The sequence below is a fragment of the Miscanthus floridulus genome, chromosome 8 (genome assembly GCF_019320115.1).
Source record: "Miscanthus floridulus cultivar M001 chromosome 8, ASM1932011v1, whole genome shotgun sequence".
NCBI lineage: Eukaryota > Viridiplantae > Streptophyta > Magnoliopsida > Poales > Poaceae > Miscanthus > Miscanthus floridulus.
Window position 1 is genome coordinate 79,206,386 of NC_089587.1, and position 70,213 is coordinate 79,276,598.

Here is a 70,213-nt window from a genome sequence, read left to right on the forward strand (position 1 = left end):
TGGTCTATTTTTAGAAAATATTTTGTCGGGGGTTATTTGTAAAAAAAATATTTTCAAAAAGGATCAAAATACAAAAATTCCACCATACAAAACATCACAGACTACTTTCCACGACTCCTGTAGCAAGTTGGCTTGGTCCAACATGGTTAGTGAAGGCCGACGCCCATCTATTCAACAAGACGTGCCGGAACGGATCATTTTTAACTAAGTTGTAAGGTACAAAAGCTCAAACCTCAAGGTTAATCGAGAAAAAATTATTACTTGCAAGGAGGGCACCGAGTACCACACTACGTGTACATTCTCTTAAACGGGACTGCCCTGAAGGAGTTCAAACTACGTATGGTTTTCGTAACGCTACGTGAAATCGTATGTGGAAACTATTCAACACGATGCCCGTTTCTTTCCCTAATAAATATTGCTTTTTTTTTCTTTCTCCCTCCTAAGTCCATCATCTTCCTCCTGGCAACAGGCGTGAGCTCGTGCTCAGCCTGCACGGAGACAAGCACGGAGGAGCCTCGGCCGGCCTCCACCTCGCCATGCAGGGCCGCGAGCTTGGGCCCGTCAAGGTCGTGGAGCCCAGCCTCGGTCGAAGAGCAGCGTCGAGCGCCTCCAAGGTGGACGGCGAGCGGCCTGGGCAGCGGCGACCATGGCCTGCGCGCACGACGAGCGCGGAGGAGCCTTGGCCGGCCTCCACGCGGCCATGGAGGGCCGCGTGCTCGTGCCCGTCGTCGTCATGGAGCCCAGACGCCTAGCCTCAGTAGTCAGTAGGAGAGCGACGTCGAGTGTAGCCTGAGCGGAAGGCGACGAACGGAAGGCAAGCGCAGCTAGCGCGAGAGAGCGAGCGCGGCGGCACGGGCGAGCGAGCGTAACGGCCGACGGGCGAGCGAGTGCAGCGACCGGCATGCGAGCGCGGCGGCGCAGGCGAGCTAGCGCGGCGACCGGCAAGCGAGCGCAGCGGTGTTGGTGAGCGAGCACGGCGACCGGCAAGCGAGCGCAGCAGTGCGGGCGAGCAAGCACGACGGCCGGCGCGCCGACGCGCTCGCCGACGGAAGCGCACGGTCTCATCCACGGCGACGTCCCATCGCGGCCCCACCTGGAAACCAGCGGTTTCTTCCCAACGGTGAAATTGGCGTTTCTTGCGTAGACGTGGTTTCGCTCCTGAAACGGTTTCCTCAATTTTTCCTCTTTCTTCGTTAATTATCATGCTATGTCAGTATTTTGCTTAGCTAGTAAGTTATTTAATAGAGATAGAAACTATTATTAAAGACATTTCAATAAGATATTAATAGTGATTTCTATCTCTGTTAATTGTCCTACCAACTGAGTAAAAATTTGACGTGGCAGTCTAATTAACGAAGAAAGCCAAGAAAATTTGAGGTAACGGTTTCCTCCGAGACAAACCAGGTCCTCACGTCAACCGATGCAGCAGGAAACCGCAAATTTGGCGTTGGGAGGAAACGACCCGTTTCTACCTAGTGGGGCCCACGATGGGACTGCTCGCCGCCGCCGCCTGGTCGTCGTCCGCAGGCCGCGCCGCCGCCGCCCAGTCCGTGCAGCGCCATCTGCTCAGGCCGTGCAGGCCGTGCTGACGCTGGAACTCGCCGGAGCCGCCGCGGCGGGCTCGCCTGATCCGCCTCGGTCGCGCGCGCCGCTGCCCTCTCTCGCGATGGCCACGCCCGCCTGCCAGCTGCGTTTGCCTTCGCCGCCGCGCTCGCGTGCCGGCTGCGCTCGCCTGCGTTGGCTGCATGCGGTCGGTCGCATCTACTTATTGCCAAGATCAAAGGAACATGCAGGATTCAATGGTAACTTGCAGTTGCATCCGCCTAAAATTAAACGGAAAAAACTACTGATGGCCGCGTGCAGTGCTTGCCGGAGCCGCAGTACGGCGGCGGCATCCTCCGCAACGACGACTTCAGTGCGGGCCTTCGGGGCTGGTCCACCTTTGGCTACGTCAGCATCGCAGAGAGCACGTCGACGACGGGCAACGGGCATCGGAGGAAGGGACAGGGAGAGGGAGGGAAAAAAAAGTCTCACATTTATTGCACCAAGACCCTACATTGTGTCAGATAGTTATATATGAAATTTTGCTACGTGGGCCTCGTTTAGATTGGGGTTAGAAATCAGTATTTGGCACTGTAGTATTTTCATTTGTATTTAACAATTATTGTCCAATCATGGCCTAACTAGGCTCAAAAGATTCGTCTCGTAATTTACAATCAAACTGTGTAATTAGTTTTTTTTATCTACATTTAATACTTTATGTATGTGTCTAAAGATTTAATGGGATGGAGAGAGTAAAAAAACTTGAGAGAATTCCTTATTTGACACTGGGAAAATGAGTCGTTCCTTTCTTGGCCCTGAAATTTTCTTCGTTCCCTATTTGACACTCACTTCAACTTTCGTTCCTAATTTGACACTGCCGTCAATTCCGTTAGCTAACGGCGTTAACTGGCCGTTAAAAAGACGTTTTTGCCCCTAGAAAAAAAAAAGCGGCGAAGCAAATTTGAGAGGAAAAAAAAACCTGCGCCTTTTTTTTGTAGCTGGGCGCATGCATCAGAGGCGGGCGCGGGTTTTTTTTCCTCTCAAATTTGCTTCGCCGTTTTTTTTCTAGGGGCAAAAACGTCTTTTTAACGGTCAGTTAACACCGTTAGCTAACGGAATTGACGGCAGTGTCAAATTAGGAACGAAAGTTGAAGTCAGTGTCAAATAGGGAACGAAGAAAATTTCAGGGCCAAGAAAGGAACGACTCATTTTCCCAGTGTCAAATAAGGAATTCTCCCAAAAAACTTACCATCTCGTGGTCACTTTAGAAGCCACGCGTAGTTTCAATCATTAGGACCAGTGAACTTTCTCGCAGAGAAAAAAGGTAAAAATTGTGGAGTGGTGTGGATGGGCGGTGGTGGGGAAGTTAAAGCTGCTCGCGTGGAACGTGGAGCTCTGATCACGACTCCCCCGCTTTGATGGTGCGTAGGGCCTTAGATTGCAAATTGTTGTAATCTGGACATTGTAGCATGTTTGTTTGTATTTGACAAATTTTATCTGATTATGGACTAACTAGGCTCAAAAGATTCGTCTCGTGATTTACAACCAAACTGTATAATTAGTTATTTTTTTATTTACATTTAATACTCTATGCATGTGTCCAAAAATTAATGTGATGAAAAGAGAGTGAAAAAATTTAGAATTTTGAGGCAGGGGCCAGCGACCTGCTGGAGGGTCCTGCACGTCAAGGATCTTTGGCCCTGTTTGCTGTGTCAGATAGTTAGGGCGCGTTTAGTTCCGAAAATTTTTGACTTTGGGCTACTGTAGTATTTTTGTTTGTATTTGGCAAAAATTGTCCAATTATGGACTATTTAGGCTTAAAAGATTCGTCTCGTCAATTACAGGCAAACTGTGCAATTAGTTATTCTTTTTATCTACATTTATAATGCTCCATACATGTACCGTAAGATTTGATATGACGAAAAATCTTGAAAATTTTTGGTTTTTGGTGGAATCTAAACAGGGCCTTATATATGAAATTTTGCTGACGTGGTCACTTTAGAAGCCACGCGTAGTTTCAATCATTAGGACCAGTGAACTTTCTCGCAGAGAAAAAAGGTAAAAATTGTGGAGTGGTGTGGATGGACGGTGGTGGGGAAGTTAAAGCTGCTCGCGTGGAACGTGGAGCTCTGATCACGACTTCCCCGCTTTGATGGTGCGTAGGACAGGGGTCAGCGACCTGCTGGCACGTCAAGGATCTTTGGCCTTGTTTGCTGAAATTTGATTTATGTTTATATTTGTGCTGATTTATTACGAGAAAAAAAACTATTTATTTGCTAAAAAAATGCTAGTAAAGTACTTCCCTCCGTTTTCATTTACTTGTCACCGAACTTTTACTGTAGCAATTTTGACCATGCGTTTTTTTTTGTAAAAGATTTTTAGATACATCAAGTTTTTACATATATGATTCTTCATTTTACATACTTGATTAATGTTATATACTTTGAAGTATCTAAGATTTTCTAGAAGAAAAAAATGGCAGGTCAAATCTGCTACAATAAAAAGTTGGTGATAAGTAAACGAAAACGGAGGTAAGTAAGATCGAAGAACAGGACGCAAGTCGGCTTGCGTGGGCGTGTGGGAAGGGCCGGTCCTGAGATTTTTGTGGCTCAGGCCTTCCGCAGCGTTGAGCTAAAGTGATGCCTGAAACAGAAAAAGAACATTTGGGCATCACTTTCAACATTGCAGCCGGTGGTGCCATCTATCGGTGATGCTACAAAAATCGGGAGCGAAGCATGTATAGGCACCGCTGCCCAAATAATAAACTAGCATGGTTTCACTATAGCACAGGTGAAAGACTGGAAGGATCAGTACTTTTCTATTCTCTTGGGCCCCCAACATGCAAGATAGCAGCGATGCCTGCATTTTCACACACTGCAGCTTCGTACTAGTGATGCTAGCTTTTCTTGCTGTGGGACCCATTTTATTTGGGCATCACTTACACACTGGACGAAACATTTTAATGCCACCGCGAACTCAAATCGCGACCATGCACGCACTACAACGAAGCCGGCTCACTCTGCCACACGCATTCCTCGTCCCATGATCCGGCCAATCACCCGAATCTCACCTGCTCCCACCGGCTTGGGTGTAACTCCATCCACCGTACGAACTCTCTTCCAAATTATAATCTGTTTCGCTTTTTATTTTAAGTTTGACCACTCATTTTATTCAAAAATTTAAGAAAAATATCACCTTTTTTTATCATGGCTTGCTTTATTAATAATAAGTTCTTCAAAAATAACTTAAATTTAATTATATTTGTATAAAATTTTTAAGTAAAATGAGTGGTCAAATTTGAGATCAAAATAATCAAATGAATTATAATTTGGTACTGACTACAAGACTAGAGGAGCGCAGGCTATCGTTTGGTGAGCACGCCAGGCCAGGCCACGCGTTCCATGGCTGGGGATGGGAAGCGGAGTGGATCAGCCGTGCAGCCATGGCGTGTCTTGAGGGGCTGCGTTTCCATGCACGCCGTTGGGCTGCAGTGCATCGGCGGACGGCTAAGGCCCCGGCATCACATAGTCGTCGTCGCTCGTCAATGGTCACGTGCATAGAGTATTAAATATAGATTAATTACGAAACTAATTACATAACTTATGATTAATTTGCGAGACGAATCTTTTAAGCCTAAGTAGTCCATGATTTACAACGTGTAGCTACAGTAAACATGTGCTAATGACGGATTATTTAGGCTTAAAAAATTCGTCTCGCAAATTAGCTTTCATCTATATAATTGATTTTATAATTAATTTATATTTAATATTTTTTATTAGTATCTAAACATTCGATGTGACATAAATTTTAGAAGCGACTAAAGTAACAAACACCCCTAAAATTGTAGTGAACTTCCTCGCAGAGAAAAAAAGGTAAAAATTGTGGAGTGGCGTGGAATGCACGGTGGTGGGGAAGTTAATGCTGCTCGCGTGGATGGTGGAGCTCTGATCACGACTCCCCCGCTTTGATAGTGCGTAGGACAGGGGCCAGCAACCTGCTGGAGGGTCCTGCACGTCAAGGATCTTTGGCCCTATTTGCTGAAATTTGATTTATATTTATGCTTGTGCTGATTAATTGTAAGAAAAATTACTATTTATTCACTAAAAATGCTAGTAAACTAACTTGCCGTGCGTAAAAAATGCTAGTAAAAAATACTAAAAAATGCTAGTAAAATCCGAGAGTTCAACTTGCCGTGCGTAATCATCTTGCAAGAGACGCCTCCGGATCGTATGCATGAAAAGTTTTTTTTTCTCCCATTGCAACGTATAGGCATGCATAGTTGCTAGTTGTTAACATCCAAAAATGTCCCGAGGATAGCAGTGGAGTATTACTATTAGTGGTGGACGAACTCAGAGCTCTTATGAGGTCGTGGTCTTCGTGGTGTATGTGGGAAAGTGGAGCGGTGACTTTAGTGGAGGTATTGCTCGAGGTGTTGGTGGTCGTTGTTTCTCTTCGTGGTCTTACTTCTTTCCGTGTTGAATGCATGCGCCCGACTTCTCTTATAGAGGAGGAAGAGCCTTCTGGAGCATCCTTCGTGCTTATCTTCTGGAGGAGCCTTCGTACTTGAGACAATGTCTTCAATTATTCTTCTTTACTGTTGCCCGAATAGCTCTAACGCGTGTTATCTTCCCGTGTATTTTTTATTTTCCTGGATATGGTCTCAGCACAGTGCCCAACCCGATACGAAAACAGTACAAACCCGATAAGAAACAGTACAAACCCGATAAGGAACAGTACGCGGCCGTTACGAAACAGCGCACACCCGTTGCATCTTTTTTTTCCTTTTTTTCCCGCCCTCCTTCCCACGCGAAGCGTGGGCACCCACGCTAGTGTATATATATATATATAGGAAAAAGTCTACTTAACCCCCCACCTATCATACTTGGTCTACTTCATCCCCCAAACTATGAAACCGTCTGTTTTACCCCCTGAACTATCTAAAACCGTCTGTTTTACCCCCTGGGCGGTATGCTACAGTAACAGCGGTCTGCTACAGTCCCGGTGGGTTGCTGCAGTGCCCGTGGTTTTGAATTTTCTTTTTTATTTATTTTTGGTGAATTTTTGAAAAATCATAGTAAATCATAGAAAAATCATAAAATAAAAAATCTAATTTTATTGGACTCCACATGAGTAGATCTACATAGTGAATATATAATACGGTATGCTTTAGTACAAAATTTTTACTGTAGCCTTAGATTAATTGGAAAATCTAATTTTGTCTGTAATTAATTGGAATAATTCATAGTTGCAGCTTCTATGGTCCAATTGTGGTGAAATTTTTATGGTACGCTAATTATTGTATGCTTGAACTATAGTAAAAATTTCGTATTCATTGGACTATGTATAACTTAGTTATAGATAAATTATAATTAATTACAGACAAAATTGGATTTTCCAATTAATCTAAAGCTAAAAAAAAATTTGTACGAAAGCGTACCGTATTATATATTTACTGTGTAGATCTACTCATGTGGAGTCCAATAAAATTAGATTTTTCATTTTATGATTTTTCTATGATTTACTATGATTTTTTAAAAATTCACCGAAAATAAATTAAAAAAAAAATTCAAAACTACAGGCACGGTAGAAACCCACCGTTACTGTAGCAACCGCTGTTACGGTAACAAACCCGCCGCTGAAAAACCGCCCAGGGGGTAAAACAGACGGTTTTAGATAGTTTAGGGGGTAAAACAGACGGTTTCATAGTTAGGGGGTGAAGTAGACCAAGTATGATAGGTGTGGGGTTAAGTAGACTTTTTCATATATATATATATATATATATATATATATATATATAACACGGAGCAGCCAGCGAATAACAGAAACCAACATAGCTCGTCTATCGGCTGAGCCATTCACCATTCCTATTGCCATGGCCTCGGCTGCAAGCAGAAGCGCGCAGCTCATCCTCCTCATTTCCACTTGCTGCTTTCTCCTACCCTTATCCTTGGATGCTCAACAAACTAACAATAACACTGTAGCTTCACCACCACCTCCACAGATCACCTTCAGCTTCAACTTCTCCGACACCTCCAGTTACGATGATGTAAAAAGGGACTTGCGGCTCCAGGGCTACGCGGAACGGAACGGCAATCTGATCGACCTCAACATCGACAACGGGCTCGGCAGTTCCACGGGGCGGATGTCGTACAACCACCCGGTGCCGTTCTATGACCTAGCGAGCTTCAGCACGCGCTTCACCTTTGAGATCGTGCCTGACCGTTATCCAGGGGACGGCATGGCGTTCTTCCTCTCCGGTTACCCATCAATCATGGGTTCTGGCGGGGGACTTCTCGGCCTCTTTAGCGACCCCTACGCCACGGTCATCGCCGTCGAGTTTGATACCTACAAAAACGAATGGGACCCCGACGCCAAACACATAGGCATCGACATCAAATCCATCAGCTCATCCAACACCACAAGTTTGCCCAATAACCTTACCCTGAATGGCACCATGACAGCCACAATCACTTTTGACAGCATCACCGGGATGCTGGTTGCCTCCCTTTTGTTTCATGACCATCCCTCTATTGAACCCGTTGTGGTTAGTTTTGAGTTGCAAGATCCAAAGTCATTGCTGCCGCCGGAAGTGGCAGTGGGGTTTTCAGCGTCCACCGGCGTATACGTTGAGCGCCATCAGATACTCACATGGTCCTTCAACTCCACTTTTGCTGCTCCGACACCACCTAATAAAGGTATGGTAGTCTATCAAGCCGTGCTTCGCACCGGCTAATAACTTTCATAGATATTAGATTAGAAATTAATGAAAAAAATAGGGTCCGTAGCTAATAATCAAAATTGCTCACCTTTCTCTCTCTCTTTCTCATTTGTTAAATATTCTAGCACAATACGCATATAGATATGTACACTTCTCTTATCTAGTTGTGTTAGACTTTAGTTTGCAATTACTATGTACACCTTTTCATCCACAATAAATTTTGCATAATACCTTCATATATGCTTCACATATGTTTGATTGAACCCTTAGTTTGAGCTATGTGTTTAACATGGAAATTGATATTATCATCGCTTCCTGCATGCATATATATATACATGGTCTACATCACTACGTGGTGACACACCTCATGTATGAATACCTTAGGTTAGTCTTTTTTATATTAATAATGACAGTAGTGGTGTAATTTAGTATATTCTTTAGTAATACATATGTAGAAGAATTAGATTTTACTTTCTATTATTTTTCATAACGACATATGTGGAATTTGGAGGTTACTTCAGATTATTTTTTATAATGAAGATTATGGGGTTACTTTAAGTTAGTTTTATAATGGTAGAGTGGGTAATTTAGATATAGAATTAGGGGTTACTTTAGATTATTTTATAATGACAGAGGTGGATAATTTGTTGGAATACATAATAGATCCAATGGCTAGATGATTAGAATCTACCAGATTGATGGCCGGATGTTTCTGATTCTTTTTACAATTTCTATGGTTTTTTTTTTTGCTAGTGCGTCTTGTGAGGATTAACATGAAGGCTCCAACAGGAGCCTCCAATTAGTGGTGTAGGTGGGTAACTAAGATGTACTTTAAGTTGACTTATAGTGGTAGAGTGGGTAATTTAGATATAGAATTAGGGGTTACTTTAGACTATTTTCATAATGGCAAAGATGGATAATTTTTTTTGAAAACATAATAGATCAAATGGATAGATGATTAGATTCTACCAGATTGACGGCCGAATGTATTTATCTTTTTTGTGAAAATTTTGTGAGAATTTCTAGTATTTATCTTTTTTCTAGCGTGTCTCTTGAGGATTGACACGGAGGCTCGAAAAAAGCCTCCAGCTAGTAATAGTAAGATAGTCACCAATCAACATTTCCTGAAAAAGGTTCACCACTCCTAAATTGATTCAATTTTATTAGGAAAAACACATGTTTGATCCAAAGGTCTATCATCGGTGGAAACAGAATTTTAGGATTAGGCCATCAATATCCATACAAGCAAAAAAAAAGTTCAATACAATAGTCCAATGAAACTATTTTGGGTCAAACTTGTCAACTTTGGAAGTTTTTAACTACTAAACATCAAGTATTTTGCAAAATATTGAGTCTAGATTTGGACACCGATTTCCAAAGATAGATCGACCAATTTGTCATGTGATTTGCTCCTTATACTAGTTCTTGGGTCTAACATTAAAACTTTGGTCTAACTCTATTTGCAAGCCAAATGGTCAAATTGTCTAATCAATTAACCAATTTTTTTGGTTAATTGTCGTGTTAGGGCACAAGAGCATAGTTCTTGCCATCACCATGACTGCATCTATACTTGCATTGTTTATCTGCGGCATTGTTTCCTTCAAATTCATCAAAAGGCACAGAAAAGGTCAGTAATCTACCAAAAATGCTATTAAAATACTTCTCTCTCAAGATATTGAGCTTTTGTTTTGTTCCAATGCTATAGCATCATCAACTTTAACTGAAACCATCACACCTAACACTAATTCTAGATAAAGGTTCAAAAGATATGGGTAAGATGAATGTGAAGGAAGAAGATGAAGCACTATTTCGGGTGATAGAAAGGAGTTCTCAATTCAGGGTTTATGACTTTTTGCAAGTATTGGAGGCTACAAATAACTTCTCACAAGAAAATAAACTTGGACAAGGAGGATTTGGTCCAGTGTATAAGGTAAGAGATAGAACAAAACATATGATATTGAGAACACAAAAAGAGACAAAAAAAAACAAACCAAGTAGAGGACTAGTCATAGGCCATGTTTGGGATGAAAGGGAAGCTTTCCCTAATACTTTCTCTTACAAACCTGCGAAAGTTATGATTCCAAACAGTCCTTTAAACCATATGCAAGGAACTGTACTTTTCTCATTGCCTTCGTGAGCAGGATAATCAATTGTCAGAAGACAACTGAACTCATTCACAAGACTCTTTTGAACTTCTCTCTAGGGCCGATTTCATGATGGATTGGAGATAGCCGTTAAGAGACTAGCTTCACATTCAGGGCAAGGGTTCAGAGAGTTCAAAAATGAAATCGAACTCATAGCCAAGCTCCAGCACACAAATCTGGTTAGGCTCTTGGGATGTTGCTTTCAAGGAGATGAGAGATTACTAATTTACGAGTATATGCCAAATAAAAGCTTGGACTTCTATATTTTTGGTAACACTTCTCAAACATATCATAGTACAAGCTTTGTTCAGTGCTGACTGCTAATGGCTTTTATCTTATATGTATATGATTAACTGATTTGCAGATGAAATACAAAGAGTTTTACTAGATTGGAATAAACGCTTAGCCATAATAGAAGGGATAGCACAAGGAATTCTGTACCTACATAAGCACTCTCGGTTACGTGTCATTCATAGAGATCTTAAAGCAAGCAACATACTTCTAGACCGTGAAATGAATCCTAAAATTTCAGATTTTGGGCTCGCAAAAATTTTTAGCTTAGATGATACTGAAGGAAACACAAAAAGAATAGTTGGGACATAGTAAGTTTCTTACAAATCACTCCATCCTAGCTTATAAAACCTAAAGTGTACAAAAGCTTAACATCAGAGTTTTTTATATACTTTCTTTCAGTGGTTATATGGCTCCTGAGTATGCTTCTGAAGGCCTCTTCTCAATCAAATCTGATGTCTTTAGCTTCGGTGTGTTGACTCTTGAAATCATTAGTGGAAAAAAAACATCAAGTTTCCATCAATATGGGGAGTTCATCAACCTTCTTGGACATGTGAGTTTTTTCAATATTTGAATAACACATGTAAAGTATTGAAGCTAGTCTTGGTTTTAAACCACCATCTACTGATCTACACCAATATTATGCCCTTATTCTTATGTGTGTTGTTTTCCTTTATGTTGGTTACTGGTTGATGTTGATGGCAGAGATTTACTTCCATATCTAAAAAAATCTTCATGTATTTTAATCATTCTGTTGCAGGCATGGCAGTTGTGGAAAGACGAATTATGGCTTCAATTGGTAGACACTTCGTTAGGTGCTGAGTGCCATACACTACAGATGAGGAGATGTGTTAATATTGCATTGTTATGTGTGCAAGAGAATGCGGTGGATAGACCCACCATGTCACAAGTGGCAACGATGTTATCTAGTGACAGTATGGCCCTGCCTGAACCCAAGCACCCAGCATATTTCCATGTAAGAGTGGGAACCGAAGAAGCGTCTGCTGTGGTTGAGCCATCTAGTGTTGATGTTACAATATCTACCCTATGTGGAAGGTAGTTTTCAAATTTCATTCAGATCATGTTGAGATAACTTTTTTTCTCCATTCAAGGGTTTCCTCCTAACTCTGAAATAATTATAAATTTGTAATGGTGAGACAATAATATAGAATGGCTTTTGTTATGCTAGGCTGTACCGAAGATTCTCGTAGCGTAACGATGTGTTGAACTCCGGGGATCAATGAAATCCCTGTTGCTGGTCTAGGTTCGAGTCTTGGTACCAGCTTCTTTAAGGATAAAATCAGAGGGACGTCTTTGCCTCTGGTCTAGTTTTTCATACACTAGACTGCTGGGATTCAAAGATGGAATATATGAAACAACAGTGGTTGTTGCTTCAAGTCAGGAGCGTTTGATATCATGAAGCACTGTTATAAAGGGTGTTCAATGGTCTGGTTCTCAATGATTTTCATAATTCATACCTACACAATGTGTCTGATTTTGGATGATTATCGAATTGTCCGTAAAATACCAAAATTGGAGGTATCCATATGGCGTGGCAATGTTTCTATTTTCATCTGCTCATTTTTGGACATAAGAAACCATATTCATTCAACGATTTAATTACGTTGCAAGCCAAAGAGCTAGCATATACTGGTAAAATAGGATAAGTAAAGCTTACCGCCTTATATTTATATATATAAGCTCAGTCTCATAAGAGCAATGATCATGTTAAAAATATTCAGAGTAACGACACCTTAAACACAACACACACCTGTTGAACTTCTGTAGTTCTATACTTCCATTGCCATCAATTCAGTGATAGTAGATTGGGCCCTCCGAGGAATAGACATCTGAAGATAAACTTTTAGCATGTTCGTTTGGTGGTTTTGAATAAAGCTTACAGTATTTTTCTCTTATAATAAATCAGCATCAGTGAAATTTATCAGCCTAAAAACGAGCGAACCGGCTGATTGACAGGATAAAAACCAATGCTACGGCTATAGAAGTACGGATGCATCTTACTCTTACACTGTTACCCTGTTCATTTTCGTCGTTTACCTCTCCTTTTCCCTCCGCGTAGCGCATGCCGGAAGTTTCCACAGCCCTCCCGACGTCCCCTATTTTTTTTTTTATCGGAAAGTCCCTTCCTTTTTCCATCCGTAATAGAGACCCACACGAAAAAAAAAAACGCTCCATCCTCCCCATCCCGGCGCTTGCTCTCTCGCTGCCTACGCACCAACGCCGCGGCAAACCCCCGCCGGTCCCCGGCGCTGCCTCTCCGCCGCTCGCATCCCCGCCGCAGCCTCCCTTCTCTCTCTCTCCCTCTCTCTCCCGACGTGGTGGCGCTGCGGGAAGCCCAGAGCGCGGCCACCTCCGCACGCTTCGCACGGCCGGCCCGGTGGCTCCCAGGCTGCGCGGCGCAGCCCCCCGGTGGTGCCCCGCCGGTGTCTGCCTCCCGGCACAGACGCTCCCTCCCCGAGGTCTCCATGCCGCCGCTGGTAGCCGTGAGGCCGCCGGCGCCGCGAGCCCGCCCCCACCCTCTCCGGCTCCATCTTGCGACGCACTCCGCTGCTCCGCGGCCAGCCCTGCTGCCGGATCCGCTCCGCACGCCGACTCTTCCTCTCCCTTGGTGCCGAATCTGATCCGTGGCCGGCCTTGCCGGCACATGGACCAGACCACGACGGCGCATCGCCTCTTCCTCTCCCCGGTTGTGCCTGCGCCCGTTTCCCCTTCCTCTCCTTATCCCTCCCCCTCATAGAGCTTTTTTTGTGTTGATTTTCTCCTACGTCTACTGAATAGTACAATTGCCGTTCTTCCAATTTCAGCCACATTTTTTTATTTCAATACATTGCTCAGATTGGCACCTCCTATCCACAATAGGTTGCCTTATGATTTGTTTCACAGAAAATGGCCACCGTAGATGTTTCCGTTATCAAATTTGTCAACTGTACCATTTTTACCCATTAGATTACAGCGTATATATTATATAAAAAAAATCCCTGTGTTTCTGCTATACTAGGTCAAGGAGGACCGCTTCATCCTAGAAGACTGTTGTAACGATTAGTTGAATGGCTCAGAGTCAAGAGTAATGGCCAGTGTTGAAAAACGGAGCTTTTCTCTGTACCTAGGGAACTAACAAACTAACATGTTATCTTCCCAATTCAGGTAGGTAAATGCAGAACCAGAAGAGCAAGGAGAGGCTCAGAGAAATCACCCAATCCTAGGCCATTCAGGCTTACGGAATGATGTGAGTTTTTACAGTCCCCAATTCTCACTGCGTCTCTAAAATATGTTTAGCTGAATTGCTTTCATCATTATGGGTTTACCATGTACAACTCTGACCCTGAATATGTGCTCTATGATTACAATGAGAGGAAATCCAACACTGAATAGTTTAGTGACGCTTTTTCCCCTTTCAGGTAATAGTTGTAAGATGCTCCACATGATCTCTACCTGATGGATGATAACTGCGTGAATGATATAGTCATATATGCATTGGTGCTTTCCTCAAACTGATTTACCGTTACACATATTGGCAGTCAAGGTTTCCTCATATGCACCAGCAGCAAAATAGTTTTATTGGGTCACCAAGTTCTTCGGTTACCTCATTTTCGATTACTATAAAGTTAGCTGCCGAATTTAGGTATGCTATGCCTCCTCTTTTTATTTTGCATGTTTCTCCAGTCTCCAGTTTTGGGGATGCACTCCTTTGCTTCACAATGTATATATACTTTATACTTAACATGCTACTAATAATAAAAAATAAAATAGCAGGTACCCATATACTTTCATTGCCCAGTATTAATGATGTTGTTTTCCAACTATGTTTGTGAAACTTAATATTAAATATTTGATGGACCCCCCCCCCCCCCCCCCCCCCCCCCCCCCCAAACTATTGTTTAGTTACAGGGTGCCGGCACTTCTTCTCATGACATTAGGCTACATTAAAGTTCTCATAATTCTTTTGCCTATTAAAGTTAACAAATAAACATTTTTTTCTTCCCACCTGATGTTGGTGCTAATAGCATTAGTCAATTACCTGATGAAGATGTTGTTTCCCATATTACCATTCTGCAGATCTTCCATGGACCTGACAATGATGTTCTCTGGCTTCCAAGGGATTTTCATATTTATGCTGCGAATATGTTTGGTGCTTCCAAGGTAAGTACTGGCAATAATATATACTTTTCACGCATTTCTCCTATTCTGCATAGATTCATGGTTTTTAACACATTCAATACCATTTGCTTGCTAGATCTTTTTTGTTGTAGCGTTTGTGTGCCATGCACTGCCTAAATTGAGACCCCATTTTCGCAAGGATCAATGCATTTGTAATTGCTCTATGAAACGAAAGGAATATGATTAACTGAAAACCAATATTATCATCTACAAAATATATAAAAACCTAACACTGTACCACTTCAAAATTGCATTATTTTAAGTGGGCACAAATAGTATGGCTATAATCTGATGACATTTCTTTATAGATGCTATGCTGAAGCAATATCTTTTACATGGCCTGCTTTCTAATAAATGAGGATCTGCAAAGAAATCTTTATTTGATGCTTCCATTTTCAAATAGGAAATCTGTACAATATTTATAAAAGTACATCTTATTGCTTATCTTCCACCATTTGTGTTTGTCAGTGCAGCCTGGAGCGCGAATGTTTATACCACTGCATATGCCAACAGAAGCACCAATTTAAGTGAACAATAAGCAATATGATGCCATTCTGCGTCGACGCCGTGCCCATGCCAAAGCAAAGAGGGAAAACAGGCTGCTCAAAGCCACAAAAGGTACTTTGCACATCTCAAACTGTTGGTTGAACACCTTAACTGTCAACTTTGACTGCTGCTACATCACCATTGCATGCAACAAATAGCATTTATGTCAGTCAGCTGTCTCCATGAGTCACGCTCTCAAATCTATAACTGTTAATTGAACTACATAATTGTCACCTGCTGACTGAATGACGCTATATCACCATGGCATGCATAATATCTTCTGTCGTCTTCTACCACTACATTCATGTTGCTACCTACGTGATGCAGCTGTGTCTCCATGAGTCACGCCATCAGCATTCGCGGTTGCCCACGAGACACTGACGGACGTTTCCTGAACACAACGAAAGAATCGAACGGGAAGGATGCTGGTGGAGTGCTGCAACATTCAGCAAGCCCCTTACGCGGCAGGCGACATCTCCAAGTTCAGAGATCCACAAGTCAGACCTGGCTGACCCAAGCAGCGTCTCTAGCCTGTCGGGTTCAGAGTTGTCAAGTAGAAATGGAATTGTACTACCACAAGATGTACTCTTAAAAAGGTAGACCTACTAAATTGACGTGCCATGATCCTATGATGTAATGAAGCTCTTGTGATCCTAGAATCTTAATCAACAATTAAGATATTATAAGGCATGGAATAATATACAATTACCTACCATTGCTATTCTCACCCGCAGCAACGCGCGGGGGCTGACTAGTTTCCAAGTTCACACCAGCACTGCCTCTTGCGGCTTTGGGTTCATCAAACGTGATCAGAAAATGGCACAAGTTTGTGAGAAGGCCTATTTTAGTGTATGTGTATCGTCCAATGCGTTAAAAAAATATTTACATAACATCTAGTAAAATGGTGTGTAACACATATAAACAAAGCTTAAAACGTGTAGGGACATCCTCTACTAGTCAATGAAATAGGGCTCAGGTTTAACAGAGATGAGAACTCTGTTCCAGCACAAAAGAAAAACTCATTCAAGTACACACCCATCTAGTGCATGGTCAAACAACACACCTAACTACCGAACCATGAAAAGACCAGAAAATTCAAATCATGGGAGTAGGATGCTAGTCATAATTACTTTAGATCATTGGGTCAACACAAAAACTTAATAAAATGAACTAGAATGACATTTCACGTAATTAATTTGGAATGAGAAATGAACCAGAGTGACATGCCATCATAACTAATCAGTTTTTTTTGCGAATTACACAATACAACACAGACACTTAGAACACACGCACACTCAGCCTCTACGAACACACGTACGCAAACACTACCTCTATGAGCATCTTCGAAGATTGGGCCGACAACATCCTCAGGCGCCTCGCTGTCGACAGGAACGTCGCCTATCGCTGAAAACACAATACCATTAAATTATGGAAAATTCGCTCCCACGGAGAGTCGAACTCAGGACCTGAGGTGCCACTGAAGCTCTTGTAGCCACTAGGCTACAGGCCCTTTTGCCATAACTAATCAACTGACCCAAAAAACATCATTTGGTACTCACATCCCTACATGGGAGGTGACACAGTCACCTTCACTGATATGCAAGCTGCCTCAAACTTAATCTGCCAATGTGCACATCCATGCTGATTAACATCAAAAGAGCAAAAGTATAGGCTATCACCTTGAGAGCCATTTTTACAAGGCAACGTATCAGGTGCAAACCAACCAATCTATACAAACTTGAAAACTACCAATCAAGATCACTAGATGCTGATCCAATGGATGGGGTGAGAGGTGGGATTTTTTTGAGCTTAAGCCCCCCACCCGCCGGCCTTTTTTCCGCTTAAGCCCCCTCACCCCATCCATTGGATCAGCATCTAGTGGTTCTGATTGGTAGTTTCCAAGTTTACACAGGTTAGTTGGTTTGCACCTGATATGTTACCTTTTTACAAACCCTAAACCTCAAATGCATCATAGTATCCACACTAAGATGGCAACTACGAACCTTTTTTCCGCAAAACTCACCAACCACGTTGTTGGTGGCCAAAATTGGCACAGTGCCATTCTGGCTGGGGAAACCAGTTCGACTAGTTTCCAAAAGCGGTCAGACTGGTTTGGTCCTGTAGCTGATCTAGCAACACCAACCGGTCAGCCCGGTTTGCCAAACCGGTCTGACCGGTTTAGTTCCAATCCGACTAGGATTGAGGAATCCTTGGAGATTACGATTTGTAAAAGGATTTCCTTGCGGGGTAAGACCCCCAATCCTATAAATATAAAGGGTCACGGCCAATTGAGGGTTAATCCAATCGATCAATCAAATATACCTTTACTTTTTATCTCTCTTAAACCCTAGCTTTTCCAACCCCTTTTGGTTGTTCGTGTCTCCATGGTGATTGACGGCATTCTGAGTGGCCTGTCGACCTCAGAGCAACCCTAGGTGAGCCAGCCCCGACGGATCTCTCCCGGGTAGGTCGACGCAACAAACCCTAAGAAACCGGTCGGACCAGATTCCCAAACCAGAATGATTGGTTTGTGTGGGTGTGCTGCATGTGATCAATTCGTTGTGAATCCGTGCGATCTAGTGCAAGTTTTAGGTGTGTTGGCCACATAAGGCGTCAACACATTTTTGGCGACTCCGCTGGGGAACTTGGAGATCTTGGTTACCCTAACCGATCTACCCAACCCTAGCCAGATGGGTTCTTGTACGGATCCGGTGTTGACCAGAACAGGCGTCAACACGTGCCATGAAAAAATTAAATTTATGTATGCTCCTCTTCCTCTGCAAAGAGACAGAGGAACTGGGAGATAAATCAAAAGCGCTATGGACTTCAGATATGACCACTTATATTAAGGCCTCCATTCCTTGGTGCATACTCCCTCCATACTAAACAAAAATGAAGTCGTTTTGGACAGTGACACGGTCTCCAAAACATAACTTTGACTACTTATTTTTATAAAGATATTTATCAAAAAGTGATATATGTAAATTTTTGTGAAAGTATTTTTCAAGACAAATCTATACATATGGTTTTTACATTTCCAAACTCAACAACTTAAAAGTTATTCATGATTTATATTCTCAATGTTTGATCCAAGCTTTGTCCAAAACGACTTTATTTTTTAGTATGGAGGGAGTAAGTATTAAACACATGTCAACTGCGCACAACTTCCACTAAAACGAAGTGTGAATGGTCTACTCAACATGAGCATGCCTAAGTTTGTTAAGCCCATCGATCAGCTGGAGGTCATCATCCTCTTTCTCTCTTGTCGAACTCCAGGAAACCTCTGAAAGCATTAGAATGCCTCTCCTAGAAGCAGTCACCTCGATGAAAGAACCCTGTGGAATTATAAATTGTTCAGTAGCTGCGGATGAAAAATTGTTAAATATCTGGAACTACATACTATGATTACAAGACATTTGCCAATAGACCCAAAGTTTACATATATTCTAAATTCTCAAAAGGCAATCAGAAAATATTTGAGTTTTTCCTAACTGATGGTTCCATACTACTAGGTTATTTTTAAGGACAAGAATAGATTTTATATTGTGTTACATGGTGATTTATCGTCAAGAAGTTTAGGGCTCGTTTGGTTTACGGCCCATGTGTGCCACCAAAATATTGGTGCTTGACTTCATTGGCAAAATCTGTTCGGGACGACTAGCGCCCGGACGTCCGAACGCTGCTCCCACACCCGGGGCCAACGCACGCAACTCCCTTTGCCCTACGCCAAATCCTGCTCTGGAGGTAGCATCCGTCCAGATGGAGCTCCACGCTTGCACCCGACACCCGCATCGAGTGCCAGCGTCTGGAATGGCGCCCCCGCGCCGGCACATGAACCATAGCGTCGCCCTGGCAGCAGCACCAGGCTTGTCGCACCGCACGTGAACCACGGTGGCGCCCCAGTAGCAGCACCAGGCGGGCTGTAGCAGGCCACTGTCCGCCAGCCACCAACGTGCATTGCAACATGTGCAACACACGATCTACTTTTTTGAAACATAAAGATAAAACATTTGCAACATTCTCTTGAAACATGTGTGTATAGCCATAAGAATATATGCAACATCTAGATCCGCTCTTGCAACATAAATTTGAAACATCTGAAACACATGAAACCAAACACTTGAAACATGTGTGTGCAGCCAAAGCAACATATGCAAACATCCAGATGAAAACAACATACGTCTCAAATAATCCAGATCCACTTTTGCAACATAAGTCTGAAACATCTGAAACACATGAAAACAAACACTTGAAACATGCATGTGCAGCCATAGCAACTTATGCAACATCCAGATGAAAACACTTGAACCATGCATCTGAGACAACTAAAACACTTTGCACATAGGCTTACAACATGTGTATTTTGTCATTGCAAACATCCCAGATATACCGTTACAACATCCAAATGAAACACCTGAAACAAAAAGCCTAAAATGCCTTAAACAATTGAGGCCACTGCCAACCTGGTGGGGGAACTGCGGTAGATCAGCGAGGAATACAGTGAGTGGATGGAGGCCACCCTCGGGGCGCTGGAGTGGCAACAGCGAGCTCCAGCCGAGCAGGGAGGCCATGGCAGGCCGCCGCCCAAAGGGGGCCCGCGAGGAAAGCCATCTCTCACCGCCGCCCAAACAGATTTCGATATTCTCTAACACGAGCGTCCGTGCGTCCGTCCTTATCTGGACGTCGCTCGCCCACACACCCACCTCGCTGTTGTTTTTCCCCATAGCTCGCTCCTACCCGCCGGCGACGCACGGCTCCCCGTTCCCGCGCTATGCTCCTTCCTGCGCCACGCCTCGCGCCGCATCTCCTCCCCCACCCCCACCCACCCACGCACCGCCGCGTTCGCTCCCCCATGTCGTCGCTGCTCGGCCAGCCAGCTTCGATGGGGTATGTGTTGTTGGCGATGGCAAAGGTGCTGGAGCAGCCCACGGTGCCGGGGGTGGCCCCATGTCTGCACTAGTTGGTTTCCACACCCGCATGATAGCGAGGTGAGGGCGGGCGAATGCTCCACCATTTTTTATTTTATTTTTTTTTTTGCTCACCCTCAATTTGGCAGGGCAGATACAGGGGAAACCAAACGGCCCCTTGGTAAAAATTACAAATGGCCCTACTAACAAAACAAACCAAGGGCACATTTGTTTACGACATCTCCATCCTCTATCCCAATAACTATCCCAGCTTTTTTTATGATTTAAAAGGAGATTAAGTAGCTGTAGCCATGGCAAGTATCAAGTGTAGATTCCATCTCATCTCTACCATTGAGCACAATCTACAATGGTTGCAGATAAGCAATAGAGGTGCACCTGCTATACGGTGACAGGGATCACCCCTGCTACGGTTGGAAACATAATTAAGCCATCCATCCATACAATCTCGAGCCGCCAGGTACGTGCGGTAGAAACAATTAACCCTCCCATGTATCCGAGTCGTTCGCCCCTCCCTATCTTGGAGCTACTGTAGTTGCTAATGGAAGCTTTTGTTTCCGTTGGGGTGGCAATGACATGTGAAGTCCCTTATTCTGCTCCGCTCACCCCTGATGTTTACAGTGCTGGCACTTCACTTATAGACCTCACCTTATGAAGACGGAAAGCTCCTGTCCAACAAGCAAAGCTCCTGATGTAGCTCAGTTCAGATATCATAACATATCGCAGTTCACAACTAGGAAAGCTCCTGTACAACTGATTTAGCTCAGTTTCAGATATCAAACTGAATGAAAGCACTACACCACGCCACTATAGTCAGCATAAGAAAGATCCATGCAGGACTCAATTAAAAGAAGAAACTCTAGTCTTCCTCTGAGATGGAAAGAGGGCAAACACAAAACAGTTAATTCAAGAAAGAAAGAAAGAAACACAAGACAGGCATATAGGTCATAATAATTAAATGCAGGGACAGCTCATAACAAGGTTCCACAATCTTAACAAAGCACTCTATTCAGACCAAAAACCAAAAGCTCAGATGAGTTCTTGTTGGAAACACCAGTGCTTTCGCCATACTCCCTTCAATAGAAGAAACCTAGAACCTTGCCTCCAACATTCTTCCTACGGGCCTCCTCATGGTCCATAATGCCAGCAGACGTCGTCAGCACGATGTAGCCAAACTACACATCCAAGTAAAAGAAAAGCACAATTAGCACTTGAAGAGTCGAGCGTACAAACAACTACAAGCAGTTTGTGTGCAGGAAAATAATGCAACAGACTAACCTGACGTGATGGGAGCAGCCTGGCAGTCCATCCTTCGATCTCCTTTACGCCAACATCAAAGCGAGGGCTAATAACACCACATTTGTTTAGCCTTCCATTCAGTTCCACCACAATCTTCCCAGCACGGTGGTCATCCACGTATTCGAACTCACCAATGTAGCCTACATAATAGAACAGTAATCACCAGACATATCCACAGAATGAAGCAATTGAAATGGGGCATAAGATTCAGAACTAACCATGACGCTGCATGACAGTCAAGAACTTGATGATGACCTTCGATGACGGCCTGATCATGACTTGCCTTTTCCCCCTCTTCTCAGCATTGTACATGGACTTGAGCGCATCGTTGAGCACACTGACCCTCACCATGCTGACCTTAACTGAAGAAAAAGATACAATTGTAAGGGTCCCATGCCAGAGAGAATAGCATAGGAAACAGCCATTTACATCAATGAATCACGATCAAAAAGTAACAGCAGCACAAATAATTATGCCACAACATCAATGCAAAATGATGTACAGGTAGCATTCATCTAACAAAAGAACAAAAAAAAAATCCAGTGCTATATTGAAATAATGTAAAGAAATGAATTGCTATTGCTACAGGAGATAACAAGCTTAACCACATGATCCATACTGTTGAAAGTTGAAACTCATAAGATAACAAAATGATAGCTATAAAGCCAACCCAACATATAACAAGTTAAAAGCATGTTACAATATCAGCAAATTAACCATGATATCGGCTCTAGTGGTTGTAAAATAACTACTCATCACATGTGCATTAGCTTGTTCCAACAATCAGATTGTACAGGATAAACCTATGGTTCATAAACAACAGACCATCAAATTAACACAAGTACTACTACACGCCGACATCATCTAATCTAATTACCAGAACTCAACTGATGACACAGCTGATGAGAAAGCACCAAAAAGTTACCCACTGCAGTTAATTTTTTTACCTTAAGATCACCCACAAAGTAAGGGATCTCTCAGCACCAATACCTGCTGCCTGATGTGCTTATTCGCTAACTACTTAAACAGCCTACCTGGGCCAGAACCAACACTACGTTGCATCACTCCAGCATACCAGAATAGAATTACAAACTAAACTTCACTGATCATGCACAAGCAAAAGACAGCAATAAGAGACGGACGCTTCACGGATCATGAAAAAACGGAACACCCGATAGGCCGATACCCAGTACAGTCATGGTCTAAATGGGAACGCACAAGAGCATCAGGAATCATGCGCATCAAAAGCAACTGCTAGTCCCAGGACTCCTGCGAAGATGAAGCTACCAGGCAGAGACACGATTGTGGGGAAAAAATGTGAAGCCTAGTTCCTGGTTCAGCGCACACGGCGCACCGATAAATCACGAGGCCGACAAGGCGCGCGCGCGCACACACACAACGCCACCGCCCTCCTCCGCAAGCCCGATCCGCAGCACCTGACCAGCTCTACCACCTCATCGCGAAACCAAGTCAAAGCTCGGGAGGACGAGGACGGAGGGAATGGGACGTGGAGACTAACCTCACCTCGACGGACGGCGTGGCCGAGAGAAGGGCGAAGCGGCGCGGTGGCGGCGGGCGCTGGAGAGGAGTGGCGGCTAGGGTTTGGCCCAGCGCATGGGAGTGCTGGCTATAAAGGCAGCTGAGGGAGTTTTCTCGCCGTCGGATCTTGTGTGCAGCCGCAGAGGCGGACGGCGTAGGTGGGCAGGGCGGTGCAAGCAGGCCGTCGAAGGATGGGCCTCGTGCAAGCATAGACACATGATGGATCGTGGAGAAGCTGAGAGCGCGGTGGGCCGGTGGCGATGGATCGTGGAGAAGCTGAGAGCGCATGATTTTGGATAGGAAACTAATGGATTGTAATCTAATCCGATTTTTTATTATTTTCTATCTCGTTCCATATTCTTCTGCTAAAAAAAATCTGATTCCATATTCTTATTATTGTTTAGACGATTTCATATTCCTATTTGAGAAAACCATGGAATGCCCAATTGTTATCCATATCCACGAAAAATATGCGCAGGCTGAAACTATTTGAACGTTATTTTTATGATAACTAGGTGCAGTGGCGGAGTGGCCCATGAATTAGAGGGGGCTAAATTGCTCACTTCGTCATCAAAACATGGTGAGATATTAAACAAACATGTAGTTTAGTCTTGTAGGGATTTATATGGTCATTAAATTTTGTCAAACAAGAGGTGCGGAGGCCCAGTTTGGCCTCCACTACCCTCCACCCCTAACTAGACGATACCCCGCGCGCTTTTGCAGGAATTTTATAGACATTTTGTAGTAGGAGAATTCATGGAGTAAGAAATATAGGGCTTTGTGTAGAAAATCATGTTATAGATATGGTTGTGCCATCTTGCTAAACTTGTAGAACAACAAAAAAAAATGATTATTTAAAGAACTTTTGTGGACAAAAACTACCTCAAAAAGTATCGTCCGTGCACACACCATGGTTGTACTTATGCCTCAAAACTACTAATTAGTAGGTTACATCAAAAGATGTTAAACGAAGTTATTTGGTATGACACTATGAAATGAAAAATTAGAAATAAGGAAATCAAGGGGACATATGACGTCAAGGTATTCCGGGACTAAAGAGGGACTTGTCCCGGTGGGTAACACCAATCGGGACTAAAGGTCCTCCCAGCTTTAAAAAAAATAATCCCTCCCACCGCTGCGTCCCGTGAGATTCGAACCCAAGACCTCATGCGTTGTCTCGCGCGTAGCTTACCACCCCACCTACACAACACATCTGACAAAGGATGGGATGCTTCCCTTTTGAACTAACCCATCGGGGGACCTTTAGTCCCGGTTGGTATTACCAACCGGGACTAAAGGGTCCTTTAGTCCCGGTTGGTATTACCAACCGGGACTAAAGGGTCCTTTAGTCCCGGTTGGTAACACCAACCGAGACTAAAGGGTCTACCAACCGGGACTAAAGGGTCTACCTTTAAAGAGGGACTTGTCCCGGTGGGTAACACCAATCGGGACTAAAGGTCCTCCCAGCTTTAAAAAAAATAATCCCTCCCACCGCTGCGTCCCGTGAGATTCGAACCCAAGACCTCATGCGTTGTCTCGCGCGTAGCTTACCACCCCACCTACACAACACATCTGACAAAGGATGGGATGCTTCCCTTTTGAACTAACCCATCGGGGGACCTTTAGTCCCGGTTGGTATTACCAACCGGGACTAAAGGGTCCTTTAGTCCCGGTTGGTAACACCAACCGAGACTAAAGGGTCTACCTTTAGTCTCGGTTGGTGTTACCAACCGGGACTAAAGGTTAGGGACTTTTAGTCCTGGTTGGTGGCTCCAACCGGGAGTAAAGGTCCACCAACCGAGACTAAAGGGTCTACCAACCGGGACTAAAGGGTCTACCTTTAGTCTCGGTTGGTGTTACCAACCGGGACTAAAGGTTAGGGACTTTTAGTCCCGGTTGGTGGCTCCAACCGGGAGTAAAGGTCCACCTTTAGTCCCGGTTGGTGTCTCCAACCGGGACTAAAGGTCCCCTGCCACTGTGCCGAGCGCAGTAGCCGTTGGGCAGGGACCTTTAGTCCCGGTTGGAGACATCTACAGGGACTAAAGGTCTCTCTAGTCCCGGGCGCAAAAAATGCCGGGACTAGAGCCCATTTTAACCTCGGATGAAAGGTTTGTTCTCTACTAGTGCGGTGAATGGATCAAAGATCTTTAGAGTCGCTGTGCAATTAAGTAAAAATGTTGAGAGATTCAATCGATAAATAAAGTTGTCCAGCTCCACACAACTAAAGATGGACCTTCAATAGAAGCAAAAGGAGTAGTAGGGTACAGAACCTGCGCTGCGACACCCACACAGCACTTCCAAATAAAAACGCGCTGGCGCACTGCTGATCATTGGAGAAGCACAGCACGAACCGATGAGGCACTGATTCTTGCAGCAGATGATCGAACTGCATGTCGGAAGTCATGGCTGCCCAAATGAACACGAATTCGATGAGCCTTCAGGCACCGGATCTTAGCAGGGACTCTCTAGCCCTAGGAACAACTAATCTCCCGCGTGTGTTGTAGCTGCGCTTCGGCTTTCGGCTCATGCACCAGCATAACCACACATCGTCTCCCAGACACCATGGCACTGCCGCACCTACACCGCAACACGTCCAGGCCACCATGCACCTCAAGACGCGTCCCACCTGCAGGACTGTCCTAGCCGCTCGTCGCTTCCGATCTACCGCTCCCTTTTATAGAGCCAAGAGCTTTCGATGAAGCAGAATAGTGCAGGACACAATGACTGTCCAGTTTGTAGCTTTGGAAACAGAAAGTTGGACACAATGCAACGACTGTTCAGTTTGCAGCTTTGGAAACAGAGAGTAGTGCCGCCGCCTGAGTTGTGAATAGTGATGGGAAGGGATGGTTCGGCTGCTGTATAAGGACTCATAGTGGTGGGACCCTCAGATGATGTGGCTTCACGAAATCACATGAAAATATGCTAACGGGGTTCTCTATTAAGGTATAGTAGATAACTAATTATGTATCCATTGAAACTATTTAAAAGTTCTCTATAACAATTTATTAATGACAAATGATACTAATTTTGATATTGGTATATATAAATATGAAGTATGAATTAATTAATTTTCTTTCCATTTAGTTTGAGCTTTTGTATTTGTTGGTGTGGATTATATCTAAATATTTGATTTTATTTTATTCTATTTGTTTGTGGACGTATATCATTTTTGTATAATTTAATTTTTTTATTCCGTTATAAATATGACTATTTATACATTTAATTATTAAAATATTTATGGGCTATCTTTTTTTTAGAATTACAAAGTTCAACGCAGACACCCACAACACGCACCCACACTCACCCCTATGATCACACGTACGCAAACCCTACCCCTATGAGCACCTCCGAAGGACTGAGCCGACAGATCTCGAGATTTACGAAGTCAGCACTGGCGCTTCGCTGTCGACGGGGAAGTCGCCTACCACAGAAAGCGTAGCATCGTTAAATCCTGGAATAAATCCAGAAAAATACGAGCACCCGTGCCAAGTCGAGGACTTAAACCCGGGTGGGCAAGTTCCACCACAAGGAACCTAGTGTTATGTACACGAGTTCTCATATACCACATCAATTTGCCATCTACGTATGCTCGGTTGGCACCAATGATCGTAGCAAAAATCTTCATAATTAAGTTCTAGTGAGAACTCGTTGGAACCGGACCTACATTACACAAACAACAATCTTCACTCTTCGTTCAAACCAAAATCGAGCTAATAAACTACATCAAAACCCTAGGAAACACCATTTCCCAACAACAATATCAAAGATTGAGTACTCAACTAAATCCAAACCCTAAATTTGCACATATTGCTTATACATTACACCACAAGGGGAAATCCTATAGCACCCAAACGGTTAGGTCACAACCAAACTCACCGTACTTCAGCAGCGGTTCTCCTTCCCTACGAACCTAGGGGCCATGCTTTTGGGGCCCTAGACGACGCGCCTTCATCCACGCACACCACCTCCTGCCGCACACCTCGTCACCTTCCTCAACTTCGCCGCCTCCGCCACGTGTGTGAGGTCATAGTGGTGAGAAATAATCATGAACAGCGCACAGGGGCTCCTCAAATATTTTCCAAACTCTCACACGAGCCTAGCAGATAGGATGGTAGTCCACGCTAACGAAACAAGCTACCGAGATCCGTATTGGACCTCTAATTATATACTCCCTCCATTCCCATATACGTGGCGTGCACTGATTTTTGAGAATGACTGTTTTATCTAGGGCAACGTCGTAGCATGCATTGCAATTAACAACGGCAGCAGTTACCAAACATCTTTATAGGCAAGGCACTCTTCTTACTGCTTGCATGCAAAATTGATTCGCTATTCGGTTCGAATCGTTTGACCATTCCTCCCCCCTTCGTTTCATGCATGCAAAAAATTGATGATGACTTTAGGAAAGGGGAGCTGGATTAAATAGTTCTAGTATTTGGAATGCTTGTGTTGGCGCCAGATAAAATGGGATGGAGGGAGTATTTATTAAGTTTATAGGCCTAAAATTCATGTTTTCATAGTTTATATACCTGCTTGGAAATACAGGACAAGTTTAGAGACGCTAGTGGATTCTGGGCCCGTTCGGCTGGTACACTCATTTACTGTGTACTAGTTTATTCTGACTGATTTTAGCTGATTAAATAGCGTTTTATGAGAGAGAATAAGCTGAAAAAAACTGAGACAAGCCGAGCTCGACACGCTGTCTACTTTTTTTTCCTTTCATCCCTCCTGCTTCCATGCGGCGCCGCGAAAGGATAAACACCAAGGGCATGTTTGGTTGCCCACATAAGGGCAAACCAGGCTCCCGGGATGCAACCTGCTCATGTTTGGTTCCCTGGCCACCCTCTCGAGCCAGACTCCGCTCGTGCAAAAGTCCCCTCCTAGCCTGGCTCATGAGGAACGCCCAAATCGGCCGTTTTTCTTCAGCCTGGCTCGCTCCGTCCTCCCGCGAGCTCACACGCCTGGCGATTCCGTGCGCGGGGAGATGGCACGAAGATCTTAGGGTTACCTCCTCCGTTCCCGCCATTCACCGCCTCTATATCTTCCCTCCCGCCGCCTCCCTCTCTTCTTCTTCTTGTCGCTCCCCGTCTGCGCCGCCGGTAAGCTCCACCTCCTCTTCCTCCTCCCCCCGGTGTTCTTGATTGATTCGTGGCCTCCTAATGCCTACCCTCTCTCTCGATTTGTTGCAGGTGCCGTGGATTTGCGTCCTCTCGAAGCAAGTGAGTTTTTTCCCTTCTCTTTCTCTATTTTTTTGTGCGATTTGAAACCCTAGGTCACCATTGATTGTTGATCTCGCTGCAGACACACCAGATCTGATTTCTTGGCTGTTATTGCGGTATGGATCCTTGTTCTTAGATCTCATTTTTTTCTTGTTTTTTCCAAGTAAAAATCCTATTTTCTGTATGCTAATCCTCTTTTCTTTGCTTGTGTGCTTGTAGATCTGAGCTCTCTCACCTGCTGGGTTGGGCTTTTGGTGGTGCTGCTGCTTGTTGACGTGGGTATTTTATATTTCTACTCCCCCTCTCGCCTCCCCCCTAATCTGTACCGTGCGATAGTGAGTCATGCGTTCTTGGATTTGGATACATGTCCTACTTTGTGAGATTATGAGCAAGTATATGAAGTTGCCATTTTGTCTGAGCTATTGTTCAAGTCTGTGATAATTCCTTTTGTCCTAAGCTATTGCCTTAGTCTATGATGATGCCTTTTTCTGAGCTATTGCCCTAGTTTGTGATGATGAAAGTCTTATTTTTAGCATGTTCTAGTTTATAATGAATCCTTTTTCTGAGCTTTTGTCTAAGTCCATGATGATGACATTGTCATTCTGAGCATTTGTCCTTAAATTTCATTCATTTTTTCTAGATGGACTTGGAAGAGAAGAGACACATTCTTTTTGCTCGTGCTGCTTGCTACACTTAGAATGCTTCAGGGTCAGCGGCCTCAGATCAGTTATGGTCCAATGAGCATTAGGGATGAGGAGCGCCAAAGAAACTTGAACTTAATTTACAACTACAATGATATAGAGTGTGTGAACATGCTTAGAATGAGAAGGGCACCTTTTTTCCTGTGATTCTTCACTTGATCTGAGACTTTGGGCAATAGCAATGATGTTTTTTTCTGTGATTCTTCACTTGATCTGAGACTTTGGGCAATAGCAATGATGTTTTTTTTTCTGTGATACTACACTTGATCTGAGACTTTGGGCATGTGCAATAATGATAAATTTTCTGTGATACTACATTTATACTGAGGCTTTGAGCATGTGCAATGATGATAATTTTTCTGTGATACTACACTTATGCTGAGGCTTTGAACATGTATCCCGGGAGTCTGGTTTGCCCTTATGCAATGGTGGTGGCCTGTCCCTGTGCAGTGGTGGCATCTTTTGTGCATATCTAACTACAGCTGGTGGATGTGTAGTGGGTTGACCTTCTCTTTTGTGTAGTTGATCTGATCCTGCATAGCTTACTTACTAACACTAACATATAGTTAGTGTCTTAGATAACCCTGCACCTACAACCTAGATCAATCTAGTGGTGGCAATCTGACCATGAGTCCATTGCCAATGATGTGAACCTTGTGGTTCTGAACTTAATATGGGCACCAGCCTATGCCTGTGATTTGCACAATTTTATTCTGAGCACTTGCCTTATTGCCTGTGATGTTTGTTTTCTTATATCTGAACACATGTCCGTTGTCTATGATGCTTTATGACTGAACTGAATACTTGTCCATTGCCTGTGATGTTTTTGGATTGATCTGAGCACATATTCATTGCCTGTGATGTTTTTTGATTGATCTAAGCACATGCCCATTGGCTGTGATGTTATTTTGATTAATCTGAGCACATGTCCATTGCTTGTGATGTTTTTTATTGATCTGAGAACATATTCAGCTATGGCTTGGTATGTTGTTCATGTTGGGAAGGAGCCTAGGGTCTACTCCAGCTGGGCCGAAGCACATGCTCAAGTAGTTGGTTTCAAAGGAAACTGCTACAAAAAATATGAAACAAGAAATGAAGCTTTGCTAGCTTTCTATGGTGATCAACCTGAAAATCCACCTCCCCTCCAACCTGTCAGTGCACCTCTACTAGAAAATGATGGAAATGACAACTTTCGCTTGTGCCACAGTTCATTTATACTTATAATAACAGTAGTTATTGCCTTGCTAGTAGGTTTTTCCATTTGGAAATTGATGTAATATCTGATGTCAACTAGTGGGTGGTAATATTAACACTACATGCAAGAGGTGACTAGAACTTATTGTATGCAGCCAACCAAACAATGATCCATGCATGGGCTTTTTAAATCTGCAAACACATACATGCAACCAAACACTATCTCAGCCCAGCCTGATTCCACAGATGCATGCAACCAAACAACCCTTACTATATGCATCTGGTCTGAACAAATATAGCCTGGCTGCCTGGAGCTAACCTGGCTGGGCTGGGAAGAGTACCAAACACGCCCCAACGGAACGGACCCTAAGTCCCCCAGACCGTCCACCAGCTAGCTTCCCCGATCCCCAACAGACGAGCGGAGTAGGTGGTCCCCCTCTCCCTCCCTAGCCCGTTTTCCTCCACTCCCGCTCCAGCGTTCTCTCCCTCCCCCTGCCCCGACCGATGCTACATTCCCGCGGCGAGCCGCTCGCCTGCCTCCCCGGGCCCTGGGCTACCCACCCCATCGCCGAGCCGCCTCGCGCCCTCGCCCGGTCCCCCTCCATTTTAACACGACTCTCGTGCCCCGGAGGGAGGGAGAGGAGAGGGGAGTCGTCGTCATCCTGCCCCCGGCGCTCGGGTTATTGGCTCGAGGGATCGCGGTGGATTTGGGGCCCGGGGTGGACTGATTGCTGATGGTATTCTCCGATGGAGGAGGCCGGGAGAGAGCGGGACAGGGCCGTGCCGGCGGAGGATCTTGGCGTCGCCACTAAGGTCAGGTCGAATGTATCTCTGCCCCTGCCAATCTACTGTTTCTCCGTTCATGTTTCTGAGGAGATTGCTGATGGGGATTTGGGGGAGTAATTAGTTATTATGCCCCTGGCCTCTGATTCTGTTTCGGCGTTTTTGCAGTTCCTCTGATAACTAGCTAGTAATACCACTACCATACCCCACCCGCGCTAGCATCCTGCTAATTGCTCTAACGAGATGTGTGAAAGGATTGAATAAATTTGTTGAATCGTAGTTGGAGTCCCCTCAAGAATTACTCTGCCATTTTTAGATTGTCCATGCTCCACATAGACTTCCATGTTCCAGCTGGTTTCTCTGGCTGAATTTAGAAAGGGGCCAAATGGTTTCAAAGTTGGCCCTGGCAGTATAGAATGAGACTAAGAATAAATGACGCATGGCTTGTACATAACTACTTTTGATATAGGGAACAGTCAATATCCACCTTATTTGCCCGTATCAGTCAAGAACTTCGTTTAACCTGTGAGGTATTTTCATCGCACACAATTTTTGTATAAATAAATATATAACATGCGCGTTGCTGTGGGGCTGTGTGGAAAAACATTGTTTACGATTCCTTATATTATATTATAACTTGGAAACATAGTGATAGTCTCTTTCAAATATGTTAAGCAGGAAACTTATTCTCGTCAGAACTAATAATTAAGACCCGAGAAAAATTAGGATTCAAACAGCATCGCGTCATTCTTGCTGCATATGTGATAGTCCATTGGAGCGGACAATCCAGGGATCATACTTGTTTGTTGGTCTAATCTAGAGGCTGTTATTTTTTTTATTGTGTGGATTAATGACAAGGCTGGGTTTGTAGTCAAGATTAAATGATAGAGTGATTGCTGTGAGGGAATGCCCAAATTATAGTCCATTGTCCCTTCATGTGACCTGTCATGAAATTTCAGTACCCTCAAATATATATATTTTTTCTATTGCAGGATACAGCAGTTGTAAACACAAAGCCAGCAAAGCGATACCCGCTTGCGTTATGGATAGCAATATTGGGCCTGATAATGCTAGTCGGCGTGTACATATTCTCGTTGTCTCTAAAGCAAAACGGGATGCTTTTCGGGCTCATGCAGACAAATTTGATAGAAAAGGAAAGGGAGAAACCTTGTCATGATCCCAGTATTCCAGACACAGAAATCCCTTACTTGCACTACCCGATGCCAAATACTTATGATAGGTAACGAAGATATACTGGGTCATCTGATTTTGCTATACTTTTTTTCAGGTTAGTGACTGACTTGAGTGTTATTTGTCTGTTAGGAAAGAACGTGCGTGCACGGGGGTTAGGTTCTTTGCTATCTTGTCAATGCAGAGGTCAGGGAGTGGATGGGTTGAGACATTGTTGAATAGCCACCCTAATATTAGCTCCAATGGAGAGATCTTCTCTGTCAAAGAAAGACGCAGTAATATCACTGCGATCACGAAAACACTGGACAAATTGTACAATTTGGATTGGTATAGCAGTGCTGCTAAGAATGAATGTACGGCTGCCGTGGGGCTGAAATGGATGCTCAATCAGGTAATCCTTATATTCATCACACTTGTAGGTGGAGCAAAAACTTGCTCGTGTGATAATTTCACAGAACATTTACTCTAAATGGATATCCAATTTAGAAATTTATACCATTCTTCGAGTAGTTTTATATTGTGGAATGAATTGCTACTTACTATTACCTTTTTTCCCTTTTGAAACTTAATCTGAACATACCATGATCATCTTGCAATTCCAACCTACTTGTGTGTTTCCTTAAGTGGAAAATTTGTTTGATTACTTATGGACTATCTGAAAACCAAGGAAATAAGAATGTATCAAGTTTTGATGAACTGCCTCCATCAAGATTGCCAATTTTATTTACATGGAAAATTGCTTGCCTGCAAGTGATAAACAAACTGTTAAAATACTAAAGGAGAGAAGCAAAACTAAATAACTAATTATTTTATCATATCTCTCCATCATGATCTTTTTTCCCCTGTTTCAAAACTTACTTGCTTGAACTTTACATAGAATGATTAATGTACTGGAGGTGTTTATTCTAGACAATGACTACTGATAGATATGACCCTTTGCATTCTATAGAAGCTTTTGCCACAAAATTATAGATCAGGTTGAAGGACTCATTATCTAATATGATTCTTGGTATATATGCTTACTTCAAAGGCTCTATTGAGTTTGTCCTTTGATTTCATGGTTTGCACATAGAACTATTCTTTCTATCACAATTGTTTGTGTGGCAAATTTCCAAAGATATATTCAGCTTCCTTGATTTGTTTTATCTAGTGATATGCTTTTTCTAGAGAAAATTATAGGGTCTAATGAAGCACCATCAAGAGATAGTTGAATACTTCAACCGAAGGGGTGTTTCTGCAATTTTTCTACTAAGAAGAAATCTTCTATGGCGTTATGTCTCTATATTAGCAAATGCTCATGATAGTGCCATGAAACAGCTGAATGGTACTCATAAAGCTCATGTGCACTCCAAACATGAGGTGCACATCTTTCCCTTATGTTGCCTGCACTAAGAGTCAGATTTTATTCAAGCATGCATTTTTTGGTATCATAAATATATCAAACTTATATGCTTACAACTTCTTTATCTGCTAAAAATGGTGAAGATTGAAAGGATCAAGATGCCCAAGAGAGGGTGAATTGGGCTAATTCTAAATTCTTTGCAATAATTAAACCCTACACTTAGCCCACTTCACCTTTTGTGCCTAGAATGTTTTTCTATTATTCTACCGCACAAAAGTTTTGCACCCTAGGTTCCAATCCTACTCTAGTATGGCAATTCTAGAAATGTAAAGAAAAGAAATGAATTGCTCAAATGTAAATGCTCAAAGTAAAGAGAGGGAAAGGAACGCGGCGATGTTTTTCCGAGATATCGGAGAGTTGCCACTCCCCACTAGTCCTCGTTGGAGCACCCGCGCAAGGGTGTAGCTCCCCCTTGATCCACGCAACGATCAAGTGCTCTCTACAGGCTGATTCTTCGACACTCCGTCGCGGTGAATCGCCCACAACTGCTCACAACTTGAGTTGGGTCAACCACAAGCTCCGCCGGATGATCACCAAGCTCTCAATCACCACCGAGCCGCCTAGGTGATGGCGATCACCAAGAGTAACAAACACAAACTCTCACTTGACCACGACAGGCCTAATGAGAAGGGTGGATGCACACTTGCTACTCTCCTTGCACTAATGAGGACCTTAATCTTGGATTCTCAAATCTCAATCACCTCACTAGGCTCTTGCTCTCTCTTGCACTCTCAAGGTGTTTCTCAGCTGAACAAATGGACAAGAGATCTCCCTTGGACGAGTGGAGTAAGTATTTATACCCCTAATTCAAAACATAACGTTTGGAGGCTGAGTCAGTGTTCTACGGGGTGACCGGACGCTCCGATCAGTTATACCCGCCACTGTGTCAGAAAGAGCCGTTAAGTTCTGACCGGACTCTGACCAGCGTCCGGTCAGTACTGACCAGACACGTCCCATCACGAAAAACGCTCTCTGAAACCTTACTGATGTTGACCGGACACTGGCATCCAGAGTCCGATCACTTCACTATTCAGCGTCCGGTCAGTTACCGGATCAAAACCAACGTCCGGTCAAGAAAATCCTTCTCTGGAACCTCTCTGGAGTTGACTGGACGCTGGCACCCAGCGTCCGGTGCACTTTCACTCAGCGTCCGGTCAGTACCAAATGACTGCAGTTGATTAAATGAACTGGCCGGACTCACCCTCTAGCGTCCGGTCACAACCAGACCAGCACCCGATCAATCATTTGACCCTCCATTCACTTCCAACTCGAAATCCTATGTGAATGAAGTTTACTCCAATTGATCTTAGGGATATTCCTGAGCTACCTAGTGCTAGGTTTGACAAGTGTGCACCGCACCTAACCCACTAGACTCACCTAGGTCAAGCTACTAGTCCATACCCCCCTTAATAGTATGGTCAAAGAAAAAACAAAGTCCTAAACTACTATAAGTGTCTCTCCAACATTAAACGACACTTAGAACTAGTCCGTCCTTAACCTTGTCTTTCATCCTTTGAAAACCGAAACGATTTCCATCGTCAGGGGCATGACAACCATGATTGCCCAATCAATTTTCATTACCATAACCTAACTCAAATTGTCTCTGCAAAACACACGTTAGTCATAGTAATTTCGTGTCGTCATTAATCACTGAAACCCAACTAGGGGCCTTGATGCTTTCAAAGATGTGTGTCGAATAAAAGAGAATCTTGTTGATTCTTTTTTTCTTCCTTTGCGCAGGCTGAAATTCTTGCTCAATATAAGCCAACCATTGACAAAAAAACATTGATTACTGAACTAAAACGGTCTGATAAGTTGGCATCTGCTGCCTTGGTGAATTTCAAGAACACCAGGCATGTTGTTCTGTACTATGAGGATGTTGTCAGCAATCGTACAGTGAGTCGCTGTTGCTTCATATCGTTCTGTTGAGGCTAAAACAATCTTCATGCTCCTCACCAGCGTGTTATTTCTGTCTTCAGATGCTCATGGATGTCCTGGATTTTCTAAGAGTGCCAAAGAGGAAACTGTCCAGTCGACATGTGAAAATCCACACTAAACGATTGTGTGATCATATCGATAACTGGGCAGATGTTAATAATTTTTTGAAGGGGACACGGTTCGAGAGCTTTTTGAATGGCTCAAGGAGATGACATCGCTAGCTGATGTATATAGTGCTATAGTGAGTTGTCCTTTTGACGCCTCGTTACCCCCCTTCTACAGCTAACAGAGTTAGCACAGTAGGCAAATTTTTTGATATCATGAGCGAATAAGTTTGGGTCACTGAGAGAAATAGTTAGGAAGCAGAAGTAGAGATGCTTGATCCAGGTTAGTCTTATAGATATGGACTTCAGAGCTGCAGAATAAAGTGTGGGGTTATCAAATATCTATCTCAAGAACTTGTAAAGCTGTCTGGACTCATTCATGAATACATCAAACTTTACACTTGAAAATGATAGCCCGTCCGGATTGGCGCAACAAGTGCTCAACTGCTCAGACTCCTTGTATGCACATGTTGGCCCCTGGAAATAGCAAATGCTCTTGGGAGTATCTTGTTGCTAAATGAAGCGCATTGAGTCCTTCGGTGTACTGAACTGCTAAATGAAATGTACTATCACTTTCTTAATTTCTGCCATTGCCTGTCACTTTAAAGGGTGTTTAAATTGGCTAAATGGCCATTTAGGCTAACAGTGCAGTGCAGCTGTGGTCAGTGCGCCGGTCATGCATGGATGGATGGATCCATTGGCAAGGAAGTTCTGTGGCAGAGGAAGAAAGCAGAGTAATAATACATACACAGAACCAAATGAAGGAAGCATCTGGTTACTTCTCCAGCCTATACAAAACTGATCGTCTTTACTAGCAATTACAATGCACAACGACGAATCGCATTGTTCTGCTCAGTAGCCTGCCTGCTCGCTCGATCTCCGTATGCTCAGATAAGAGCTAGGTCTCGCTCGATCTCCGTATGCTCAGATAAGAGCTAGGTCTCGGTGGCCGGCGGCGGGGCGCCGGGCTGGATGGTCTTGAAGGACTCGTGCAGGCGTCGGAGCATGGCCTCGTCGCGGCTCCACTCGGCGTTGGGCGCGGTGACGAAGTGCGCGTACAGCTTGTTCCGCGCGCACGTGACTGAGATGAGGCTGTGCGCGCCGGCGCCCGCCACCTCGTACTCGTAGTACACCTGCCCGGCGCCGTCGGCGCGCTCGGCGGAGCGCACGTCGTCGGCGGTCGCGATCTGGTCCTGCAGCCCGACGTCGGAGAGCGCCAGGTTGTCGAGCACGGCGCTGAGCGGCGCCAGCGCGCGGATCCCGGACAGGAACGTCAGGTACTCCTTCTCCGCGCGCTTCCGCGGGTTGAAGAACTCCGAGTCCGTGCCGTTGGTGCCCTTCTCCACCTTGGACACCAGCCGCTCCTTCCACCCCTCCGGCACGTCGTACACGTACTCCGCCGTGTCCTTCTTGCTCGCGTTCCCGCCGTACCCGCCGTAGTTCGCCGCGCTCGCCGCCGTGCCGTAGTACACCGTGAACTCCGGGTCGGCGCGGGACGGAGCGGGAGCAGGGGACAGAAACAGGAGCCCCGCCGCGGCCGCCGCCACCAGCGTCGTGGCGATGGGCTTGTAGTTGTTCCCCGGCGGCGGCGGGAGCCTCGGCGCCTGCGGATGAGGGGCTGCCGCCTGCTGCTGCGATGAGGCAGTGGAGGTGCACGCGGTGGTGAGGAGAGGGGACGCCACGCGCGAGAGGAGCGAGGGAAACATGGTCGCCGTCGACCGTCCGTGACACCTGCGGGGGCTACTGTCGTGTGCTTTGTGTTGGAGGCGACACGCGAGAGGATAGGAGAGATCGCGTGGGCCCGTGGCTTATCCAAAGCGACGTCGACATGGCACGTTGGCGATCGGGAGCCACGAGCGCAAACAGCAGAAGTGTATTTGCGTGGAATCCTCGTGTTTGTATACTGGGCCCAATTTGTAGCTGGGCTTGTCGGCGGCATTATTTTATTTGGGCCTAGAAAAAGAAGAGTCTTCTATTAGCGTTTTTTCTCTTAGCAAAAAGTCCAATTTACCTTCAACTATCACGGTAGTCTAATTTTTCTCTTTGAAACTGCAAAATCAATTTTTTTTACCCTCCTAACTTTTAAAACCGTTTGTTTTTTTTATTTTGGGTGATTTTAAATGTGATTTTGTTGATAATGCCACGTTAGAGGGGGTATATCAGACTATATTGAAATTTCATGAGGTAAATCAGATAGAAATATTTTTTAAAAATATCCAAAAATCATAAAACTACTTTAAAAAAATATCCATATATTTTTACTTGTAAAATAATACAATTAAAAATCCTAAAATCTAGATTAATCTTAGAAGATTTGTGTTACCATGAAACAAAATCTAAGATTAAACTAGATTTTAGGATTTTGAATTGCAATAATTTTCCATGTAAAAACATTTGGATTTTTTAATCCATTTTTATGATTTTTGGGTTTTAAAATATTTCTAGTTCGATTTATGCCTCCCTAAACTTTCAACTTAGTCCGATTTACCCTCTTTGACGTGGCATCACATCAGAAAAACCAACATCAAAACCACCCAATGTGTAAAAACAAATGACTTTAAAAGTTGAGGGTTTTGTAGTTCAGTGAGGAAAATCAGATGGATGTGATAGTTGAGAGAGATAAATTGGACTTTTTCCTTCTTAAAGAAACGTTGAAGTGCTAACAAAATGATATGGCTCCCTCTAATTATATTTCATGTCATATTGCCTCTCTATTCTCCTATCAAGCTCCACCACGACCAGCGAGGTAGCTCAAGATCGCTGAGTCAAAAGTCGGCAATACTCTTTGGCTCCATGTTAAGTACTCCCTCGGTTCCAAAAAATTATAAGATGTTTTGGCCTTTTGTAGATACATTGTTTTTACTATTTATCTAGATATAGTATATATCTAACCGTATAGCAAAAGTTATGTATTTAGGAAAGCCAAAATGTCTTATAATTTTAAATGGAGGAGTATAAAAGAATTCCAAAATCCGATCACTACATTGTACATGGCATGCATGTGCCACACTGTCACATACATCTGCTTGTTTCGTCTTAGAAGAAGACGTCAGTGCAACCATCGGGAGCCCGAGATGGTGTGTGAGGTTGATGCAAGGCATTTTTTTTATCCTAGTGTGAAGGGTAGAGATGGAAACAATCGCAATGCCTTCGAGCCCCCAAAGGCTCAATTGCGAGGTGGTAGAACGAAATGGAAGATGAGCATTTGAAGAGTTCAATTATTGTACTCTTTTTAGTGCTAGTTTGATACAACCGATTCCCATAGGACTAATAGAAGGCTTTGCTTTGTTCACGAGGGATTGAAGGCGAATGATACGATGTTTTCTCAAGCCGCTGTAACATACACATTGTATACCGCATCATTTCACCATTGATCGAATACAAAAAAAATTGAGCATCCATGCTAAGCCTTGAATTTTATCTGAAAATTCACCGGTTTCGACCATAATAAAGCTAACAAACCAACCCTTAATTGGCAAAATGATTGTACTTTTTTATGAAAAATGTTGTACTCTTATAGCATCTTTAAGAGCCTTTTTTTAAACCCACTCTCTAAATCATTATTTGGAGAGTTATTTATAAAAAAAGTTGTTTCCCATATCTTTCCACTATCGCACCGGCAGAGCCACCGACCAGGCTTGTCGGTAAAAGCGCAAAGAAAATTTTTCTTTATACTGCGGAGAAATATACTCATATGGATTTTTCTTTATAGTGCAAGGAAATATTATACCAGAGTAATAGTACAGGGAGGCTCGTAGGGCCTGAAATAAAATTTTCTTTTTTTTCCAACGTGTTTGGTCTGTGGATCGACTCCATCCGGCATGGGTTCGTGTGGAATCAGGTTGTCCAGCGTTTTTATGAGGAATGGATCGGCTCCCGAGATTGGCTTGCGGAGTTACTACTCGGTGATGGATGACGCGAACCAAACAAAATATTAGCTTTGGATGTAGGATCAGATGATTTCTAGACAACACATGACGCTAACCAAACACGCTAAGAGATCTGCCGGTTTCGACAATACTTATAGAGGTAGGATTTGCGTGTATGTGTTGCTACGAGTGAATGTCCATGCATGCTATGAGTGTCTGCAAGTACTATAAGAAAAAACCTTGGTCAAATGTTAGAATGTCAGATAAGCAGATGAGCGACGCCCATCAAATCGTGCTCAATTTCGTGGCCAAACCACCCGTAAAGGAGCCAACGCAAAGGCTCTTAAAGATGAAGACTTTTACCTCTGTATCATTATAAAAGATGGTTGTTTCCCACGTGCCACTAAAAAGTTGAGCCGCACCCAAGTGCCATCCACCTAAACTTTCTTATCCCCCATGCCATTCCTTCCACCTTCTATTTGGTTTGTAACGTCTGACAGGTCTGACATGTAGGACCGAGCAGGAGAACTGACCATCTTACCCCTTGAGACTGGAGTGCATATACGGCGGGTAAATTGACTGGCATTGACCGCCATCTCACTTCTCTCTCTCGATTCCTCTCTCTCGTCTCTTCCCCAAACCCTAGTGGCGGAGTCCGGATCGGCGGCGACGGTGGGTGAGCGGCGGCGGTGGCGGTACCCTAGAGGCGTCGTGGCTGGGAGGCAAGAATACCCATCCCAGGTGCTTGTGGCGTCGATTTTTGGAGCTCGTGTTTACTCTGTTCGTCTGCTCGAGTTCGTCGGTTCCTATCTGTGCGCTCTGTTGATGTTTACTCTGAGTTTGCTTGATCGTTCTTCGTTCTTGTCCAGATATCCGTTCAGCTGCAGCAGTGTGTGCAGTTCTCTGATTTTAGTAGCTTGCAGTTAGCTTTTGAGGGGCAAGTCAGCAGTCCGCGCTGCTCCTGGTGATCAGCGGCAACAACATCAACTGGCGGCGGCTGCTATGTTCCTCATGCAAGTAAGCAGCAGGGCAACATGTTTTTGGTCATGATAAATATGCATGTCATTGTCAAGCTATAGTGATGCAATAATGACTATCCTTTCTTACAATCTTTATCTAATGATTTAAGCTTCAATGTATTTCCTCTAGCTTGAGCTAATTTATTTGCATGAGGAAATTTACACGGCTTCTACTCTGAATGTTTAGTGTGGCCAAAAATTACATGCTCCTATGTAAGATAGACGCAGACAGTAGCTTCAACCTAGAAATCCGGATTGTTGCTCCCAATGCGCGTGGTCGGTGGTACTCGTTGGACATGGTTGTGGATGCTGACCGGACTAACTTCAGAGATTTGTTTGGGTCCGGTGTCGACAAGTGTCCTCCCACGCACGGTGATGTAGCTCGAATGTTTTATTTGTGTCTGGACAGTAAGCTCCATGTTGAAGTCTGCAAAGACCAAGACTTGGTTGAAATGTTTGCCAAAAACAAGGCTTCGAAGTGCTGCTACTTGGCATTTGCATATACTAGCCCAACTAGTGAGCCTCAGCTTCCTGATTGGGAGTTTGGTGACAATGCCCACTCTATTCAAGCCCCAATCACCCCTTCAGTCCACTGTCCTAGCATAGCTGAACCAAGCAAAAACACCTAGAGCGTGTCTATAGTGCCTGAACATGAATCACTTGAAAACCCAAATCCATCCTATGAGCATGTGGGTGTTGATGATGAAGGATTGTATCTCGACCTTGGTCCTGATTATCCCGAACCTTCCAATCCTCATAAGCCAAGACAGCCTGCTACCCCTGAGGCCTCTGAATCAAACACTGATGAAGAGTCTGATGTTGATGATCGTGATGATGAGAAAGATTATGAAATAGAGGATGTAGATGATATTGTTAAAGATAAACAGCCTGAACAAATGCCTGATGCTGACTATGACAAGAAGGACCCTCCTATGGCAGTAGGCACTGTGTATTCAGACATTAATGCTTTTAGATTGGCTGTAGCTACTCATGCTGTGAGACGTGAGATCCATTATGACATTGAGGCTAGTGACACAGGGAGGTTTAGGGCAAGCTGCAGTTTCAAGGAAGAATTGGGCAGCTGCATATGGTACAGTGGAAAGATTTTTGATGATCATTTATGGGTAGCTGCATATTCATGGAGCCCATACATGTTTAATAAACACTATCAGGCAATGGCTCAAGCCAAACCAGAGGCTATGGTATATCTCCAAGAGACTCACAAGAAAAAGTGGACTAGGAGCCAGTTCTTCACTAGTTCAAAGGTGGACTATGTCACTAATAACTTGACTGAGTCCTTCAATAATTGGATAAAGCCTGAGAAAGGGAAGCACCTGGATGACTTGATGGACGCCATTAGACAGAAGATATTGATCAAGTGGAATCATAGGAAGAGGGTGGCAAGGACATTTGAAGGCAAGATTTTACCTCATATTGTGAAGAAGCTGAGAGAAGACAGTTTCAACCTTGACATAGAAGTGATCACAAGCTCACTTGAAGGTGTTGTAGAAGTTTGTGCTAAGGGGGGCAGTTCATTTAGGTTTGTGGTTGACTTAGGTAATAGAACATGTTCATGTAATGCTTGGCAAGGGTCAGGAATACCCTGCAAACATGCTATTGCGTACATCACTTCAATTCCTAGAGCAAAACTAGAAGGCCATGTAGATGAGTACTTTTCTATCCAGAAATTCAAAGAAGCTTATGCACGCTCTGTCCCATGTATTCCTGACAAGTCCATGTGGCCCAAAGCCACACATGGGTTCTTCATGCACCCTCCATTGCTTAAGTCAACAGCAGGAAGAGGGAAAAATAGGATGAAAGAGGCTCTGGAGGGAGGAAGTGGGAAGAAGAAGAAGAAACATGAGTGTCCCCATATGCCATGAATTGGGGCATCACTGGTACACTTGCAAGAATGGGGATCCAGCAGACATAGCTGCAATGGAGGCAAAAAGGTAATCAAATACATCTACATAAATGAAACTATCATTTAACTGAACTACATTTTCTATTAACAATTGTCTTTTGCAGAGGTCTCCCAAAAAAAAGGCAGAAGAAAGCAGCTAGTACCAATACAGAGACTAGCCTTGTGGTGGCCACTCCATCAACAGGGATGGTATTCCCACACAACGAGGCAGTGGCCAATGCTGCAGAAAAGAAGAGGAAGAGCAAATCATCTTCTTCAACAACTTCCAAGAAAAAAATAAGGCATAAGCTAGCACTGCACCATCAACAACTACGAACACCCTATCTAGCAGGTATGTTTTTCCTATAGTTCTGCAATTTCTCATTGTAATGAAGCTTGTTCCAATAACTAGTATTTGATAGTAACAGGTCTGGAACTGGTTCCAATAAACTAGTCTCCCTCCAGACATCAACTGCAACAGTGCAGACACCACCATTGGAGGTTGTTCTGCCCCAGAGTTCACCAAGGGTGAAAATAGAAGTGAAGAAAAAGCTGACACCTAAGAAGCCTCCCCTTGTACCAGCAAGCCCAGCTAGCCCAGCTTCAAATACCAGGAGCAAGAAGGTAATGCTGGAATGAAAGGTGTCTGCCTGATTGTTGTGTGGGGATGTCTTTTGGCCTCATTTGCTTTGTGGCTGTTTTGCTAAAGCTGTGCCTGGTGCCTGCTTTTGGATGAGTAGTACATGAGCTACTGCTGTTTGCTGTGCCTGCTGGCATCATTTCATTTTGGCTTGACTAGAACTTAATGTCTGGATGAAGCACTTATGTGCCTGCTGTAATGTTGGTGACATGTTGAAAACTTTAGCTAATGCGTTGAAAACCAGTGACCAAATATTGGTCTATGAACCATATTATTATTATATATTGTGTTAAATATTATTATTATATATTGTGTTCATTTCTTGTGTTGGCATCACGTACATACTCTAGTTTTTTTGGCATTAAAAAATGTGCACATTAATTCATATGTTCATGCATCACGTATATACTCCAGTATTTTTTTGCGCCAACACAACTGCCCAGCTCGGCCAGGGAGTGGCACAGAAGGACAATGGTGATTTTGATCCGCCTCTATGGCCTCAGGGTAAGCAGGTCTTTTCTCTATGCCGTTTTCCTCCGTTAGAGTGCAAAGTGGATGAAATGGTCTGAGAGACAATAAAATTAAGGTGGATGACCGCATGAGCGCGGCCCAACTTTTGAGTGGCATATGAAGCTAAAAGTCTCCAGCAGAAACCCACGACAAGCCCAAAACAAAAACCCAATAAAATCTCGCCTGGCCTCTCGCAGCTCGCAGTCCAGCCAGCCCCGGTCGTTCGCCACAATCTCCACGCGTCGCCGCCGCTTGCCGGCGAGTCTATTCCCCTCCGCCACGCCGCCGAAGCTTCCCGGACCCCGCAGCGGTTCGGATAAGGCGGCCGCCCACCCGCCACCCGCCCTCCTTTCGCCCCCACTCCTCTCGGCCCCGGGACCGCTTCCGGGTGGATCTAGGGTTGCGTGGGGAGGGGTTCTGGAAGCCTCCGCCACGATGGACGAGGCGGACGATGACACCCACACCTTCAAGGTCGGCTTCACCGCCGCCGGAGAGGAGCAGTTCCGGGAGCTCGTGAGGGAGAAGCTGCGCGGGTTCAAGAGGGACGTGGACGACACCCTCGTGGTACGATTTCCTTCTGTCATCTCCTACTCGCTAGCTTCTGGTCCTAGCGGTTGATTTCGGCTGTTTGGGGACTTGGGTTCTCTGCAGCTTTAGGATTTTGGTCGAAGTAATTAACACGTAACAGTATGTAGGACTGGCTAGAATTCAAGATGGATTGTGCAAGTTACGCGACTGTGCCCTGTGTTTTTGTTCAGTGTCGCTCCGCATACAACACCTATTGCTGGAATCAGTCAGTAGTCTAATGTCGTTGGAACTCATGGGCCTGCAGCTTTGCTATGTGATGTCTGCAGTTTTCGTTTGTTTAGGCTGACTGCTGTCTGTTTTTTCCAACTTAGTGTGCTCACTATGTACACTTAGCTGCTTTTAGGTGAGATCAACTAGTGTAATGGATTGGTGCACTATAATGGATTGGTGCACTATATGCACCAAACTGTTATGTGCGATGTATACTTCATACTTATGAAGCCTCTTCTCAAACTGAGGATTTTCAAATCAGGATGAATATGAAGTGTTTGTCTAATTGAAGCATGCCTTAGTTTGTACTGGTTCAGTAACTGTCATGTTACTTGACGGCCATTTTTATTGAACTGTAGAATGGATCTTATTTGTTGCTGCTTCGCTAGTCAATATTTTTAGTTGGGCATGCAAACTTGTTTGTGAATTAGCTCTGTCTCAGGTGAAAATGTACATTACAAACCACAATCATCGAATTGGACAAGTGTTGCATGTTATCTGCGGTGTTTTTGATGCAACTGAAATGCAATACTTATTTGAAGCACGTGTGTACCATAATAAGGTTGAATGAGTTTACTATCCTTGCATGTTAACATATGCTATTGCTATGAATCTTTACTACCTTTTCCATTAATCACAATTGCACTATTCATCTACTTTTAGCCTTAAATTTATACTATTAGTCAAGAGCGCCCAAACTTCCCTAGAAAACAGTGCTGTATGCAGTTTTAGTGGTGGAACAAAGGGAACCTATGAAAGAGTCTGCCGTTATGCTTTTCCCTGTCGTTAGTGAATGTTGAAACAATCCAGGTCTGGTCTTTGTCTTTTCTGAGGAAGTATCACAATACATGGATTACATTGTTTATGTGTATACTTCCTCTGATTGAAACGAGATGTCATTTTATTCTTCTTGGAACTTCTAGTTCTAGATATCTTTGCTCTTTTCGTCCTTTCTTGATCTTATTAAATAGAATCATTATTCTCATAAATAAATGACCCCATTTTCCAGTGTAGTATAAAATAAAGGGCAACAAGGTCATTCTACCAATTTTCTTAATCCTTGTGCACAACTCCGAAATTGCATTGTATTTTGATTTACTGGGAGTAATTGCCATGTACCAACTTTTGCAATTGTCATCGTTATCTTATCCTAGTTTTCATTTTATTATGTTGGGATATTTCAAGGAAAACTATAAGTGGACCTCTGTTTCTGTCTTAAGTGCAGGAATATGTTACTATCATGCTCAAGAATGGAAAACGTAAGGATCTCGCCAGTAACGAACTCCATGTATTTCTAGGGGATGACACTGCAGTATTCATTTCCTGGTTAGTATTGCTTGCACACACTTCCATTGTTCTTGTATTCTTTGTTTGTCAACTGCCTGAACCAGTCCTTGATATATTTTACATGCAAATACTTTTCGTATTGTAATTGCTAACTCACTAATAAGAATGCTATAGATAATGGTAAAAGGTTAGCAAATGTTCACCCCAATTTTAGCGTAGATATGACAAGCAACATTGTATGTGCCCTAGTATTTGGTTCACTATTCGATGTTCAGACAAATATGTTTATATTGAGCAATAATAAAATATGGCTCTGATGCACCTTTCCTGTATGTGGAATGGAACTAGCAACTAACTGTGGTGGCAGCAAAAGGCAGAGGTTTTTGGTAAAGTTGTGTTTGCTAAAGACTTTGCAGTATATGTTCTATGGTATTGATATATTTGTGATGGCAGAAAGCAGAGGCTTTGACAAGGTTGTGCTTGCTAAATACTTTGCATTAGATATTCTATGGTATTTATATATTTGTGATGAGAAACATATATATTTGCGCTACAAGGGCCTAGTGAACATTGAATACACTTTAGAGCTAGGCCACATGAATGGCTCCTTATATGTTCGTAGCTTGAAAGTTTAGTTGAATCTAGGTACCTTTGCCTTGTAAACACCTGTTATTTAGAATTTTAGATCAGTCCTTATAAGTTATAAGCGTGATTGTTATTTAGATCATTGATAAATCCACTCACGAGAAGTACATCAATCATGAAAGTGAATCCCCCACCTCCACCCCACCCGCCCACCCAACCCAAAATAAATATTTTTTCACACATTTCTTCTGAATTCATGCAGTGTATTTATTGAAATCACATTGTGAGACTGCTATAAGTTTTTAACAGCAAATGGAAATGAGAACATCAGAGCTACTTTTACTTTTGAAACTAACATAAACACTGGGAAATGTGTACTCTCATCTTTCCCTGGCAAGCAGTCCACGGTAATGCATATCTCCCAACTTGATTCAGCATCATATTTCACATGCATCAGCAAGGATGGCTAGAAGAGAGAGAGAGATATTCTTGGTTGGCTTTCATATCATCTCATCACGTGTTAAGTGAATCTGCTACTCATATCGTTTTGCTTTTGTAGGTTGTGGGACCATCTATCTTTAAATATGCACTTATATGTGCAAGCACAAGAACAAACTCAGGAGGTTAAGGATGATGAGGCCCCCAAAGAAGTATCTGGAAGAGAAAAATCATCAGATGTGCTCCCGAGAAGCAAATGTCAAACTCATTCTGAGCACACAATTGAATCAAGTGCAGCCAGTACTAGGGGACGGAATAAGCGGGAATGGAAAGGAATTGGTCGGGAGGGTAATGAAAATTTTCCACTTCGAAATGTACTGACTGATATTCTTCACGGGGAGGAGAAAAGATCGCAAAAGCCCAATGAAATACGACACCCTCCATCAAAACAACAGAACGGCAGAAAGCGTGATAGGGATGATGAGCCACAGCAAACAAAGGTGTGATGTATTACCTATTACCTAGGTCACAACTGCAAACTACATAACATCTTAAGTTGTTGAGAGAGTTGATGGCAAGTTGGCAACATTGTGCTTTCATATATATATATATATATTTTTTTTTACTTTACCAATATCTCTGTTCTGTTCTTTTATGTCCTGCCTTTGCTCACATATTCTTTACGCACTATGCCTAAGTGTTCATCTATATTTCTCCAGAACGGACTTACCAAGACTCTGGTAGCTCTAAATCTGTTGCAACTTGCAAACATGTGGTGGAAACTATAGCATTACCATACAATTAAGTCCCTACCAATTATTTATTAATTACCATTTTCCAATAATCAAGTCCCTACCAATATTTAATTATTTATTGGCAATTGACAAACCAAATATTTGTTCATCATGAAAGTGCAATGTGAGTTTCGACAGTTTATCTTCAGTAAGTACGCTGGGTTTCTTCGGTTAGAAACAACCAACAAAGCTTGTCGTTCCGTTAGTTTGGAATTTTGGAGAACTCTCTGAGTAGGCAGTCCATTTAGTTTATCTTCTAGAATTTCTGTGAATATTTTGTATCCCCTCCGTTCCAAATTATAAGTCGATTTGTTTTTCTTAGGTACATTTTTTTTACTGTGTCTAGATTTATATGCTATGTCTAGATACATAATAAAAGTTATGTACTCAAAAGTGCCAGAAGGACTTATAATTTGGAATGGAGGGACCATGTTTGGATAAGGAAATTGCTTGTTTGAACTGCTGACCACTAAGGGATGAGCATCACACTGATTCTCTCTAAGCCCTTTATTGGTCCACTCACATATCTTCTCCTCTATATTCTATTGCTCCTTCAAAATTTAATTCTACTCTTTTAGGTTCTATGACTTCTACAATCAGCTTGTTTTCTTTGTTAACAGAGAGACGTCTCATCACGCCCCATGCTTGGTGGTGGTGCTTCCCGTCGTCTTCTACAGTTTGCTGTTCGAGATGCAGTAAAAGCTGTACAGCCAACCAGCACCTCTGCTGAACCAGCATCCAAGCGTCTGCGCTCTGTGGTTGCCACTACTTCTGCAGAGAACATGCGTGATAGGAGATCAGAAAGATCTCAGGACTACCTGAACGATAGAAGATCAGAAAGATCTCAAGACAACTTGAGTGACAGAAGACCAGAAAGAACTAGGCCGGTGCTACAGGTACAAGGAGCTGCTTTAGCTCTTAGAGCTGCAGCGGAAGCTGCTGCAGATTCTACAAAGGTTAGATCAACTGGAAGTGTTTTCAAGCGATTGGGTCAAGGGAATGTTGTGAAACAGCCATCTCGTTCTCGTGAAGAGAAGAGAGATTATGAAGATTTTGAGCCAGTTACGACCGCAGATGAACATGATTCTGATCGATATGTAAATAATGAGGAATCTGAAGAGGAATCTGGAGAGCTGACCATGGCAGATAGGGTAGCTGGAATGAATGTTGATTCGAGCTCTGAAGATGATATGGACCGAGATGAGGGGATTACAAGATACCAAACTTCTCTTTCACATGAAGATACTTTCTCACCATTTGCAGAGAAGAAAACTGTATCGGCACAATGCAGTGTTGAACCAGAGATCAATGCAATAAGACCTTCAAGTGTGAATGACAAGGAGCAACCTGTTCCTTCATCAACAAAAACAGCAAGTAAAGCTGTGGCTATTTCTGTTGATGTAAATATTGTGGAACCTCCCAGTTATGAAACACCAAAAGATGTTCATGTTGTGGAGAAGCCTTATGTTGCACCCATGAATTCAAATGCCACCAGTGTGTCTACCAATGCCAAAGTAAGCAGCCTTGCATGTTGAAAAAACAAGTTTTATATTTAAATTTCTTACCACATCTTGAGTCACCCATTTTCTTGCATTTCAGTCAGGTTTGTATTATATATGCTTAAGATTTCTACCATGACCTTTTGACTTTGGTGACTATAGATTTTTACAGTTCATAATCAAGTCCTAAGGCAGGATTGTAGCATTTCCTTGGAACCTTTCCTTGCTAATTAGTAGTTACACTTGTATGCTACTTGAATGAAATGGCAGAGCAGTTGGGGCATGGATAATCATGTAAATTCAGAATTGTTTATCTGATTTGCCAGTACTTTTACTGAGCTAAATTGGGGTATGTGAATGCTTGTTTGCATTTGCTTCCAGCAAAAGAAACTTGGATGAATAAAAACAGTTGTTGGCATCTCCTATTAGTGTTGTATATGCTCTCAGCCATTAAACAAAATGGAACGTCATGTCATCTTCCATGCATCTTGTTGATTATTATGCTCATTAGTTTTCTTTTCTATTTTCTATGATCATTTTGTCTTGTCTTTTGGGTATATGCCCTGACTATTTATAGATGTATGGGCTAATCCTTGGGTAAATTTGCTTCTGACTGATGCCAACTTTCATTCAGGAATTAGGCCATGCAGAAGTTCAAAAGGATTCTCAGCGGTCTGCACCATCTGGTATGCCACATATATCTACTAATATAAGATCCACTTATGGTTTTTTTTTCCTTTCATCGGCTGATCTTCTCATAATGACACATGCCAATCTTCCATCTGGTTGACTGTATCTGATCGTTCCTGTTGGTTTAGTGTCCTTCCTTTTCTTCAATAATTGATAAAACTGATATATGCAGTAATACACTAGTTAGCCCACCATTTTTATTTTACCATATCCCAACTTGCATGGGATTAAAAACCCTTGTTGCTTTTCCTGTTGTAATATCATCTATGTTGCCCTTTCTCCATCATCTTACCTAAGAAAAAAAAATGTGCAGTTACTATTACAGCAAAATCTGTAAGGATTTGTTGCCTTTGTGATATATTGAGATTATTTTGATGTGCTGTGCAAGTCATTATTACAATCAATTTGTAAATAGGAATGGGTTAATCTTGAAGACACTGTCATTTATTGCTTGGTATCTTGTCTTTGCAGTTCCGGTTTCATATAGCACAGCGCATCCGACGGAGGATGCAGATTCGAGAACGCTTTATGTTAGCAATGTGGGTATTTATATACTCTCATCACCCTTATATTATTTTGTGCCATTTGAGTATTTTATTTACCTCTGTCAAATTATCTGAAGGTTCACTTTGCTGCCACCAAGGACTCATTATCTCGCCATTTCAACAAGTTTGGTGCAGTGCTGAAAGTAGTCATTGTCACTAATGCTGCAACGGGCCAGCCAACAGGGTCAGTTTAATTTCAAATTTTAATGCTTATTATAGCTGAGGCAAGTTGCTATTTATTTTACCTGTACCAGAGAAAGATTTATAATTTTAGGAAAGTGAAATTACAAAAGATATTAGCATAATAACAAATACATTATAAATCACCACACCCACCAATTCCTATGATGCTAACACCCTTGTTTCGTGCTCAGATTAACTCGAAAGTTCCCTTGTTTCATGCTCAGTCGCTCAGATTAACTTTTTTTCTTCCTCGAACAGCGCAGGAGAACTGTGCGTCATTTCATTACACAACAACAACAACAACAAAGCCTTTAAGTCCCAAACAAGTTGGGGTAGGCTAGAGTTGAAACCCAACAGAAGCAATCAAGGTTCAGGCACGTGAATAGCTGTTTTCCAAGCACTCCTATCTAAGGCTAAGTCTTTGGGTATATTCCATCCTTTCAAGTCTCCTTTTATTGCCTCTACCCAAGTCAACTTCGGTCTTCCTCTGCCTCTCTTCACGTTACTATCCTGGCTTAGGATTCCACTACGCACCGGTGCCTCTGGATGTCTCCGTTGGACATGTCCAAACCATTTCAACCGGTGTTGGACAAGCTTTTCTTCAATTGGTGCTACCCCTAATCTATCACGTATATCATCGTTCCAAACTCGATCCCTTCTTGTATGACCGCAAATCCAACGCAACATACGCATCATAGTTTTTAAGGCGTCGCCTAGGCGACGACTTGGCGTCCGAGTGGATTTTCAAACGCGGCGTCGTTGTCACCGCATCCTCTTGGCGTATGGCGTCGCCTTGCGGTTGAAGGCGTCGCCTAGTCGTCCTTCTCGCTGAGGCGGTCGCCGCGGACGTAAAAGGCGCGGGGAAAGAGCGGCGCCGCGCGCTCGAGCGGGCGGGAAAAGAGCGGCGCGATGCCCTCGCGCGGGAAAAGCAGCAGCGCCGCACTTACACCTCCCGCCAAAGGCTCCCAATCCCCATCGCGTTTGAGAGAGCGAGAGAGGAGAGGGAAAGGAAGGAGAGAGGAAGAGAGGAGAGGGCGGCGACGCACCTCAAATCCGGCGGCGGCGGCGGCGCAGGCGACTGCCCCGCGCAAGTCTGTCCCAGCCGCGCGATGCCGCCCATCCGCGCGATTCTGCTGCGCTGCTGAGGCCGCCCATTCGCGCGACTCTGCTCCGCTGCTGAGGCCGCCCGTCCCAGCCGCGCAAGTCCGTCCCAGCCGCGCAAGTCCGTCCCAGCTGCGCGAGGCCGCCCATCTGCGCGACTCTGCTCCGCTGCTGAGGCCGCCCGTCCCAGCTGCGCGAGGCCGCCCGTCCGCGCAAGTCTGACTCCGGCGCCGTCCGCTTCTGCTCTGCTCCGCGACTGTTCTACTCTGCTCTGCTTCGCGACTTGTTTAAAAGGTAAAATACCACTGGCTTGCTATACAATGTCTCAATCTCTCTTGCTGCTGCCTCTGAGTTAGCAGCTTCTAGGGTCCAGATCTCCTGCAATGCATGTAGGCAATTGGCAACTACCTGCAAGTCACCGATATAATCAACTTATCTCAGAAAAGCACAGTATTCAACAAGATAGCATCCAATCATTCATCAGTTGAACCAAAGCACAAACTGCAATCGTTCAGAATAATAAAATACCTCTCACAGGCTCATAGATGAAACCATATGTAGAGTTTGATAGTTGGAATGGATAGCTCACAGGCGTGTTCCTTTGTCTGATGTGGTTGTCTAATTGCTGTGAATAATTAATATATGCTTGACTCTGTCTGATGTCTGAACTTTAATACATAGTTGGAATGGATAGCTCACAGGCTCATAGATGAAACCATTACGCATTTCCGCGACACTTATCTGTTGAACATGTCGTCTTTTCGTAGGCCAACATTCTGCACCATACAACATAGCAGGTCTAATCGCCGTCGTATAAAACTTGCCTTTTAGCTTCTGTGGTACCCTTTTGTCACATAGGACACCAGATGCTTGGCGCCACTTCATCCACCCTACTTTGATTCTATGGCTAACATTTTCATCAATATTCCCGTCTCTCTGTAGCATTGATCCTAAATATCGAAAGGTATCCTTCCTAGGCACTACTTGACCTTCCAAACTAATATCTTCCTCTTCCCGAGTAGTAGTGCCGAAGTCACATCTCATATACTCAGTTTTAGTTCAACTGAGTCTAAAACCTTTGGACTCCAAAGTCTCCCGCCATAAATCCAGTTTCTGATTCACTCCTGTCCGGCTTTCATCAACTAGCACTACATCGTCCTTTCATGAAGGTACTCCTGTCCGCCATAACTGTGCGTCATTTCATTAAGGTAGAAAAAATGTTACACGGGTCAAAGAGACCCAACTCACACACACCACCCCCTGGAAACTAAGTTACAGACTCGCCACAAAAACTGCAGAAACGACCAATGCCTCCGAGCTTTAAGCTCCAGTAGGCAGCGACCTGAGAACAAGCTTCTGGAGTTTGGAGGCTCCAGCCGAGCACCAGAGTCCCCCCTCGGAGCTAACAGCCCTAATGACCTCCTGAATGTTCGGCCTCTTGTTCTCAAAGACGCAAGAGTTGCGATGCTTCCATATCTCCCATGCCACCAAAATTATCAAGGAGTTGAGGCCTTTACGCGCTTCTTTGGGGACAGCTGCAATTGATCTCTTCCACCACCCCAAGAAACGAGACACAGTAGGCTGTGGTGCCAACTGCAGCAGCCCTAACTGTTGCAAAATCAGGGTCCAGACTTGTCGAGCGAAAACACAGCCTACTAACAAATGATTTATTGTTTCGTCCACTTGATCACATAAGGGACAGGACTCAGGATGTGGCAGATTCCTTTTTGCTAGACGATCGGCTGTCCACACCCAGTTATGAAACACTAACTAGATGTCGCTCTGATTAACTGAAAGTTCTAAGAAAATAATGTGCATTGTCTCTAGATAACAAAAAAAAAAAATCTGATAAACAATAATAAAAGGAAAAGGGTCAAGACAAAATACTCCCTTTTTGGAAGTAAGCTGTTTAACACTGGTAAGGTCTTCAATATGACACATTTGTATATTTGCAAGTTATAGGTGCTCAGCAGTAGATAATTTCCCAATGGCCAAAAATGCGAATACGGTCTGTCAGGACATTTTATACCATACTACTATAAACTTCTGAGTGTTTCAGTGAACATTAAATTTATAATAATTGGTTATATTACATAAGCCTCTCTATTTGATTGCTCTTAGCAGATGTAATTTGTGCAGTTCAAGTTTGAATTCTTGAATTGATGTTTTTGAGCTGAATTATTGTTGAATGTCACTGCAATTGATGCAGCAATAACATAGGGACTTAATTGTGAACTCAGAAATATTTGTATATTTCTTGAAGAGAAGTAGAGAACTCAATGAGTCCTTTTCTGCTATCGTACAGGTCTGCCTATGTAGAGTTCTTACACAAAGAATCAGCTGAACGAGCGCTGTCGTTGAATGGCACATCATTTATGACTCGTATTCTCAAGGTATGATTATTCTTTATCTTTTGAACTTTTTTTAGACTGCCATTTGCACTTCTCTACCAATAGGCATGACATTGTCTAACATGGTATCCGGGTAGAGGTTTAAATTTTAATATAGATGATAGTTCTCTTCATTATCTAAAAAAGATGATAGTTCTCTTAATTGGTGAAGTTTTATGTTCTTATAATGGCATCTTGTTGCTCCGCTCAGCGTAGATTTATAGATTCCCAGAAACTAATGACTAAGGTGATGTTTGTGTTGCTTTTCCTTCTAATGTAGGTCGTCCGGCGAAGTTCTCATGAAGCAGCTCACTTTTATGGTTGGCCTGGTAGTGGACGGTCATCATTGTATGGTAGGCATGGTAGGATGGCATACCCAAGAGCTGTTCACCCCGGCGGTTCCTTTAGAGGGCGTGCTCTGATGAAAGCAGGCGCTAGAAGTTTACAGTGGAAACGGGAGCCTTCAGGCACTGATTCAAGTGCAGGTGCGAAAACTGACATGAGAGTGCCATTTTCCTCTGAACAGGTGCTCCCACCTGCAACATAGGGGTGCATATTATAGTTGAGCTGATATAATGAGAACCGAATGGTATCTTACTCATCGCCCCTAATGGCTGAGTATGGACAGCAAGCTGAGAAGATGTTCCTTCCTGCTGCACTGTAAAAAAAAAAAGTCCAAAAAAAAGCATGAAAATACAAAAAGCAAAAATAAGAAAATGTGGGGGGAGTTTGGCATCAGAATATGGCTATCAGAATATGGCCATATGCGAGTAGGCTGACAGCCTGAGCAATTTTCTATGGACTCCAGCAATCTGAAAGAGGATTCACGTTCGAAATAATCACAACCTTTTGGTTGTGTTGGATGGAAGATGCTTCTCAAGTAGAAGTGTAGAACAAGATGGACAGATTTTGGACGAGGTATTTGGTGACAATGTGGGCGTCATCAATGTATAAGCCTCAATTGTATAGAAGTAACCTATCTATTTGTACCCTTTATCTGAATCAGTCTCTTTCCCAACCAAAAAAAGGAAAAAAAAGGAAACACAAAAAATGTGTTGTTCTCTTTTGTTTTTTTTTTCTCTCTCTCAACATGAACTGTTTTATTTATTGTACTGATAGTTGATTTTTTAGTTGGACATTCATTTCTTGTCAAACAGTTTAACAATACTTTTTCTGTGTGGTCTATAATGACTATTACATTTCCAACATTTCATGTTTTAAGTCAAAAAAATCCAGTTTACTGTCTGATGAATGCAGTTTAATCTCGTGATGTCTTGCCATGATTCTTATAGATTTATGGCTGGGCATACCTGCTTGAATCTTTCTTGCATAATATATGCTTTCATTCAATGATGCAGCTACTCATGTCATTAGTTGTATATAGCGAGCCATTAGTTGTTTACTGACTAGTGGTCCATACTTGGGGAAAAGTAATTTGTTGGAGGCTTATTATAACTTAAAAAGGCTGAAAATTATATTGAGATGGCCTTTTCTTCTTTCTTGTTTCTTTGGAATCACAAAGAGCTATTGTGTGGTGAACAGCTTTGGTTCTCGGATGGTGCGGGGATGGTTGCGTAAGAGCAGCCATTATGCATTTCTGTACTCTCAAGTATTCGAGTCACTTTAGGTCAGTGGCGGAGCCAGGGGGGGGGGGGGGGGGCTGGCAGGGGCCATGGCCCCCCCCAATATTTCACAAAAAAAAAATTAGTAGTTTGACTTAATATTTTTTATTTATATTAAGAGGAAGATTATATAAAATTCTTGTCATATATACCTATTAATATTTTCTAGATAATATAATCATACAAAACACAACTTTACTTGTCACAAGGAACCTAATGAGTTGAGTTGCACTTAGTTTTTACATGTTAGCTCTTTTGGCTGGCCCCCCCTAAGTATAATTCTTGACGGCCGGCCCCCCCTGAACATAATTCCTGGCTCCGCCACTGCTTTAGGTTTAAGTATTTACACAGGATATACTTGATATGTTGCACGATGCATGGGCGTTTCCCTTGCTATGTAGCCTAGCTATGCCTAATCCCGTCCATGCAGTTGCAGTTATCCTATTGTGCCTAATTAAAACCGTAATAGAGACGCCGTCCACAAGGTGCGACGCCCCCTCAGCTCTCGGCTTAGTGCTGCTGAACCGTGGAAAGTTCCTGCACTAAGCACGGGAAGCGTGTTGCGTTGTGCATTAGCATTAGCCTTCGGGTTAGGAAAACACCGCCCGCAGATAGTGGTTCTCCAACGCAGCCGAGCGTCACCGTTCTGTCATCACGGGAGCATAGATTATGCTGGGTTGCCTTGTGGTTCTCGACGTCTTAAAGGTAATCCAGTTGCATCACGGTGACAAGTCATGCATGGACACGGCAGCAAACCAGACATGACATATTTGGCTCCGGGACGGGTCTACTTTCCCTTGAGGTTTGACGGGTACGCGTGCCTGAAAAAGTATCGAGGGTCAACACCACCGCGAGCATGAATGTTTCCACGCTGATTTTTTTTTTTCTCAAGTAGATTGCACCAACAAAACCTAACCATGTGAGCTTAAGCTACATTCGCTTTTTACGTTGGTGGTGAATCTTGTCTTGACACAAACAGGAGGGCTGAAGGAGTGCTTTCGTTTGTAACGCAAGTGCGTTGGCGCTACATCATTTAGCAGCTGTGTGAACGTGTGATACATGCCGCAACTGGCAATCCCCATACAAGATCTGGGTTATATTTTATATAAAAAAAGCACGGTAAGTAGCAAGCAGTCGCTGTCGTGCACTGCACCAGGTCAACAAAATCAGAACTTAAATTAGGGCTATTCGCTGCTAATAAAAAGGGACCATGATTAGCAGCTGATCTTTTTTTTTTCGAAAGGATTAGCAGCTGATCTCTCTCTGCATCCTCTCACTCCAATTATTTTGCAGAGGGAAGTGAATGAATGAAGCAAAAAAGGAGAGAAAAAAAAGACGATTCTTCCCCCTTTTGGCGGCCAACATGGTGATAGTAGCAGACACATGTGTCGCGCGGCTCCGGCGTGGCTGGGATATTGAAAACAGTAATATCACCTTGGATTTGGTCTCGCTGGCCTGGGCCCCTCCTCACCTTTAGGTGAGATTTAAGGATGCGCTCTGCTGATAGAGAGACGCCTAAAAATCTCGCTGCTGCTACAAGCAGTACATGCAGCCAAAGAAGCTAGCTGGCTTCTTCATGAATTTAGAAGGAGAGAAGCTAATATGCCGCAGCGCCATGCATGCATGTATGCACCTCGACGTGCAGGCAAAGGAGCTAGCAAGCTAACAAGTATGTATACATTCAATCAAAGAAGCTAGCAACTATTTGCACCGGCTTATACGTAGCACAATGCCATGCATGCGCGTAAATGCGCCTTGACGTGTAAATGGAAAAAAAGCTATAGTAGGTGATAGTCATGATAAGTATGAAACTGGCTGTAGGACGCGTGCGTACGTCGGTCCATGGTTTGTATATTTCTGCAAAGGTGTACGCCAACAGGATGGTGTAGCCTGGCGCGACTTGATCGGTACGTGATCTGGCTGGAATATCCTACTAGAACCCTCGGTATATACGGCTAGCATGTACGGGATTTGCAGGCGACGTATATCTATCTCGGCTGTAAATCGTTGAGTCAGATATATGTGCGTATATATCTTGTTCCTTCAGATTATTCAATAGCACTCCATCTTGCTGGGCCCGCATGTCATGGGCTGCATAGGAGAGATGCTAGTTGATCCCGGTGTTTGGATCGAATACAATCGCCATGTACACATCCACGCAGCCAGCAAATATCTCAACTGGCCTTCTACAAACTTGATCACGAAGGATAATTATCACGTGGAGATAAGTACGCAAGCTGCCAGCGCCGGATGTACGAGCTCGTTTAGTATCAAGATATAGGTTCGAGAAGAATTAGCCTAATATGTTTCTGGGTTTTAAAAATTTATAACGCACGTGAGGCGAAAAACAATTTCTAGGAATAAGATCAAACATAACTTGTATTTAGTACTTCAATAAAAATTGAAGTACAAGTTTAGCAGATGGAAATGCAACTTTATCTTTTGAAAAATAGATGTTGTTAACTAGTGTTTTGGGAGCTCAAAAATCAAATTTGACGTTAAGATAAACTCTTTTTGTTAAGTCGGCAAACACTTGAACTATTGTTAAAATACCATTTTTGGCGAATTATATTAAGCAAAATAGTTAAATGATGATTACAATTTTTGCTCCTATAGGTTAGTATAAGGCATGTACTATTGCATGAAGTATTTGTTGGTTGAAGTTAACAAGGTTTAGATCTATTAAAAATTACGACAAAAGAGTTAATGGTTACTTAGCCTCAATTGAAATCCTTAACTTTTCTAAGTATGGAAAAGTAGTAAGACAATGTTATTTTGACATTTAATTTCTAACAAAAATGTTTAAACGCTAGATATATGTTTTGGTATTGTCGATTGCATCAAAGTGAGTACATGAGCATGGTGTAGGTCAAAGTTGTGTTGGAGATCACATTGCTCTCGTAAAAATTGCCCAAACTTCGTTAGAACGCGTTGCAACCACGTTGTTGGCGCTCTGTTCGCGAACCGGCACTCCAGCGACGAACCCAAGTTGGCATCCTTCTATCTCCCTCTCTGGCCGCTCTCTGGACGTGAGGTTTGCTTCGTTAGCTGGGTGTTAGTATCGACTTTAGGTTAGGGGAATTAGTTGAGACTCAATCATGATCGTTAGCGGCTTTTGCTTTGCTTTAAAATGCGTGCACGCCACTAGTGATACCTCTCGGCCTGATTTCGCGGACACCGCGCGCGTGGGCGCTACTGGCGCTAGGCTTAGGGCGTGGCCGGGCTGCTGCCGCTGGCCGTCTCACGCGCTCGGGTCATGCCACACAGCGCCTTGGCCAGCTCCGGTCAGCTGTGGCCCGGTTTCCACTGTCATGACGTGCGCGCGCCACCCTTTGGCTGCTGAGCCACGCGTGGAGTCGAGCCATGGCTACGGCCATCGTTGCCAGGTCAGCGTGGCAGTCACTCCGCCCTCCAATTCATCTATCTCACCGAGTCGTGTGTCTTGGTCGTAGCCGCCCTCTCGTGTGCACGCGCTCTCGGCCATGCACCTCACCTACCGCCGCACCGCTGCTGTGTCCCGTGGCGCGATTCCAGCCGCTCATCCCATCTACCTCGGCTGCCACAACTACGCATATCGTCCCGCCTGCGAGATAGGGAGGAGAGGACGGGTTGTGTATATCGGTAGTGCCACGCCAGCACGTGGTTGGAGTCGCTGTCACATTTGAGGCGCCGCGCTCTCCACTCCTTCAATTTGCCTAGCTCAAGGCTTCTCAGTCCAATTCCTCGCACCAGTGAGTAGCATAGGTAGTCAGCTAGATGCCCGGTTCTCCTCAAGCCCGGCCGATCACTACCCACCGGCAAATGGACGTTTTTGCTCGCCGCCGGTCATGTGCGCCGCCGTGACCAAAAGGATGGGGGGTAAGGCATGTAGCAGTGGTAGCAGTTCGATTGCGCGTAACCCTGCACTCGTCTTGACTTCCTCTATCCGGTGCTCACACTGTTTTGGCCGGGGAACTCATCGGCGATGTGGTGATGCACCGGTGTCCATCGCAGAGCGTCGCCGCCCCACTCGATCGCACGTGGCCAGACCGCCACAGCGCTTTCCAGCTTCAACCGTTAGTAGGGTGTACACCACGGTGAGCTACGGATGCTTCTCCGCCATATCTACTTAGCCGTGAGGGCGTAGGCTCGTCGAAACAGTCACGCCACCGCCGTGGATAGCCGCTCACCACTACAGCTCGTGATAGTACGCCTCCGAGTCCTTAACCGCCACCCATCCTTGCGTGTTTAGTTGTAGATGGTTGTCGGCCCCTTACTTCCATCGTAGCGAGCCTAGTTGGCCCGGCGTAACCGCCGTTGCCACCGGTGTGCTGTGTCGCCATGCGCGGGCACGCCGTGGACCGTCCCATTGCAAAGGCAGCACATTCTAGGGTTTTTAATGCAAAGCGTGAGTCTATAGTTATAGTGTTCCGTTGCTCCGCGTAATTATCTAAAAACCCAAACCCTTATCTGCAAAATGGCCTATGCGCGCGGGCGCCCCGGCTTTAGGCCGTACTAGGCCGCTGCGCCGCGTGCGCAGCCACACCACGCTGGGCTACCGGGTTGTTGTCGGCCCTTTCCTTTTTCTTATGTATTTTCTAATTTAGTTTCTAAGGTGAACTTATAAATTCAATAAAAAAATTGGTAGTTAACCAAAAATTATGAAATCAATTTTGTTAAGTTTCTAAAATCATGATCTATCTGCTAGTATATTTTGTTCACATAGTTTTATAATATTTTCAGGAGTTATCTAATTAATTTAAGATGCTTAATATTGTAACATATAAATTTGTAGGAATTTTTATGATAAATTGGTGATAGTGTTGGCTCTAAAATTTTTACAGTAAATTCCTTATATTATTAGGTGCTCACTATAATTTTTGTAGCTCCATAATAATTAGTTTGCTAAGGTAGCTAAATGAGCCCTAGTTCAAAAATCAATATATAATCAATAAAATACCGAAACACCTTGGAATCTTAGAACTAAATATTTTTCTGGAGACAATTCCTTATTCGACAACGCGGATACATGGACTAGTATGTTAGTCATTTAAGCTAGCTCGTTAGCTTGCAGAGCGTAATCATATTTGTAAGAGTTGCGGTTACCGTTGATTAATGACGTCTCTACGTTGCATCCACGTATATCATAATAGGAACAACGATGAATCATGGAGTCGATCAAGATAGCAGAAAAGATGGTGCCTTTATGATCGTGTCACCAAAAGGGAATTCTAACTTTTGGTTACGTCTTGTCCAGGTAAGTCCCAGTGCATAACCCCTATTATCATGTACTTTATTTTATGCTTGTGCATTAAGTTTAAGGAGTTGAATGAAACCCACTTGCATATATATCCTTATCCTATGAGTCTTACTGGTATGACAAGATCGTGTAGATTGCTATGCTACAGGACTCCAGCTGAAGTCGAGTGATTGCCTGTCACTCGCGAGAGATAGGAAAGATATTATTGTTGTTATTATATTACCATCACATGGAATATATATGAATGATAATTGGAGATCGGGCGGAATGGTACTTTGGATCTGGACTTGGTTAGGCATTCGAGCGAGGCTCGGATTGCACTTGTTCCACTTGTGTCGATTGAAGACCGTCTGTTGCATTGGATTTTAGTCAGGTCACAGACTTATTATTCTGAGCATATACTTGCTTATGGGAACAGAAAGGCCCGTTGCTCTCTTGTCGTGGGTTCCGGATCTTTTCGGACCGATTGATTGGAGTCGGGGACGGTGGAGGTCTAAGCACCACACTGAGTCCGGGACTCAGGTGTGGGGGCTTAGAGTCCAAGTTTGCACGGGAACCTGGACCCCTTGACAAGAGAGTGGTGGGTTGGTTTTGCTTGTGCTTGGGGTATAAGCGGTGTGTGTTTCAGGGTACCCAGCTAGGATACATTGGTTCATAAATCGCCATGTGATACAGAACAACTTGGCTACGATCTAGCACCGTAGTAAGAACAGAAATATGAAAGATGATAAAATATTTATGATTGCTTACCACATGTTTTGAAAGTAGCACAGATGCTTACATAGAATGGTGAGTTAATGAACTAATGATGATTGCTAATGAAATTGAATATAAGGATGCACGCTTAGTAATGCTTCTTGCAGATGCAATAAACCCTCAAGCCAGATAGCCTTGTATATCCTTGGAGTCTTTTCTTTCTCTCTGATGGGTAAGTCTTGTGGAGTACAATTGAGTACTCAGGGTTTGTTCTACCTTGTTGCAGGTGACAGGAACATGTAGAGCTAACACTTGTGTGTGGAAACCTCCTAGTGCGCTCAGCGAGGATTTTCTTAACGTTGCGGACATAGAGTTTATTTGAAACTTTCACCCAAAAATATTTTATAATGGAAAAATATATAACCTGTTGTGATGTATATAACGGATCATAATGTTAATGTTTAACTTGCCATTAAATAATTTTATTTCCGCTGAAACTCTGATAACTTGATTATATTCCACTGTTATAAACAATAAATATTATACTATGATGTTGCATAGGAAGTGATGTAAGAAATGACTAAAATGTTGTAAGCTTTATTCTTCTGTTTACGATCCTATTGAAAAATGTGGATTTTTAGGTTCTTTTATGGAGTGTGCTTGATAGAACTGTTTAAATTAGTTCACTCTTGATGTGTTTAGTGTCTAATTAAAGACAAACACCTCTAGAAGTGAATTATTTTAGACAGTTCTGCCCAGCGGTATCTCGCTCTGCTAACGAACTCCGGCGGCGCGTGCGTGTGGCCCAACAGGCCAGCTGCTACTTGCCTGCCTATATAATGGAGCGTCAGGACCCCTGGGAGATGCTAATGACACTTTCCACCCACAAAGCAACTTGCGCGCCGGGCTCTCCTGCCGCAAGCGCGTATTCGCAATCCGCCAACACCGATGTCCAGCCGCGAGGGAGCCCATCGGCTATCAGTAGGGATGAAAACAGTACGAATATTTTTCGATCGTATTCGAAATCGAATCCGTTTAGAGGGGTTGAGATCTGTCCGTATCCAAGTCCGGATATCCAACATCCGATACCGTATCCGTATCCGAATACTCAAATCGCATATTTATGATGTCGATATCCAATCGTATCCTATCCGACATAGTTGACACTATCCTTATTCGAATCCGAATCCAGATAGAAATATAAAAACAAATATAATATCGGTGATATTCATCCGTATCCGATCCGTTTTCATCCCTTGCTATCAGGCGTCTTCATCCACAAGGCCGCACGCCCGTTCGTGGAACCGGGGGCTACAAGCAAGGAGATGGTGTTCATCTCTTCCATGGGTAAGAAACTAGTCTAGTTAATCTAGTTATTGTTTCTTTCAGTCTTTTGCATCAGCATGCACATCGGCCGGCGTCACGGCTGGCCGAGAAGTGGATGACGCGGCAGCCAGATGATCAAGTCAGAGCCGGACTGCGAGAACTATCGCGTCATGAGGAGGCGGAGCATCGCCGGCGGGCTTCGGCCTGTTGGTGTCAGACATGCCCGCGGCGTGGAGCTGGAGGCTGAGATCCAAACGCGGCCGCCAGGACAAGAACCTGAAGATACAAGTACTACACCAAGATGCAAGTACTACTACAAGAGGCACGCGAAGCCTAGATGTACATGCATATACGTGCACGTACAGGCCATGCATGCACATGCCGTCTACGTGTGCCGAGAACAGTGGCGGACCTAGGATTTTAGAGTAGGTTATGCTCGTGGTAAGAAAATATTTGGATAAACAATATAAAAAATTCACAAGAGTTAAGACATTTGAATTTTAATTATCTCTGAACATAGCAAAAGCCAAAGGGACTTGAATTTTGATTACCTCTGAACGAAAAAATCAAATCGAGGTACTGGAGCAGTCGGGCTCAACAGCTCCTGCGGCTCGGGTCGTGCCGAGCGAGCAGCTCTGGCTCCGTAGCTGCCGAGGGGGAGCGGGGCGGCAGGGGGGACGGGGGCGCCCGCGCCGCGAGCGACCGGCCTGGAGGCGGCGCGGCGCGATTCCACGTCCGTCGAACTCGAACGTTCCAAGCTGCTGGCTGCCCTACCCCTACGGCAGCCTCCTGATGGGTTTGGGGAGTGGGGAATTGGAGATTAGGGAGTGGGAAGGCCAGATGAGCCATTGGGCCGTCCGGTTAGGTGTGGCCTGTGGGCTGCTTTTCAGTTAAATGCGAATTACAGGCAGAAAATAGTGAAGAGTCGTAATTTTGAGACCTTAACTATATTGTACATGTATATACCTCTAAGAACTACTAAAATTTTTCCAAAAAATGTTGGGTATGCTCGGGAATACCCGGGCACAACTGTAGGTCCGCCCATGGCCGAGAACACGAGCAAGGCGACAGACAAGTCTTCATCAGCAACTTCAACAACTCCAGATGATCATGTTCCATGACGTACCACGACGACGTTGCCAAGGAAGTCCGAAGCAGTCCGAGCTACACCAACCATCACTGCTCAAAACGTCAAATTTGTTGAGTGTTTTCATATTTGCCGAGTATATTTCATCGGGCACTCGACGAACAAGTTTTTTGCCGAGTGCTGAGCTAAAAACACTCGTAAAAAAAATAAACACTCGGCAAACAGGTGATTTGCCGAGTGTAAAAAAACACTCGGCAAACAGGAGGTTTGCCGAGTGTTTTCTTTTTTGCACTCGACAAAGAAATAAAATATTTTTTTGGAAAGAAGGAGAAGAAAAAAAAACTTTACTGAGTGCCCAGATTTAGGATACTCGGTAAAGAAATAGAATCTTTTTTTTGGAAAGAAGGAGAAGAAAAAAAAACTTTGCCGAGTGCCTAGATCTAGGACACTCGACAAAGAAATAAAATCTTTTTTCTGGGAAAGAAGGAGAAGAAAAAAATAAAAAAAAACTTTGCCGAGTGATTGGATCTGGACATTCGGCAAAGAAAAAAAATCATATTTAATTCAACGGCGCGCCCCTCCCCTCCCCCTTCTTCTTCTTCTCCCGTGGCCGCCCCCTCCCTCCCTCCCTCCCCTCCTCCCTTTCCGTCGCCGGCACGCCCCTCCCCTCTGTCTCTGGCGCCCCCCTCCCTCCTCCCTCACCAGCGTGTGCCCCTCCCCTCCCCTCCTCCCTCTCCCTCTCCCAGCGCGGCGGCGCCCTCCCCCTCCCTTTCCTGGCGGTGGCGCCTTCCCCCCTTCCTCTCTCGGCATGGCGGTGCTCCCCCTGCCTCTCCCTATGCGGCGGCGCACCTCCCTCCCTACTCCATCGCCTCCACCAGATCTGGCCCCCGCGCGGGCGGATCCGACGACGGTAGCGCACGGGGAGGCCGGATCTGGCCCCGGCGCGGGCGGATGGATCTGGCGCGTGGCCCTCCCTTTCCCGGCGGTGGCGCCCTCCCCCCTGCCTCTCTCGGCATGGCGGCGCTCCCCCTGCCTCTCCCTACGCGGCGGCGCACCTCCCTTCCTCCTCTACCGCCTCCACCAGATCTGGCCCCGCGCGCGGGCGGATCCATCGACGGTGGCGCACGGGGAGGCCGGATCCGGCCCCAGAGCGGGCGGACGGATCTGGCGCACGACCCTCCTCTCCCGACACGGCGACGCCCTCCCCCTCCCTCTCTCGGCATGGCGGCGCTCCCCTGCCTCTCCCTTTTCCGGCGGTGCTCCTCCACCGCCTCCACCAGATGCGGCCCCCGCGCGGGCGGATCCGGCGACGATGGCGCACGGGGAGGCCGGATTCGGCCCCGGTGTGGTGGTGGTGCGGCGAGGAGAAGACGACGGCTTAGTTTTTTTTTATTTATTCTAAAAAATTATTTGTCAAGTGTTTTTTTACACTCGGCAACGTCTTTGCCGAGTGTTTTTGCCGAGTGCGTGACAAAAAACACTCGGCAAACTAGCGTTTGCCGTCAAAACGTTTACCGAGTGTAACACTCGGCAAACTCTTTACCGAGTGTTTTTGGGGCTTCGCCGAGTGCCCCTGGCACTCGACAAAGATCCTGTATCCGGTAGTGCATGCAAGTGCTACTACCACTACAATACCATGTGCCGTTCGACACCGACGAGGCGAACGACACAGGCAGACATGCCTGATGTTACAGCCATGTTGTACCGTCTCATGGACCGACGAGGCCATGGACACATCGACGCCACCCACATCTACACCGACACCATGCATGGAGAAGTGAAGCGAAGATTGAAGACAACGACCACGACAGCAGAATCAGAGGTACTCCATGAGCTAGCTCACAGGAATAATTAACTGGGAGCCTTTCGAGGCTCCAGGAATCATGAAGACCACGATGGCTCATGTCTGATCGCCGCTAGCAGGCCATGTAGCGCGCGCATCATTAGTAACTTGTATTTGTTAACTCGTGATAATTAATAAAATGTATGTTTCCATCTTTTTATTTTGTGTATCTTAGTTAGTACATTGACACGTCCGTACTTTTTTCCACACCAGAGCCGCTTGAGACGGGTTTTCTGGTGTCCAAACAAGTAGAAAAAAAGCATCCATTTGAGGGGGTCACGTCGTCCTTGCCGCAGACGATAGATTAGATAAACAAAACCCAAATTGTTTTGCTTTTGCAGGTGATGGATTGGACTTGGATCCTGCTGTGCTGTGTGGGGGCAGCGGGCACCCCACTACGCCACGCCCCCATATATGAATAAACAACACGCCAATCGTGCGGTGGTGACTCGAATAAGCATTTCGAAGCGAGCTAAGGCCCCGTTTAGTTTCAACCCAAAAATCAAAAATTTTCAAGATTCTTCGTCACATCGAATCTTGCGGCACATGCATGGAGTACTAAATGTAGATAAAAAAAACTAACTACACAGTTGACCGAGAAATCGTGAGACGAATCTTTTAAGCCTAAATAGTCCATAATTGCATAATTTTTGTCAAATACAAACGAAAGTGCTACAGTAACCCAAAGCCAAAAAAATTCGGAACTAAACGCGCCCTAAGTATAATAGCAGCCACGGTAAGCTAACTAAACGTTGAGATGGAAAAAAAAGGAAAGATAAAAGAAGTGGATTGCAGCCAGCTTAGACCCAAAAACAAAAAAAAATTATAAGAAAGACAAATATGACATATATTAATTGTCGAGTTCATAAACCCGAGTCCCTCGAGGATCGGCTTTCACGCCCGGGCTCGGTCCAGAAAAACAACATATAGCTCATGGGCCGTCCCAAGAGTCTAAAAACACAACAGGCCGGAAGGGCAGTCCGGTCGCCGACCGTAAGGTCTACCCAAAAGATCAAGTGCCCATTCGTCAGCTTCTTCGGCCCACCTCTCCGACCAGAGCACTCGCTTCGGGCACCAGCCGTCTCCAAGCGGTCTCTCCAATCAGAAGGCCTGGTCCAAAATACTGCTTCCTACTCCGACCCCGGAACTACGACCCCGCGACCGGGGCTCGTGGGAACCCTGCTCACCGCTCTTCTCCGACCGGCGCACTGAGAGCCGACGGGAGCCATCCGACCGGAGGCACCCCGTTCGGAAGGAACCAGAAGACGCGCGGAGAAATGTAAGGCATGGCTCACAAGTCAAAACCACTATACCAGGGACGATACCTTGCACAAAACAGTGCTCTGCAGTCACCCTAACACAAAGTATTGTAGGGCCCGCTAAAAACTCCCATACGGTAAGCCCCCGCATGTCTCTAGACATTGATCGCAGTATGGGCTCTAGGATTTGCCATACCGGGTGAACATAGCACGGCCCCTCACATGCCACTAAGGATCAAGAAGTATTTGCAGGTACTGGCGTCCATCCTTCCTGAAGAAGATCGCTCGACCTCCCGTGCGCATCTGACATTCTGCAGCGACATCGATAGTGTTGGGGGCGCCTACCATTATCCGGTCTTCATCAGCGTAGGCAACAAGGTTTAGAAACATCCGTACTCTCTCCCTCTCACCTGTAAAGCCATCCCCTTCATCTATAAAAGGGGGTGCGCTCCCTCCTACGAAGACGACGGACTTCTTCAAGTTCAGACTCGCTAGATCGACATCAACACCTCACAGCCGTAGAACCACCAAGTTCCGACCGCAACCCTTCCGGTCGGAGCCAACCGAACCTCTTGCACACCCCTCCTTTTTCCTTCTCGTTTGTAACCCCACTACAGACTTCGAGCACCTGGGCTCAGGAATAAAATCACCGACCGACCTTGACTGGACATAGGGCACGTTGCTCGAACCAGTATAAATCCTGTGTCATTGTGTGCTAGGCCACCTCCGATCACAACGTACAGTAAAACTATAAATATTCACTAGTTGGTCATTTTCTGCACCGATAGTTGGTGCCATCCGTGGGGAAGACATTGTATGTTCAACACTCTTTTGGTCATCGGATGGCCCATTTTTCCGCCACCCCCGTCGTGGCGGGCTCGGGCGATACGATTCGCTTCGGCTCGTTGGAGTTTCCCACGCTCTCACCCGCTAGAGCGTGAGTTCCACCCATCTTCGAGCCATCCCAGGCCTTCCTCTTTGAAAGCCTGGACTTCGTCGCCGACTGGCTCGGCGTACTCCACCTCCGCGAGGAGACTCGCGACCCGGCACCCGTCGGAGGGACGTCCTCCATCGACTCCGAGATGCGCGACTTCGACGGCGTGGCATCTGCACTTCATTCCGAGCAAACTCTCTTCTCAAACACCGCTGTGAGTAATATACATGCTGTTATTTACTTACTACGCTCTATCTTCCGCCAAATACCCGACGGGTTACCGTTGTCCCCATCGCAGCCACCATACGGCCAGTTCAGATATGGCCTCGCGTCTTTCGTGGACGCATACGCTCGGGGACTCCAAAAGGTGCTGGCGCCGCACCCTCTCACGTCTGAGTTTGTGGGGATGGCGAGCTATGCTCCCACCTATTTCCTCGACATCATGGATGACGGCGTCGGGAGTGACGGCTCCAGCATCGGCGACGTGGTGCGTAGGCATCGTCGGTCTCGGGAGTATGCCGTGGCGGATGCCCCAGAACAGCCGCTAGGGGTAATGGAGTCCTTTTAGACCCACGCCTCACCAGGCCCTCACGCGGGGACCCCCGAGCTCACACGTGAGCACGGGGAGGATCTACGATGGTAGTGGCCGCATCAGCCATCAACTACACCAGCGCGCTCGGTGCACCATACTGCGCCCCGTGCGCATAGACCGGCGAACGGCGCTCGGGGTCATGCCTGTCAGCCCTAGCACAACGCCCTAGTTCGGGGGACCGACCCCCCACAGTTTGCTCGGGCTAGTCAAAACATTGTCGCCATGGCAATGCTCCTGCGTAGCCTGTCCGAGCCGAATGACCTTTGTGAATAGGTGATCCACCGGAACCACTGGGCACTGGTGGAGACCGTCGCCGTTCAACAAGCGGAGTGCTCTGCATCACAACGGCGACTCACGACCTTGCTCCCCGTCCGAGGAATAGGGACGCGGCAGATGAGGCACTACACCCTATCATCACCACAACCACCAATTGCGGCACAAGAAGCCGCAACCACACCTCGTCTTGACTTGACGACCGCCCTGTGCCGACTGCCTATCTACGCATGGCTCAGGTCGAACCAAGACACGCGCAGCGTCGACCGGAGTCCCAGCCCTAACAGCCTGGAACCACGGACCTTTGTCCAACACCCCTATCAAGCGCCTTTTTGCCGTGCTTCAATGGGGGCCGCGACAAAGATAAGGCCAAGCGCTAGGATCAAGATGAGGGCCCCTCCACGTAGAGGGGAAAAAAGAACAGAAAGGATCACCGCCAACCAGCTAACTTCACGTCGGTCGCCGCGACCGATCACGTGGGCACACAGCCCCAACAAGACCCTCTGGGCCACTTCCACAATCTCATGGAGAGCCCGTGCACTAACTACAACTACCCCGTCAAGCACCTCTACAAGGACTATCAGCTCCTCAAGCGCCTACTGAGGTAGGCTGGCAGGCCAAGGAAAGAAGAAGGCGAGGAAGCAGCAACCAAAGGCAGGGGCGCAGCAGGCAAGGATCCAGACGACTAAAGTGATCCGACCGGAAGCCTGCCGACTGAAGGACAACGACGATGACGCCCTCTCCGAGAACCTTGGAACAACTATGTCTTTTCTTCTTTTCCTAAGTTTTAGTCTTACCTTTACTTAGCGAACGCTCCTATAAGAGCACCCCGACCCGAACACTTTTCGGCTCGAGGCGCTCGGGGGCTCCACTAGGCGGCTCTACTACCCCTCTATTTTTGTTTTTACCATAAGTACTCTTTTACTTTTGTATGAAGAAACTCCTTCCTACCCGAACGAAAGGGTAGTTCATTTCTTTGTTTTACCTTACGTAACTTTGCTTTAGAATATTCCGACTGATCGCACCCCGCCTTTTCCTACGGCTACGACCGACCGAGCCTCGTGGGACATGCCCCGTGCTCGCAAAGTTGCAGCCCACGAAACAAACGGGTAGGTATGAGAGAGAAAGAAATTTAAAACAAAATTATGCTAAGGGAGAACTAAGGAACGAAAGGGAACAAGCTCCCCCGAACGGAGCAACTCCATCACAAAAACAAAAATCGATTGCAATCATTAAAACACACACGAACATTTTACACAGGGGTTCCCCCCACGAACTTAAACTTCTTACATTTACTAACTACTTATATTTAAAAAGGTATTAAACTGACCCGGCGACATCTACCGACGGCGTGACCGACGAAGGCGCAGGCTGCT

The 70,213-nt window shown here is 44.7% G+C and overlaps 5 protein-coding genes and 2 long non-coding RNA genes across 12 annotated transcripts; 5 read left to right on the forward strand and 2 right to left on the reverse strand.

Annotated features, from left to right (window-relative positions):
• The first annotated feature begins 7,367 nt into the window (after nt 1-7,367).
• Nucleotides 7,368-12,163, forward strand: LOC136476786 (cysteine-rich receptor-like protein kinase 15). Its single transcript, XM_066474741.1, has 8 exons — nt 7,368-8,237; nt 9,786-9,887; nt 10,012-10,190; nt 10,464-10,674; nt 10,769-11,006; nt 11,098-11,248; nt 11,456-11,751; nt 11,885-12,163. Exons 1-8 carry the CDS (start codon nt 7,415-7,417, stop codon nt 11,904-11,906), a joined length of 2,022 nt encoding a protein of 673 aa, XP_066330838.1. The 5' UTR covers nt 7,368-7,414; the 3' UTR covers nt 11,907-12,163.
• Nucleotides 12,164-12,846: 683 nt separating this feature from the next.
• LOC136472701 (uncharacterized) lies at nt 12,847-16,126 on the forward strand. Of its 2 annotated transcripts, none has more exons than XR_010762403.1 (5): nt 12,847-13,942; nt 14,115-14,338; nt 14,773-14,856; nt 15,343-15,492; nt 15,748-16,126. It is a non-coding gene; the product is annotated as an uncharacterized lncRNA (long non-coding RNA). The 2 variants fall into 2 exon arrangements; XR_010762402.1 differs by having other exon boundaries at nt 12,848-13,942; nt 15,348-15,492.
• A 4,993-nt stretch (nt 16,127-21,119) lies between these two features.
• On the reverse strand, nt 21,120-23,295 carry LOC136472702 (small ribosomal subunit protein uS8z/uS8w). 2 transcript variants are annotated; one of them, XM_066470405.1, is made up of 4 exons: nt 23,164-23,295; nt 21,863-22,006; nt 21,624-21,784; nt 21,120-21,520 (listed from the first exon to the last, which is right to left on the reverse strand). In XM_066470405.1, the coding sequence occupies exons 2-4, from the start codon at nt 21,993-21,995 to the stop codon at nt 21,422-21,424; spliced, it is 393 nt and encodes a 130-aa protein (XP_066326502.1). In that variant the 5' UTR covers nt 21,996-22,006; nt 23,164-23,295; the 3' UTR covers nt 21,120-21,421. The 2 variants fall into 2 exon arrangements, with proteins under 2 accessions (XP_066326502.1, XP_066326503.1); XM_066470406.1 differs by having other exon boundaries at nt 23,169-23,245.
• A 7,406-nt stretch (nt 23,296-30,701) lies between these two features.
• LOC136476781 (uncharacterized) lies at nt 30,702-36,303 on the forward strand. Of its 3 annotated transcripts, XM_066474731.1 has the most exons (6): nt 30,702-31,110; nt 32,073-32,320; nt 32,404-32,662; nt 33,451-33,630; nt 35,414-35,569; nt 35,653-36,303. In XM_066474731.1, the coding sequence occupies exons 1-6, from the start codon at nt 31,045-31,047 to the stop codon at nt 35,821-35,823; spliced, it is 1,080 nt and encodes a 359-aa protein (XP_066330828.1). In that variant the 5' UTR covers nt 30,702-31,044; the 3' UTR covers nt 35,824-36,303. The 3 variants fall into 3 exon arrangements, with proteins under 3 accessions (XP_066330828.1, XP_066330829.1, XP_066330831.1); XM_066474732.1 differs by lacking the exon at nt 35,414-35,569; XM_066474734.1 differs by lacking the exon at nt 33,451-33,630.
• A 171-nt stretch (nt 36,304-36,474) lies between these two features.
• Nucleotides 36,475-37,470, reverse strand: LOC136476782 (thylakoid lumenal 19 kDa protein, chloroplastic-like). The gene has a single exon (XM_066474735.1). The coding sequence runs from the start codon at nt 37,419-37,421 to the stop codon at nt 36,651-36,653; it is 771 nt and encodes a 256-aa protein (XP_066330832.1). The 5' UTR covers nt 37,422-37,470; the 3' UTR covers nt 36,475-36,650.
• A 4,975-nt stretch (nt 37,471-42,445) lies between these two features.
• Nucleotides 42,446-43,097, forward strand: LOC136475347 (uncharacterized). The gene is made up of 3 exons (XR_010763163.1): nt 42,446-42,555; nt 42,632-42,858; nt 42,935-43,097. It is a non-coding gene; the product is annotated as an uncharacterized lncRNA (long non-coding RNA).
• A 726-nt stretch (nt 43,098-43,823) lies between these two features.
• LOC136476783 (protein gar2-like) lies at nt 43,824-55,198 on the forward strand. Of its 2 annotated transcripts, none has more exons than XM_066474736.1 (9): nt 43,824-44,220; nt 45,680-45,780; nt 46,886-47,264; nt 48,179-49,072; nt 49,692-49,743; nt 50,219-50,286; nt 50,370-50,476; nt 53,882-53,969; nt 54,247-55,198. In XM_066474736.1, exons 1-9 carry the CDS (start codon nt 44,092-44,094, stop codon nt 54,511-54,513), a joined length of 2,085 nt encoding a protein of 694 aa, XP_066330833.1. In that variant the 5' UTR covers nt 43,824-44,091; the 3' UTR covers nt 54,514-55,198. The 2 variants fall into 2 exon arrangements, with proteins under 2 accessions (XP_066330833.1, XP_066330834.1); XM_066474737.1 differs by having other exon boundaries at nt 44,087-44,220; nt 45,675-45,780.
• The last annotated feature ends 15,015 nt before the right edge of the window (nt 55,199-70,213 follow it).

Bases quoted from the DNA above. Each gene is read 5' to 3' on its own strand.
- LOC136476786 (XM_066474741.1), top strand. From the start codon at position 7,415: ATGGCCTCGGCTGCAAGCAGAAGCGCGCAGCTCATCCTCCTCATTTCC. The intron at 8,238-9,785 runs GTATGGTAGTCT...TTGTCGTGTTAG, and splicing joins TCCGACACCACCTAATAAAG to GGCACAAGAGCATAGTTCTT. The intron at 11,007-11,097 runs GTAAGTTTCTTA...ACTTTCTTTCAG, and splicing joins AAAAGAATAGTTGGGACATA to TGGTTATATGGCTCCTGAGT.
- LOC136472702 (XM_066470405.1), bottom strand. From the start codon at position 21,995: ATGGTGAGGGTCAGTGTGCTCAACGATGCGCTCAAGTCCATGTACAAT. The intron at 21,785-21,862 runs GTTAGTTCTGAA...TCTATTATGTAG, and splicing joins GACTGTCATGCAGCGTCATG to GCTACATTGGTGAGTTCGAA. The intron at 21,521-21,623 runs GTTAGTCTGTTG...TTGGATGTGTAG, and splicing joins GGCTGCTCCCATCACGTCAG to TTTGGCTACATCGTGCTGAC.
- LOC136476781 (XM_066474731.1), top strand. From the start codon at position 31,045: ATGGAGGAGGCCGGGAGAGAGCGGGACAGGGCCGTGCCGGCGGAGGAT. The intron at 32,321-32,403 runs GTAACGAAGATA...TTTGTCTGTTAG, and splicing joins ATGCCAAATACTTATGATAG to GAAAGAACGTGCGTGCACGG. The intron at 35,570-35,652 runs GTGAGTCGCTGT...TTCTGTCTTCAG, and splicing joins ATGTTGTCAGCAATCGTACA to ATGCTCATGGATGTCCTGGA.
- LOC136476782 (XM_066474735.1), bottom strand. From the start codon at position 37,421: ATGTTTCCCTCGCTCCTCTCGCGCGTGGCGTCCCCTCTCCTCACCACC.
- LOC136476783 (XM_066474736.1), top strand. From the start codon at position 44,092: ATGGACGAGGCGGACGATGACACCCACACCTTCAAGGTCGGCTTCACC. The intron at 49,073-49,691 runs GTAAGCAGCCTT...ACTTTCATTCAG, and splicing joins GTGTGTCTACCAATGCCAAA to GAATTAGGCCATGCAGAAGT. The intron at 53,970-54,246 runs GTATGATTATTC...CTTCTAATGTAG, and splicing joins TTATGACTCGTATTCTCAAG to GTCGTCCGGCGAAGTTCTCA.